This window comes from Anolis sagrei, chromosome 1 (assembly GCF_037176765.1).
Source record: "Anolis sagrei isolate rAnoSag1 chromosome 1, rAnoSag1.mat, whole genome shotgun sequence".
NCBI classification, from domain to species: Eukaryota; Metazoa; Chordata; class Lepidosauria; order Squamata; family Dactyloidae; genus Anolis; species Anolis sagrei.
The window spans coordinates 201,859,516-201,912,938 of record NC_090021.1 but is presented as its reverse complement, the minus strand read 5'-3'; the positions used below and the strand labels follow the sequence as shown (position 1 = coordinate 201,912,938).

General features: G+C 40.3%; 1 protein-coding gene across 1 annotated transcript; it reads right to left on the bottom strand.

The window, feature by feature from the left end:
- Positions 1 to 5,139: 5,139 nt before the first annotated feature.
- Positions 5,140 to 52,841, bottom strand: ACVR1C (activin A receptor type 1C). Its single transcript, XM_060777254.2, has 9 exons — positions 52,577 to 52,841; positions 37,390 to 37,620; positions 18,553 to 18,798; positions 15,196 to 15,426; positions 13,041 to 13,208; positions 10,683 to 10,839; positions 8,440 to 8,564; positions 7,600 to 7,730; positions 5,140 to 5,973 (listed from the first exon to the last, which is right to left on the bottom strand). Exons 1-9 carry the CDS (start codon positions 52,650 to 52,652, stop codon positions 5,848 to 5,850), a joined length of 1,491 nt encoding a protein of 496 aa, XP_060633237.2. The 5' UTR covers positions 52,653 to 52,841; the 3' UTR covers positions 5,140 to 5,847.
- Positions 52,842 to 53,423: the final 582 nt, after the last annotated feature.

Genomic DNA, 53,423 nt, shown 5'->3' with positions numbered 1-53,423 from the left:
CTGACATAAGACATGTACAGGCAGTCCCCGAGTTACAAGCATCCAACTTACAAATGATTCATAGTAAAGAACGAGGCTGAGACAATGGAATGTAAGAGAAATCTACCCATAGAAAGGGAAAATCACTCTTGAAAGAGTTATCATGAGGAAAAGATGTCTAAGGGCACTTCCTGACAGCACTAAATCATGGGTTTTGAACGGTTGGGGGGGTGGGATCCCAGGACTTCAGAAGAGGTCCACATAAGCGGTCCTGGGATTTCTGCCTCCATTGTCCAAACTTCATGCTTTTTGTGAGATTTAAAGGCTCCCAAGTTGGCCGCCAGAGGACTTCCACCAGAAACTTTGTTTTTTGTTTTGTTTTGTTTTTAAACCTCAAGGTGCAGATATGTGGAGAATCACTGCAGCAAATCACTGCAAAAGTTCTGCTCTTTGTCCTGGCCAGAGAAACTGTGCCCTCCATACGTTTCATTAAGTATCTGCCACCCAAACGGAGTTTATAGGGTAGGACCATTTCTGCCTAAGTCAGTACTGCACAATCAAACAGGAACACAAACTTTCAAGCCAGGAACAGAAAGAACTTTGTCATTATTGGCACTTTTTAGAGCCTGGATGTCTGGCCATCTGTCCAGACAGATTTGGTTGTATACTTGTGGCATCAGACAACAGGGCGCTGTTCCTGGGTTATATATGGCTGTTCCTGATTGCTCTTCTTGTGAGAAGATGTACAACATTGACTAGGGTGTCACAACTTTGTCCTGGCCAGAGAAAATGTGCCCTCCACACGTTTCATGAAGTGTTTGGCAAACAAAGTTTTTGCCTTCTACTCAAGTGCCACCTTCTTTTTAGGAACCGACCAATCAGGAACAAACATGTAAAACCCGGAAACAAACCAAAATTTAAAATTCTTGTGATTTCCAATTGCAGGGACATACAGACATGCAAAGATCCGCATATTTGGCTCAAAATTGCAATATTCCTGCACCTGGAAATCTCTTTTTTTTTTTTTTTGCCTTTTGCAGCAATTGCTTCCACGTTTACAGGGAACGATGTCTGGCCATCCTCCGGTTTGCTGTGGAAGCTCCTTGGATAAAGGTACTGTCTGGACAGGCCCTCAGCTGAAGCTTTATCACCAATCAGTTTCCAGAATAAGCCTGTTCTGACTTACAAACAAATTCAACTGAAGAACCTATCTTGTTTGTAACATGGGGACTGACTGTACATCTAAATAACACAGCAGGTTCTTCGGATTTGTTTATTGCACTTTCATCATATTCCTTACAAATATCTTGTAAGTTTTAATACTTTTCCCTGCCAACAGAACCCTAAATGTTTAGTGCCTGTTGGGATGGAATGTGTTATCTTCCTTTCAAAATGCATCATACAAATAAAGATATCATGGCACAAGGCTTTTTAAAAATATAACACAAACTATTTTAGAAACAAATCTGCAGCTTGATATGTATCCTTTTCTACGAGGCAGTTTACTATTCACACGAGAAATTGCATAATAATCCAAAAGATAGGTGTAAGCGTTGAATAAAACATGATTTCAGATTCTACCAATAATGACTGAAAACCAAGGAAGAGAAGCAGCATTTGTCACACAAAAGGCACCCCTTACTTTTGGCATTTTCACTAGTTGCCGCAACAAAAGGATGGAAAGATGACAAACAGAAGGGTGACTGTCCAGTTCAGAAAATGGAGGAGAAAATGTGAAATGTAGTTCAGACATGCAGACTTTATCATTTGTTGGCTGTGTATAGAGCTTGGACATGTTTCTCTATTGACACAATTCCCACAATCCACAATCCACCATGGGAATTGTAGCCCCCCAAAGTAATATTTCTGCACTCTGGATTGCAAGCATTGAACTTGTATGCATAAATTCACCTTTTGCAGATAAATACTGAAGATTAAACTGTTTTTTTATCATCGGTCTACACATTAGAAGTCAGTGGGAGTTATCAGCCATTATATGTGTAAGTATGAACCAACTCTCAGATGGGGACAATGACCCTCCAGTCAACATAAATGCCACAACCTGCTGTATTTTCACCACGCATACAAAGTAACACGAACTCTCATGCTGGTATAGGACAATGGGTTGGCAACACAATGCCAAGATCTAGTCCAAGCTAGAAGGACTCAGGACTTAACAGACATTAAAGCAAATGAATTGACATTTCTGCAATACTATCTGTAGGTTGTATGACTCTGTTCAGGCCCATACTAATCCAAGCAAAGGATGAAAGCCCTCTTCTTCCACAGATGAGGGCCTGGGCTGAAATTGGGAAATGGGGCTGCACTTTGTTGTTGTGTGCCTTCAAAGTCATTTCTGATTTATCATAACCCTGAGGTGAACGTATCACAGAGTTTTCTTGGCACAATTTCTTCAGGTGAGATTTGCCATTGCCTTCTCCTAAAGTTGAAAGAGTATGCCCAAGTGAGGATTTGGGCATTTGCCTCCCACAGACTTAGGACACACGGGGCATTTTTCCCATCCTAAGACACTGCCAGGATGCTGCCGAGACATAGCCCAGACAGAGCCAGGGCCACTTCCAGTGGGGCTCTGTCCCAGTTCCATCTTGGCAGCATGGTTAAAAGCAGCCTTGAGAACACAGGTGACTACCTATGTTCTTATTCTCAGCATGGGATGAAGCTGGGGCAGCCAGAAAACATTGTGTGAAAGTAAAGAGATAAAGTGATGCGCTACCCCACGGTTTCCCGCACTGCCGCATGGACTTCCCGCTGTCCCCAGCTTATGGACCCCCATCTGATGAGGTCTTTAGCCCAACACTGAAGTTCTCACTCTACACTGGTTCGCAAGGAAAATAGAAAAAAGAAGAAATAACAGCTAGCCACACCATTAACGCCTGTTTTGGCCCTTAGGAACCATCTACACTGCCATATAAGTGTAGACTCAAATAATAGAGTTTAACTTCATTGAAGTGACTTTCAAAGTGCATTATATGACAGTGTAGATGGGCCTCTGATGATTCAGTGGGACCATCGCAACCTACAGGTTCACACTGTTATTGTTGTCTGTCACAAAAAGAAGCAAACCTCTATGAAAATCATACTCTCAGGTGTTGAGTGTAAAGCAGAGTTGGGAAATAGAGGACCTCAAGTTATTTTTGAACTGTGACTCCCATCAGCCCTATCTAATATGGTTAGTAAGGGTAGATGAAGGATGTTGCCGTTCAAAAACATCTGCATGGTCATACATTCTCTATCTCTTTTTTAGTGCATAGATCTGTACAGAGTCTTCTTTTCTTAAATATTTTTTTCTGACAGAAGACAACAATAATTTTTGTGCAGTTTTTGGAATCCTAAACTAAAAGCAAACAGTACCAATGATAATCACCCTCATTTTCCATTCCGTCTTTTTTTCTCAATAGCTCCCATCACCGCCCTTGTCCTTAAGCAGACATGAGTCCAAAGAGAATGGTGCAAGGTATGGTGTGGAGAGGTTTGGGAGCCAAAAAGCACACCTAAACACAGCCACATTTACAGAGATACATAATATTTGGACCCAAGCTAATGTTCCACTATTCATCATTGTGGGAGAAAGATTATCAAAGAACCTTTCAATGTAGGAAAATCACTGAATAACATATGGAAAGTTATTTATTAATGTTCAGAAATGGTCTGGTCTGTGTTTCTGGGAAGGGAGGCAGAGAGAGAAGACTTTGACAAGTTCCTCTTTCACTTTGTTCATTGTAACAAGTTACTTAGCACCTCCAATTTGCACCCATTTGACAAAAATCAAAATAACGGATAAAGATGCTATACTTACAATAAGCCATATTATTCAGACAGAAGACATGTATCAGATATTCATATGTGTGATTGATGCCAATTCTTGACCAAACTTTGGCTTTATATAGATTTGGTTCAAGGCACATTCTTGCATTTCAGCAACACCACTGGTGACTCTCTCCTCCTTGTAATCTAAATTATAACTTACATACTTACATTCAGAGTGTTTATAGAGGATTTTGGAAGTGTTATTCAAAAATTCACTGTTCTAAGGCCGACGTATAGCTCACTGTACAAGCACTACCATCTCGTTAAACTATATATTATCTCTCTAGACAAGAGATTAGACATCTAAAATTCTGGTAGGCAGTTGGAGGAAATACATTTCTGTCTCTCTCTCACAGACACATTACAAACCACCACAATGCCTTAATCATGTTGTATGGATACAGAATTATGAGTGTCCTTTATCCAGAGTCATATAAGGACAATGTGGAAGGAGCCTTAGACAGAAGTTTTCAGGTCAACTTCTGCCTGATCCTTTTATCAAAGATGCAGGGAATATGTGGTTGATTTTATACACATTTTCTTTGGTCATAAAATGTTACTTATAGCTATTTGGGTGCATTTACATTGCAGAATTGATGCTGTTTGACCTCACCAAACTGCCATGGCTCAGTGCTGTGAAATCATGGTGAAGCACCAGCTTCCTTTGGTTGAGAAGGCTAAAGACCTTGTAAAACTGCAGCTTGTTAAAAGTGGTGTCAAACTGCAGTTAAAAGTCGTGTCAAACTGTATTAATTCTACAGTGTAGAGGCACCCCTAGTTCTTTATAGATTCTGATTTCCATCAGCAGGAGTGCCTGTCTTGCCTGGCAACAACCTATGAAGTGAGGGGGAATGTTAATGCATTTGGAGATGGGGGTACATCACTCCTCCTAGCAGACCAGAAGGAATATGGAAAGCTAAACATGTCCCTTTGGCTGTGCTCTGATTTTCAAAATCCTATGTCTTATACGGTAAACGACCACTAATCTGTACATAAGTTGTCATGAGACTGGAGCCGGGATTAACATCCCAGATTACTACAACCAAAACACCATTAACACCACTAGCGTGGCCACTGGACAACTTCTGGGAATTGTAGTCCAAAAGGTCAATAATAAAGTAAGTTCTCTTAATAACATGGGAGACCTCATGGGGCAGGTCTCAGTTATTCATCTAAGCTGAATATGATGTCCAGAAGGGACAAAAAGGTCAGGCAAATGCTATCAGAACCAATACATTCAGCATGGAAGCACCACCTAAAACAATTAATGTTCCTGTTCCCTCATCGCTTTTCTTGTCACAGCATCCCCTCCAACTGCCACAATTTCTGATTATTCTGTCCTACTTTTTCAACTGCTTTTAAAATGTCCCATTTTTTCTCCTTTCCCTACTCTCCCTTTTTGTTCTCAGCTTACCTCAGTTACTGCAAACTAAGTTCAAAGTGGAAAAGTCAATTGCACTCAGTCAACAGGAGAAAGAGGAGAGGAAGAGCAGAATCAGGCCCTTCTCAATAGGCTCAGGCAAAATAAGACTGTTTTGTCTCACTTAAATCATGTGTCATTAATATATTTTGCCATCTTAATATCTTTAGCCATCTGGTGTTACTTGGGCATATATCTCCCGGTTTTCATTTGTGAAATCCTGGAGGATATGCTATGAGCAGAAACCACAATAGGTCTTTTCAGTAGTGACACAGCCTACCCATAGATACTTGGTCCTTAGATGAGTCCTAGGATTTTGTGATGCTGATAGCAGAAAACACCAGAAAACCCAAGGTCAATGGTCCCTTACTGGATCATGTGTCATGTTCCTTTTATAAAGTTACTTCTAATTTACCAGTCAAGCGACTCACCCACAATCCTCCCTCAAAAGACAAAATAATAATAATGTAGTGGAATCACTAAAGAAGCTACTTTTCTGTATCTTCTGTTCTGGGATTTGGGCTCTTAAATACTGTACTTAGCATCATGTGAGGTAGAGCAAAATCAAAGAAGAGGCAATAGGGTTTCCTTTCTTCTACTTTTCTGGAAAGTGTGCAAACTTAAGCCTTGGACTCTTCTCGCACACAGAGCTGAGAAATGGTCTTCTTAATGCGAAGCGCTGTCAGACGAGCTGCCCCATTGGTGTACCAGCACTCACGCATGATGCGGCCCATTACCCTAAGAGCCTAAAGGAAAAACAAAGACCATGCAAAGAAAGCATAATCACAATTGTTATAGTGTTTCGGGACAATAAAAAAATTGTTAGTGGCCAAGAGAATGTTTCTAAGTGCCCCAAAATCAAATTATTATAGTTTAACGTTTCTTTATGCTTTAATTATTAAACTTTGAATTGAATGCTGATTTTTTTGCCATTTGTGGAAGGGTTTTCTCCCTTAAAATCCCTCTATCTGCTCTTGAGGGTTTGGAAGCTCCTCTGGAATATCATGTCCTATTCCTTCCACAAGGAAGGAAAAAATGCTGAAAACTAGAAAAACCCCTCTGGCAAAAGTTCTCCTGGAAGCATAGTCTTGGTGCATACTTCGGTAGTTCCAGTTAGAGTAGATACATTTCATCAACACAACTTAGATATGAGTTGATTTATCAAAAACCCATTAAATTAACAAATTGATGAGATAATGCATTTAGGGCAGAGCTTTCCAAGCATTTCATGTTGGTAACTTTAGGCCCTTCCACACAGCCCTATATCCCAGAATATCAAGGCAGAAAATCTCATTTTATCTCAGTGTGGACTCAGATAACCCATTCAAAGCAAATATTGTGGGATTTTCTGCCTTGATATTCTGAGATATAGGGCTGTGTGGAAGGGGACTCACTTTTTAGGCATGTATCATTTCACAGTAATTCAGTTTTACTTGCAAACCGGAAGTCAAACCAACCCCTTATAAGAATTAGGGACAGATACACAGTGTCAGATTTAGGACAAATGAGACCATGTGCTAGTTAAGTTATGAGGCCCCTTCCTTGGGCCCTGACGGAGGGAGGCTCAGTATGCCTACACTGCCTGCTTTGTGGCACACTCCCATAGACTATCAGCCCTGTCTGAATCACTCCGAAACAGAACCCCTTCAAATGTAGAATTGCACCACATAAGCAAATTCAATTGTTTGGCAGGAAGTTGCCCCCCCCCCCCCCGATCCAATGGGGCCCTTTGATTAAGCACACTGAAGCACAATGGTAAATCTGGCACTGCACATACATAAATTGTAGTAATGTATGGGGACATATCTCATAGAAACCTCTCTCTCTCTCTCTCTCTCTCTCTCTCTCTCTCTGTATATATATATATATATATATATATATATATATATATATATATATAATGATTTATTGCTTGTTTGCTTGTTTCACATAGACTCAGGTTTTGTGTTATGTTCACGCAACACACACACTGCAGCCAAAACACTAATGTGGTGTGGCCCAAAGTTTGGAAAGCTCTACTTTAGGGTTTTCAAGATAGCTCAAATTAAATAAATGAGGTACATAAATATTGCACAAAACAAAATGATTAATAAAGAAATTAGATTAAGCCATACTTAAAACATTTGAAAGCACAACGCTAAGAAAAGTACAGCTCCAGCTGAAAACAAGCCCAGCAATTTGGAAAAGATAAAAGAGCTAATTTTGCCCCACACTGATCCTTTCACTTTGGTAGGAATGAATGTGTAACCACTTAAGAAAATGCTCTTTGCTGATATGCTTCTACACTTTGCTTTGATTTTAAATGTACACTTTTCAGATTATATGCTGCAAAAGCTGCAATTAAAAGATGAAGAAGGGGGGGAATAACGTACCTCACAGCTTTGCCATTGATTGGGGATGTTAGGTCTCAGTTTTTGTTCACAGACAACCTTTCTCATATCTTCTATTGAAGGATCCGAAGGCACAACATCATAATAAGGTAATTGGTATTCTTCAACAATCCCTATGAGAAAAATACAGTACAAGAATCATTTTATCAGGCCCATTTCAAACCTTATGGGAAACAAGTTGGCAAAAACATATAGATGGAGGGAGCAAAGAACCCTGATCAATCACCAGCTTGCTGGAACATCAGTCTAAAGGTCTTTTTTTAGTATGTTCATTCTTCCAATACCCTGACAATGATCCTGCATTGCGATGACAATGAATCTCCATTGTCGTTGCTATTTCTGTCAAGGCCTCCTTTCTTTTTAGCCTAGCAATGCCCAAACCAAAGGGTTTCCAAAGCACTGCAGTTTAAGGTGTTGAAAAATGGCATTTCTAGCATTCTTTGGTTGTGGGTCAAGTTGAAATGGGCAGCTGGAGAGACTCCTTGTGCTCCATTTGCAGTTACTTGTATCAATGCACCCCATGACTGGGAGAGCATGGCTGCAGTCATGAAACTTCCCAGAGTCCTGACTTGTAGTGTCTCAGTAACATTTCAGGTAAGGTCCTACCTACCTAGCTTAAGAGGCACATTTGTGGAGCCATGTTTATTATGACCATAAATATTAGTGACCATATCCATGAATCCAAAAAGTTATAAGATCCTAAATCTAGCTCAGTCTCATAAAGATTCAACAGGGTAGCAAACATTGTTTTTAAATAAATTAATTCTACATACAAAGTTTGTGGAGCCTTAATGCCCTTAATAAGAGAGAGAGAGAATATACCTCCAACTGAGCATCTTCGGGATATCTCCCAGTACACCAGCCCAAGAGAATAGATATCTGCTCGCTTGAAGGATTCAAAGATATTCATATTCATTGTGTCATCAAGTATTTCTGGTGCCATGTACCTTCCAAATACAGGAAAAGTGTGAATTTAGAGATTTACCAGAGAAGCAATCACCACGAACAAAGATTAAAATGAAGGAATGATATTTTTAGAAAAAGACTATAAACATCGTATGTATTCACTTGTATTGCTTTATGAACTGTTGAGAGAAAGAAGTTAAGTTCATTATTCAAATATCTTGTCAATAATGCTGGGTTTCACTTCTCTGCATATTGTACACACATAAGTCAAGGGAGAAAGGCTGAGGGGCTGGTCAGAAGAGACTACCCTTTAACAAGAAGAGAAAGGTTGTTTCCACACCATATGTGTTCCCTAATTACTATTCACACTGTATAGATGCCATAGTTTCAGACTAGTCTAACTACTATGGCTCCATCCTATGGGATCCTGGGATCTAAGGTTTACAGACACATTTCTGCATGCTTTGATTATATTGTATGTATTTGGGCACCACCGAGTACCAATCTAATGGGGAAATGCAGAGTATAAAAATTAACAGTGATGGTGAGGATAAAATGAGTACAAGGGGTTATCACACTCAAGACTATAGAATAAGGAAGAAAGAATTAAAACTCTCTCCATTCTTCATGTCCATGAAAGCCATGGCCCTGAAGCTGTAGTTTGTCTCAAAATCAGCACATATATCCTTTCAGAGACATTAAAGGAAGGGATGCTTGTGAAAAACTGAACTTCATGTATAGCCAAACATGATACTTCCATCATCTACTGACTAGTTTAAGACAAAAATGAAATAAAGGCTAACATAAGGCAAGGCACACACCTAGGACTTCATCACATAGGGTTGTTGTTGTGGTTTTTTTTTGTTTTGTTTTTTTTGCCCCTGACCATGCCAGGGGTCCTCTTCGGCCACAGCTCCTGATGGATCCCATCATTCAATGCAGTCCATGGTCCCTCCCCATCAGTTGGTGAAGCAGCAGGAAGTATTGCAAAGAGGCTTCCTTGCCACCACGGTAAGCCTCCCACAAGCTAGCACTCAGTGTTTTTCACAATTTTGATGCTTTTCCCTGTCTGATGGGGAAAGCACAAACGTGACAACACATCATGCCACAATTCTGCCATGAGATGGAAGAAGGAGGGAGTCACTGTGAGATTCCAGGGCCGCCTTCTGTTTCGCCGGTTATTGCCAGCAAAACAGAACAAAAGAGACAGCTCAGTCTGATGAGCTCCTTAATGTAGTCTCATCTGATACTGAGGCACTCCAACATACTACACAGCAATACATTTTGAATAATACAAAAGAAACATCCAAAACATCTGGATTGTCATATATTTCCAATTTAAAGATATAGACATTTGTGTGGAATATCAGGACACAAAGGAATCTTGTGGTACCTTGGGAACAAACTCAGATAAAACATTGGTAGTATAACCTTTTGTAGACTTACGTCTACTTCATCAGACAGATGGGGTGAAATTAAGATGACAAGTTCTGTTTTTATGATGGGGGGGAAAAAGCAGGAGGACAGATGTGGTCTAAAGACAAAGTAAGTAGATGATGCTGACTGGAAAACCAGAAAGGAGATGTGATACACAAGCCAAGAGAGCCCTCATGAGCTTTTGTTTTCAAGGGATATTTTCCTGCTTATGTAGGGGCTCAGATTTTTCTACAAAATGAAGGCACTAAACCAAATCGGAGTAAGGGGAATGGTACTATGGACATCATCACATTGAAGTCCTGAAGTCAGGGAACAGCTGGGGCATTTGTTGGGCAGCGGGACTAATCCAGCAGTCAGTGTAGGAACCCAGTACTGTGCATCACCCACATTGCCCCTTCCCCATCCCATGAGGCAAGTGTCACCGTCCAGCTTCCCCCTGCGCTTTCGCATTTTCCCTTACGGAGCCAGGAGAGAACTCTGTTGGAAGTAGCCCTGTGTCATGTGATAGGTTCCATCATGTTGAAAGCATCCTATGTTGGAGCCCAGACCTCATGTGATGAGGTAGCAAGAAACATTTTTACTTGTCATAGGACCATGAACTCTGGTTGGGGAGTGGGGGTTCACTGACTATAATCTGAGATTTCAGATCAACCCTGATAAAAACACACAATTTTGAAAGGGAAAATATTGTTCTGCAACCAGTGATAAATAGACTGCCTTACCTCTTGGTTCCCACTCTAGGGTTCTGAGGTATGTCGATTGTGTTTAACACAGAATCATGCTTCACAGCCAGACCCAGGTCGGCAATGGCACAAGTTTCATTCCTTTTGACTAAAATATTTTTAGATTTCAAATCTCTATGTGAAATAGCTGGTTTACCTGCAAAGCATAAATGCATTAAGATTAAAATACATTCTACTGCATTAACACACACACACACAATACCGATTACCCATGCCCCCAATTTCCCCCCTCCCTCCTGGAACAGCAATTCCAAATGATGTCATTGTATCAATTTAACCATGTGGAAAGCCTGGATCAAAATGCTATGTCTATCATCTCTGTCTATTTTGTCAGCTAGAACAGACCATTTCCTATACCAGTCTTGATTTGTATGACTATTAATATACTTATTTTTCCTTTGATTAATGAAATCATTGATTATGTATTCTGAGAGATAATTCCTCCAAGTTTCCAAATCCCATTTTGTATTGTCTCTCCATCCTTGGTCTAGCCTGTATTGCGGCTATCATATATTTTAGGATTTCTGTCCAATTATTGTTATCTTCCTTTGCCTGTATAGTAAGAGGCATGAATCAGACTGTATCCCACTTTAACTTTTCCCTTATTATTTCATCCATTATATTTCTTATTTCACTGTAATAGTTTTTGATTTTTTTGCAATCCCACCACATGTGGGAGAATGAACCTATTGCCCCACAATTATGTTGGAAATATTTCCCATGGTATGAGCTAATTGAAGGGGGGTACTATACCAATTCGTTATTATTTTCCATTGGGGTTCTTTGATCCACATACATTTAATTCTCAGAATGCTGTCAATCCAAGACCTGATTAATTTCTCACTAATGTTTTCTTCTTGTTTCCAACTGACTATAAGGGTGGTTTTTGTGTTGTAAGATAAGTTGATTAATTCCTTGACCAATAACCCAATAATTCCTTTCCCTTTTTCTATTTTCCTTTTAATTATTTAATCATTCTGTCGAGTGGGGTTTCTGCTATCTCTCCTCTTTTCATGGTCTGAGCTCTACTGGACAACCTAACCACGCTATCCAGTTCCCTTGTCCACCCTTGTCTTTTATCTTGTCCCAGTTTGTTATTTCTTCATTCGGTTCCATGAGATCCCCTATCCTTTTAATACCATTTTCTTTCAGGGATCTCATTAGGTTCCAGAATGCCTTGTCCTTATTTTCCAAAGTTTCTAATGGGAAAGGGTCGATTGTATTTATTTGTAATTTATTTCACCATTTTTTCCAAATTAACAGCATTGATAAGCAGGGGCCAGCCTTTAAGTTCTTTAAGACCTTTCTCTATTCCTGATCCCTTTTCCAACAATTTGCTTGCAAAATAGTTAACCACAGAGTAGCACTAAATCACCTAAAGATTACCCGAGAGATCATATTAATCAAAGCCATGCACAGTCAAATTCACAAAAGTTAAATCCACTAAAGTGGAAGGCTGGTTGTTCATAAGAGAGAGGGAGACAGGAGGGAAACAGAAAGACAACACCAGAAACATCAGAAATACCTTTTCACAATACTTCTTTGGCTATATTGGTTTAATATATTACTTTCCCTTAAATAACTTCTCCAGTTCAGTCCTTACAAATATATAAAGCACCCCTTCTTTGAATTTATGCCACTTACATATTTATTGAACAGCTTTCTCGTGGTGCAGCAAATTATTATAAGGATGTAGCTGCTTGATATATTCATGAAATTAAAACCAAAGTGCACAGAACTTTAAAAAATGTCTCTCATTTGTTTTTTAAAACATTGTTTTAAATAATCTAAGAGAGTAAAGTACTATTCCTCATGCTGATAGAATAAGGCACTGTGAAGTTGTGAACAGAATATAAAACTTTAGATACCCAAATTTCAACTCTCATTCAGCTGTGATATTCATTTACAGTGTTAACATATGAATGTTTTATTCAGGAGTAATTCCTTTTGAATATAATGGGAACACAAAGGAATTTACACCCCAATAAAAGTGAGCACCTACTGGAGTGAGAAGGTTCCTTCACAGTGCCACCCGAGGATGGATGGTTGGATGGATGGATGGATGGATGGATATATAGATGATGATGATGATAGATAGATAGATAGATAGATAGATAGATGATAGATAGATTAAAATCGTACGTAAAACATCCCAATTTTGTTGTTTTTCCCCAAACAGTTTTAAGTCCCAGCTTCACTGAAGATGTGAATTAAATTAATTGAATATTGTGTAAACGTTACAAGCTAAATACATCCCTGACATCTATCCAAGTGACTCTCTGCCAACATCTGCAGTGAATTTATTGTGGATACATCCGCATGAAAGAGCCTTTCTACCTTGTGTGCCGACAATCTCCATGTGAAGGTGTGCCAGACCACTTGCTATGGAGAAGGTCAATTTAATCATCCCATCCGCCGTGACAGTATTGCTGTTTAGGTAATCAAACAAAGAGCCTTGCTCATAGTATTCAGACACAAGCCACAGCTGAGTCCAAGTACCATTATCTGTAGAAAGAGACATAAACACATTTAAAACCAGGCAGAACAGCACAGCAAGGCACAACAATTTGATCAATGCAACATTCACTAGATTTGCAAAAACTGGAAGCATCAATTATGTCAGAATGAAATTTTACATATTAAAGTGGCAATGTTCACCTGAATTATTGAATTGTTGGGGAAATCAATACATTAAAGCAGAGATATCAAAACAATGCATTGCAAAATGTTAGTGTGTTGGCTGCAGTGTGTGGGCATGTTGCATACAGGTAACAAGAAATGACAAACATCATAGAAATGTGTTACTATCTTACAAATCATATTTTTTTTCTAAAATACAAATGAAAGGTTTTTGTGAAATATGTTGTGTCCCCACATGTTGTGTATGTGTCTGTATCTCTTATAAGAGGTTGGTTTCATCTCCAGTTTGCTAGTAAAACTCAATTACTGTGTAGCAAAATTATCGATATCTAGAAAGAATGTCACCAACATGAAATGTTTGGAAAACTCTGTATGAAAGAATGAGAAATTTTAAGTCAACAGGACTTGATCTCATCCCCCAATTAATCCCCATATGTGGACACACATACCATTCACAGTTAGACACAGACACACTCAAAGAGGTTCATGTCCCAAAAACTGGAGGGACCAAGGTGGTGGATATTTAAGACACAACCTTTCTGGTAGCAACACCTAGTTTTGTGGAATCCCCAAAATAAGAATAGAAGGAGGAAGAGTGGAAATTGTTTCCTTCCTTAATTTGTTTGAGATGGGCAATGCTGTTCTACTGTACTTTTAACTTTTCATCATTCTTCAACCGTAATGCTGCTTTCAGTCATCAGTGTATTATGATTACAGTTGTTCCCGAGACCATCGGCTTTAGGTGAAATGTTAAATGTTTTACTGTGTATTTCACAGGGCATGTAGACAAAAAGTGCAATGATTTATTGAAATACAATATCAAAAACAGTGATAAGACCATTACCATAAGGAGCAGGACTTCGCATGAGAAAGCATATTTAAAAAGTCATATCAAAAGATGTTCCCAAAGCCCAAATACACAGAGTAGACATTACCCAGCTCCTAGAGAATAATGAGCAAAGCAGCAAATAGGTCTCCCTTGATTTTGAATTCAATAATCAGTGCATAACTAAAGAATAGTTTTTCTCTCTGGTGACCATCCAATTTCCACAATGAACAGTCTCAAAAGGTAATCATGACTATCAACCACGTTCATACAAGAGTACTGTAAGACCTTCATATTAATGGAAGATACATTTCTTCCTAGGCCATGGCTATCTGAAACTGGATATAACCAAACAACATTAAGTTAGCTGACCTCAGGCCCCAACATACCAAAGAGTTGTCTTGAAGAGGCAGTCTGTCTAGAAATTTGCTGGACCCTCCAACACTGCTTTGTGGTGATTTGCAAGGGAAGCCTAATGAATTTCTAAAGAAACAATTTTCCCCCTGGAAGCCACAGTTATAGGTTCCACAGTTATGGGGTTTTTACTGTAATGACAATACCAGGCAGAGCACAAGATAATTTTGCCATTTGAGACAAAGGACAAGATGGTACCTCTTCTCCATTCCCTGTGACAACTACCACATGATAATTGAATAATGTTTTGCACACTTGAGGGAGCAGACATTATTAAGTGACGAACACAGCTCCATCTCCAGACAGAGAAGAATGACCAGAGAGTTCAAGAGAAGCAGGCCAGAGGTTATCCTTTAGACAGCTGCCTGATTCTGTGTAATGTTAGGGTCAACTATGAGGAGTTTGCTGAAGTACCACGGAATGCAACTTATCTTTCTTCACTAACTCCAGATAACTATAAATCAGCCTTTCCTAATCTGTTGTACAAGTAGAATTACGTATCTCAATTTTTTCCATAAATCCCTCTCTCCCATGAGCACCCATGAAAAAAAAAATCCACCAGGCAAATCCAGCATCAGACAAACATTGTGAAACTGTTTGGAAGTACTCTACCCTTGTTATCAGCAGCAATAAACCCCAAGATATTCTCGTGCCTCAGCATGATTGTCTGATAGATTTCTGCTTCACGAAACCAAGACCTCTCATCTCTTGAGGAGAAGATCTTCACAGCTACGTCTTCGCCACACCATTTCCCACGCCATACTTCACCAAATCGACCTTTTCCTACCAGTTCCTGGAGGACAATAGTCCTGGCAATTGTTCTTTGCACAAGTAGAGGTAAACCTGTCAGCAGAAATACAAATGTCTGTATAATATAGTCTTCACTATTTTAAATTTCATTAAAACCTTTAAAAATCAGTGTCTCACAATAGTTCCTGTACAGAACCTACCTCTGATCTGTAAGATTCACAATGTGTTAAAATTAATAGGAAAATCCTCATTGCATAAAACAGGATTCCTCTTCAGTTGTATGCCTTCTATTGGCATGGAGATATTCTCAGGCTTGCGGAAATATAACAGGAATATTGTGGGCCTGGTGGGGTAAAATTATTCCCACAAGCAGCCTACTGTGAATTGAGGGCCCTTCCACACAGCCATATAACCCAGAATATCAAGGGAGAAAATCCTACAATATCTGCTTTGGACTGGGTTATTTGAGTCCACACTGCCATATATCCCAGTTCTAAGCAGTTAATGTGGGATTTTATTCAGCTGTGGGGAAGGGACCTTAGAACAGTGGTTCTCAACCTGTGGGTCTCCGGGTGTTTTGGCCTACAACTCCCAGAAATCCCAGCCAGTTTACCAGCTGTTAGGATTTCTGGGAGCTGAAGACCAAAAATATCTAGGGACCCTAGGTTGAGAACCACTGCCTTAGAATAACAGCCTTATTATCAGCTTTGGGAATGAAAAACATCTAAGCTCATTAAGTGGTCTTACAAGCAAGATGTGGGGTAGTCTGTAATTCAAGTGCATTATTTTAAAAGTCGTGTGTATATTTTCTGTATATACTGATACATTTATTCAATGCATATTATGAATGTTAATGGTGGAAAATACCCAGCCATCTTCATCACAGAAATAAAATCTGTATTATGGGATCACATCTCACATCAATAGCAAATTTTATCTCACTCTCTAGAGACGGACAGAGAATAAGTTTGTTGTGATCATTTTAGTCTTTGATTATTTAAAATTAGGGACTGATAAAATTATAGCATCCAGAATGATGGCTATAGTTGTGAAGGCTCATAAATAAATGGTGGGGGTCTTTTTCCTGTTTTTTGGGAGGGAAGCTTTTTTTTTTCCAAGCCTTCAAATCCCTGTTGGTGCCTGATAAAGGCAGTAGCTATGTAAAGTGCTGAAGGTGCTAATCAAGATTCACAAATAGTGCCATTAAAATTAATTATATTTTAAGAAAAAAAACAACTGACCAATAGGTCCTATGGGAGGCCAGAACTTCAAGATAATCAGCCTAAAATAAATAAAATTTCAAGTCCTGTCCTCAAGACACATAAGGCATAGTGTGAAGCAAGAACATTACTCTCAATCTACACTTATTTCAAAACCATTTTAAATTACTGGCTCAGAAAACAGCCATGAACTGTCAGCATGACCTTGATCTTTGAAACAAAAACATCTGCATTTCACAAATATACATAAAATAGTCTAGAAATCCTGCAAAGACTTCAGCTGCTGGAGTTGAATAATCATGAGCCTCTTCCATATTTGGCTTATAGCCAGATATCACTGGAAAGACAATGCTTTTTCCTAGTAAATGTGACCTCAGTGGAGATATACACAGAATATGCTAAAGACAGATATTTGTAACTAAGGGCATTTAGGGTGTTTTTGTCATGGCAAATAATTTTTCTCCCCCAAATCACAGTGGTTCTAAGAAACCAATATTATTTGTTTACCTTTAAGACATTTTTCTTGTTACTTATTTAAGAGGCAAGGAATATATATGTTCAGAGAGACCTTGGTATCCACTGGGGTTGAGTTCCAAGACTTCTCATGGATACCAAAATGTTCAAGTCCTATTATATACAGTGGTGTCATAAACCGCATCCCTTATATAAAATAGCAAAGTCAAGGTTTGTTTTTAAGATTATTTGGATGCAGAATCAATAGATATGGGGGAGAGGGGTGCTTCTATGTTGTATTTATACACATTTCAATAACAGGATATGCCTACAATACTACATAAGTGTTCTGGATAATATACAGTATTGAATCTTCATGAAAAACTAGAAGCCTATTGGGTATGGCACTATAAACCCACACAACTGTACAATATACACTGATGTGTATATTAGATCATTAATAGATGAGATTCTACCTATAATCCAAGTGGTAGATAGAAAAAATATGCCACGTGTTGTATGTGAGATAGGATTTAAGGATAAGGTAACAGAAAGTTAGTGTGGCAAAGCGGTTTGAGTGTTGGACTTCAACTAAAGATCAGAGTTCGATTCCCTTCTCAGGTATTAAATGCAGTGGTGACTTTGGGCAAGTCATGCACTTTCAGGTCCCCCCAGAAAACCATGTCTTATAAGTCATAAGCGACTTGAAGGCACACAAAAACAAACAGAATTTTTCACATGATACCAGTGTGTTTGGCACTGTAGTCAACATACGCAACATCTCATTAACTGGAGCATAAATGAAGAGTCTATTTTTAGATCATCAGAAGAACTTATACAGCTGTACTTTTTATTGCCCAACTCAGGCAACGTGGGTAAGTAAGGAGCTGTCTGTGTGTGTATTAGTCATTGCTCTAGTCAAGTGTCAGGTTGGTTAACCATAATGTGGTGTTGAGCCTTTGAGGAAGGCAAAGTCAAACCTCCTCTGAACAAATTCTGATGATAGGGCTGCCTTAGAGTAGCAGGAATCAGAAAGGGCATAAAATAATAACAAATTGTTATGTTATTTATTCTATTTTAAAATTGTATATATAATGCCTCCCAGCTCACAAAAAGCACTTTTGGACTTCCTAACATGAAAAATGGACAGAAGCATGAGAGTAAATTAGTGAACAAATCTAGTTCACCCTTCCTTCCTAGTTGATGAGGCAGTTCTATAACTGAAGGAATTTCTTTCAATGATACATTTTTATATGAGTCTGGAATCTCATAACAAAGGAAAAAATACATCTACATCAGCTCCCATCATTTAGCAATAGAAGAACAGGTTTTGGCATTCAACCTGCACACATGACTGCATAATTGCTGTACATCCCCTTCTCCTTGATACAGATTTTTAAAGGTCTGCCTTGATTTTGTAGGTTTTGATGTTTTGGGTTGTATTGAGTTTTGGTTATTTATTGTCATCCATCTAGAATGTAAGATACATTTACACGTGGATATGGAAGTCGTGCAAGCTCTGATTCTTCCAAATACAGACATGTACCTGATCCAGAACCTGACGTTGTCATATCAAAAATGAGATCTTTGAGGGTTTTCCCTGGATTCACCAGATTGCATTCAGAGAGTGGTTCTTCAATATTGGGCCTTCTTTTCTTCCTCAGCTTGCAGTTGTGGCCTTGGCATGTGTAAAAAGCCAGCATTAAAGCCACACATAAGACACATACCGGTACAGTTATAATCACAGTTAACTCTACAGGACCCAGCTTAGGTTTGATCGAAGTATCTGGACCTGAAAAAGATAAAACAAAGTCAACATGCAAACCACTATCTTCTCACAAAGATATATTTTTAGGAAAGTGGTTAAAAGCAGTGAAATTGGTCATCAGCTTGATGGAGACCTCTGTGTCACTCCAGCTTCAAATAATTCTGTAAAAAAAAAAGATGGGGAAAGGGTGTCCACTTTGATCATTGGGTTCTTACATACAGAGAGCTCCAAGTACTGGACAGCTAATCCATCTGAGAAAAGAGACTGGAGAAGCAGCTGGAAAATACAGAAGGACTGAGATACAGTGTGGTGCAATGGTTTGAGCACAGGAATTCAACTCTTGAGTCCAGGTTCAGATTCCCACTTGGCCATGGAAACTTCTTGAGTGATCTTGGGTGAGTCACTAACTTTCAGGCTCAGAAAATTCCACAAAAGGTTTGCATTAGGACTTCCATAAATCAGAAATGATCTGAAGGTACAACCATAAATAATGGGTAGGCGGCATCATGTAAAAGTCATGAAACATTTATAAAATTCCATGAATGAGACAGTTCAACTACATGGTAAAACCTCTATACAGAAACACCTGTTGTTTCTCAAGTTCCTGATCAAGGGCAAAAACCTTCTATATCTATTAAGATGTAATGAAATATTGAAAAATACCTTGAACAGGGAAGAGAGAGAGAGGAGGCTGGATGGTTCACAGAGGACCTCTAGTGAAAGAGGAGAATACTACAGAACTGAACATGTTGAGAAGGAACCTCTGGTGAGAGATAGTGCCATGTAAACATGAGATGAGTTTTTTTTAAATGAGAAACAGACTTTCATAGGAAGATATATTTGGGGTCTGTGTGTGAGTGCAGGGATGACAGCAGAACTCAGAAGTAGTGAGGTGATGAAACAGTTTCCTTTGTATTCCCTCTGTAACCTTTCGTTCACATAGGCATCACCACGTTATATCTCAAAATATGCAAAATGAAGAACAGCATGGCTTTATTAATGCAATGAGTCTTGGCTTTCAAAGTTACTTTTCCAGGATATTTTAGAGGGTGGTTTTCCCCCCAAGAATTTTATAGCATTCTAAGGCCTCTCTCATTTTAAGTAAAAGAATAAGTCAAAAAGGTCATGATGGTGCCACCAAGAATCGTTTTACATCACTGTTACAGGGACTAATTATTATTGTTAAAAGGATATCTTCCGAGCAGTGGATAACAATGAGAACAGTGAGTGGGACACTAAATTAAGTTTATAAAGTTTATATGTTGCTTGGTAGAAGCTGAAGCACCAAACAAATAAATACATTTTTGTTTATCTCTTACATTTCTGTAAGACATTTTTTAAAACAAACACCATCAAGGATTACCATACACAGGTACCGGCCATAAACACCTATGGTCTAGTGAACCCTTTTGTGGGTTCCTCGCCTGGAGTTATTGGTTTGAAAAGTCCCAGTAGCCTTTGCTACAGCCCCCCGCCACACACACATACTGGAATTACCCCTAGTTTCAAGAGTAGAAGTGGCTAAGGAAAGGCCATAGGCTTGGTAATTCCATATAGAGTTTGTCATATTTCAGCAGCACCATGGGAAGTAGCAACCTTACAGCATCAGTTGAAGCTTTGATATAGACTGAGCATCTCTTATTTCGAATTTTGAATCTGAAATACTAGTACTACAAAATCTGAAATTGTCCACATAGGTGGCTAAGATAGTGACATCTTCCTTTCTGATGTTTCACGAACTGTTCCAAAAATATTTGGCTTAAAATTGCCTTCAGTTTCTCCAAGCTCATTTGTTCTTCCTCATTAATCACCTTTGCCATCTTGACCACATTCTGACATGGCTTGGCAACACATAAGCAAATGACTAAATTTATTCTCCTTTTATGCATACACCTAATAAACATGTTTGGAGAGGAAGTGGGATTATATGCCACATTAACATACACAATGTTTTTCCAAAATGTTAAGATATGTGTTTTATTACCTATAAAAAAACACCACATACTGCACTGCAATGATAATAAATATAGGAGAGGCCAAAAGGTCACAAGTCAACTTCAACTGGAAGATACACGGTGATAAAGTGACACTTACTGCCCTAATTTTAGTCAATTGCTCTGTTGTGTGCAAGCAAGCACTGAGCTTCTGTCAATAAATCCTCCAGCAAATGGAATGTCACAGTTGATAAGATGAGCATTGAGACCTGTTGCTCACTGCTACATGAAAAAGAAATGTCCCAAGGACACTAGTATGGACCTTTTTCATACATTGCTCACAAAAAGAGGGTAGGTTCCACATGTTGTAAAGCGCTATTAGCTCTGTCATATTCTCCTCAGCCATGTATTGAATTTTGATGTTGTTGTTTTTTCTTTTAAAGAAGTCTACAAAGGGTGGAGTCACATTTCTATAGTATCCAAATTCATTGTGAATGAATCCTGGCAGGAGGAGGAAGGCAACATAAATGTCAGGGCATGGCCAGCTGCCTCTTTACTACCATAACTTATACATCATCATCATTATCATCTGTATCCTACTCTTATCTCACAACTAAGACACAAAGTTACTTATTTGCACATAGCACTGGTACACTATTGACATGAAAGCCCTAGACACTCATAGAACATCATGTAGAAGGCTTACGCCAATAAGTATATCAGAACCACATATCAATACAATAACATTCAACAGATAATACAAGACTGTAATATCGTATTCCAATTATTAAGAAGACATGCTAACATTCCTCTGCCACTCAAAAAAATCAAACAACATGTAAGAAGAAACCCAAATTATCTGTGCTCTCAAAAAAGAACACTTCTCAGGACACTTTGGGGGCAGCAACAGTAATGATGGATCAAATGAGCAAACTGCCCCTATTTACAAGAGACAACACCTAATTTGTAGTATCTGATCCCCATCTGGAAAAAAAACCAAGACTTCAATTTTGCCTTTAGAGACAGATATGGGGTGCTTTCTTAAACAAGTATTTCTGTGTTCATACATATTAGTCTTTTGAAGTTCAGCATCTTATCAAATCTCTGAAGTTAAACATCTGATGCAGATGTATCTTGACTAATGAACACATTGATGACTTTAAGCCGGGAACAACAGGGGCATCCAGGGGACAAAGAGGCAAATCCTTTACGCAACAGGGGAAAGTGGTGATAAGCACCCCCACATCGCTCCCTTCTCCATCACATGGGGGAAACTGTCACTGCCTGGCTTCCCCCCGTGCTATCCCCAGCTTAGCAAATGAGAACATGGGTAGGCACTCAGGCTGCCAGGGCTCCGTCCTATGACACTTCCAGGATGGAGTCCTACTGGAAGTAGACCTGCGTCATGTAATAGGCTCCAGTGGGATCCATCCTAGGTCCATCCTGGAAGCAGCAGTCCTAACAGAGCCCTAACCCCATTTGGCGAGGCTCTGATATGCATATAAACCAATGGTGTTTGCAGTATATTTTTTGTCTGTTCTTATCCTTGAAGCCAACCATTCCAATAATAAATGATGCTGAACATAAATGAGTTTCAGATAGACTGGAGCTTTGAAAATTGGGTCTGAAAATTAATTTGATGATGTTAACTATTAGAAATAGGAAACTTCATTCAAATGATGGGATGCCGGATCAAGCCTGCATTTTCAGTCCAGGTAGATGGGGCCCATGTTAATGTTGGATCTAGTAATGGCCACATATGATTTTGGTTCAGGTTTCTGACAGGATCACCATCTGTATAATCTGCTGTTACACCCAGGTCTTCAATCAGCCAGGACCAGGCTGGCGACTGTCAACCACAGACTTTTTCTTCAGCTGCCCCCAAATTGTTGAATGACTTGCTGGAAGAGATTCAACTGCTGGATACTCTCCAGCAACCACAAACTATATCTGGCATCTACCAATCACCATAGGTGCTTGTTTACCTCTATTACCACCATGGGAGAAGGAAGAGACATAGGTTATGGTTGCATCTCAAATTCTCCCCATCAAATTGTCTGGATAGTTTTTTAGTTGTATTATGCATTTTTCAAAAATTGTATGCAACACTGCATGCCATACTGGGAGCAAGGAGAAATATGCATTAAATAAATAAATAAATTCTTCAATCAGGGCTACAGAAAGTTCTCTTTCGACCATCCCTCCCTGCTATCTTTTCAAAGAAAGTACACAGATTATTCTGTTCAACAGAACATTTCTTTTCCAGTGCTAATACTTCTTTTCCAGGCCTTTCTATTTTAATAAAAATGACAGAAGAGAAAATCCTGCCCTATCAAATTCTAATGATCTAATTCTCTAAAGCATATTTACCTTCAACATTAAATGGGGAATCTAGGTTAGGTGAAATCACTAGGGAAAACTAGTGTTGGTAATGTGACAGCTAATCAACAAATTAATTCAAACCTCTAGCCTAGAGTAAGTGTAAACAGATTCACGATAACACTGATACAGTATTATTATATTTAATGGAAGGTGCTATGGCAGATTTATTAATACACACTGTTTCAAAAGCAGATGCAGGACAAGATGTTACAGAGTAAATGAATAAGAAGTGCAACAGATGGAGAAGAGCCTTCAGGCAATGAGTAACCAGGCAGAGTGCTCGAGTAGCACTCTTTGGTATTATTAATTGGTTTATTTATTAGAAACATTTGCATACTACTTCTTATTTGGCCAAGTGGTTCATAGCATCGCCATAAAAAGATGATGCAATCTACTGAAAACATAACACAGCTTGTCACTAAAGCTAGGGAATATGCTTTTCAATACTGTGAGGCCCTTCTTACCTCTTCACCTGCAGAATGCAGACATTTACCATCAACTTTTATTCCTAATTTTGATTCTTGGGTGATTTTCTTTCTCTTGGGTTATATTCTCTCTTTTCATGTGAATGATTCCTAAGATCCTGGTGTCTTACATTTTTTTTTAATTTTTCTACATATTCCCTTGGCTATTGTCTTGCTCTTGTTCTTATTAAGAATTTTTCTATCTCATTTTTCAGTCACTGAATTTTCTTTGTCTGATCATTATCTTACTTCTGTTGTGCTTGTTCCTGATCCAACCCTAGTATCCTATTGCTCATTCCATTCAAGAGCTATATTCTGTTGGTTCGCTGGATTCAGCTGATTCTTAAGTCAACTTTGTCCTTCTACTATTTTTACTACCTTCTCACATATGGTCCCTTCTGCCAAATCTTAGCCTTCGCTTACTCCTTTTATTCAGCATCTTTGTTGCTGCTCACATGCAATTGAATGCCAGCAATCTAAGGGCTGCATTCGACTAGCTGGCAACTTAGAGGTAGGCCCATATATAATCAGCATTATATAAACAGTACCCGCATCTGACAAAATACTTCCTCTTTAAGAATTTCCTAGCTTCTCCAGGTGATACTTTGGTATGCTTCCACCAGAGGTTACCATTGGGTTGTGCTAAAGAACTTAGTAAATGCCTAGAAAAACTGCTTTAGGAATTTACTAGGTCCTCCAGCATGACTCTATAGTAACTTCCAGCAGAAGTCTTTCATTTCAACAGAGTTCACTATTATCCATGGTTTCTGTTTCCATGATAAATTCAGGAACATCTCTTTCTCCCCCTCTCCTTGGATACTGTATAGTTATAGATCCAGGAATACCCCATAAATGGAAAGATTGTTAATCCAGGGAGATGAGTAAACCTCCAGCCCACATTCCCAGTGTCTGCTCTACTACTTGGATTTTGCTCTGGCAAACCGGAGGTTTAGCACAGCTGGTAAATCATCAGCAACTATAAGAACGATCAACCGAAAGGTTGCAAGTTCGAACCCTGGGTTGGTGTGGCAGCCAACCATCAGCCCTGCCCACTGTTTACCTAAGCAGTTCGAAAACAGCTTTAGCTGTAATTAGACAAATTAGGTACTGCTAAAAAATGCAAGTGAGGTGTTTTACAATGCCATAAAGAAAAAGAAGATGAGAAAATGCTGAAATGAGGAAGTCCTGACGGCTCTTCGTCATAAAGGATGGAACGACAGCACCCCCTGTGGCACGACACAAAAACCTCCTTCTGTTCTGTCTGTGTACTGTGTACTGTCTATACAAACAGCATTGAATGTTTGCTGTGCATGTGTGCTTGTGATTCGCCCTGAGTCCCCTTCGGGATGAGAAGGGCGGAATATAAATAAAGTGTTGTTGTTGTTGTTGTTGTTGTTGTTATTATTTCTTCTCATCCAGCCCATCACGGTAACGAAGAATCACTGAAGAACCAGGCCCAATTGGGTACTTGAATTAATTGACTAAGCCCAGCAGTAGATCTAGAACAGTGGTTCCCAACCTGTGGTCTGTGGACCACCAGTGGTGAGCAAGAACTAAAATATGGTCTGCGGCCTCACCGTTATTACACTGTTGCAACACTCCACTGACCATGCCCCCTTCCTTGTGGCCATGCGCCTGTGTCAAGGAGATGAGAGAAAGCCATTGGGGGCAGTTTCTTGGATCTCGCGCTCCAGTTTTTGTATTTTTTAAACTTCAGTTCCCTCCCCTTCTTTTTTTTTTTTTACATGAGTGTTTTACAAAATCAATGGATAATAACTCAGTCCAACCAAAAAAAAATTCTTGGTGTTTTCATTTTTAGGTCAAAAAAAAGTTTAGGAACCACTGATATAAAAGGAAGCAACTCCACATGTCCTCAGTATTGCTTCCAGAAGGCTAAGATACCTTTCAGGGCAGTTTCTAAAAATCCAATCAATTGTTGGGGGAGAAGAACAAGGAGAGTATCCAACTGTAAGCATATATAAACTGTGTGGAGAGGGAAACTACATCCTCCTAGATTTACTGACAGGCTTTCTCAATCAGGACAAATACTCATTTGGATCCCAGCCTAGGTCATGCAAGGCTTCTCTTGATTGAGAAATAAAGAGAAAATAGAGCTGAAAGTCATTAAGTATACAAACATTATGTCTCTCCAAACTTATAATGGCCATACCTAGTAGCTTCATACAGCTACTAAAGAGCACTGGAGACCCTTCCCGCTCCCCAACCCAAGGGGTCAAACATGTATATCTTGGAACACAACCCCCAAAAACTAGTGTCCACAACTGTTGGTAGGCTCTCTATAGGCATTATTGTGATAGGAAGGATGCTGTCAGCCAAAAAGCAACTTTGGTCTGATCCAACAGAGCTCATTTTAAGTCATAACCATGATCAAAATACTCTCAAATGTTGGACCAGTGGGGACTACATTACACATCATGTTTGAAATCTGATCTTTGCTTCTTCCTTGCATCCTAGTGCATGTACTTGGAAACATGGACCACTGGTTTTTATTGAACATATTTCCAAGTAAGTAGGTAAGATGTCAGACATTAATCTCCTGAGAGATTGATCAAGAGTTTGATGCCTCTGTCTGGAGAGAAGAAGAAAACACAAGGAAGTTCTGAAAAACAGAACATTCTGTCTGCTGGTCACGAAGTTTATTTTTAAGCCTGTACCCTAACACACAGAGGCAGGCCATCAGAGGCACCAAAATGTGAGGAGCATAAACTCATAATCTCTGTTGGAAATGCAAAGAAAACATTAATAGTGCATTACTACTAAGAGATATGGTATGATTCAGGTCTGGCCAAAATGAAACTCAACATTGTGCCATCACTATGTTTCCCTTATCGAAAATATAAAATCAATCTCTATTTCATCAACTGAAGCCACTAATGGACATCAGTAAACAAGACAGGTTTTGTAGCTCTAGATTTAAAACCATCCAGTTATTTCTGGTTCAAAAATAGAGGCTTTTCAGAAATTAATTTGCAATCAATTCAATCATCTAACAAGTGCCTGATGCATTCAAAATACTATATGAAGCATTGACTGTGCTCTCCTAATGAAGACTATTTTTTCAGTAGTGGAAGATAATGTTATTTAGTTGCTAAGCAATTCAAAATAATAATCCAAAACCATGGTACAACGCACAGCAGCAGTAATTTCTCTCTAATTAGTAGGGGAAAACACACATTAGTATATAAAACTGCTTTTAACATGCATGTGTAAAGGAGGCCCTGAGCTTGCCTCTAGAAGTTTACTGAAACAGCAAAGCAAACAAATGCAAGTTTGCTGAGACGTATGACCTCTTCACATGGGGCTAAATTTGGCAGCATGCGCCAATTTAGTCCCAGTCACCCACTGAGCCAGTCGGCTCCCATCTGATGATGCTGGTGTGGTTCTATGGGTGAAGGAGGATGGAGCTAATGCATGCCACTGTCAGGGCAACATGGGAGGGCTCCCATGTTGCCACTGAAATGCAAGGGGGAAGTTGTGCACTCACACCTCCCCCATCTGATCACCCTTGGCTAGAGCCAGGCTATGCGGGGAGTGGGCCACCAGATTCCCTTTCCCCCTCTACGAAGCGGAGCATCTCCGGCAGTCGTCTGACAAGGTCATAAGGGAGCTTCTGGACAGCAGTCAAATCTGCACCAAAACCCTTAAAATCAAAAATAACTTACCGGGCTGCATTAAGGTACTGCTGGAGTCCTCCTGACAGTAGAAATGATGCGTTCAGATTTTTTTTTTGGGGGGGGGGGGGGCAGGAACAAAATCACTCCCCCATCTCCTGGAACATCATTTCTATACACCAGGAGGACTCCAGCAGTAACTTAATGGCAGCCTGATAAAAAAAAAATTCTTTTAAGGGCTTTTGGGGGAAATGGAGAGGGGGTGAGCATCATATCACTCCTCTGGGCTTTTGGAAGCCCAAAGAAGTGAGATAGGAAATAGGACTCATCCCCATTTCTGGAACTAATGGCCCAGATCTAATGGGGGTATCAAATTAATTTGGGTCAAAGCAGGGTTTACCTGCTTTGTCCCAAATAAATTTGCTTTTACCTGTGGTTTGACTCTTATGGAGCTGGGGGTGGTGACGTCCGACAGGAAGCTCTGGCGTGGGCTGGTCCATGAGGTCACAGAGAGTCGGAAGCGACTGAATGAATAAACAACAGAGGCATTGTTTGGACCTCCCATGTTACTGCAGCAACAGTGTATGCTGCATCCTTTCCCCTTTTGCCATGGAGCCCACTTTAGATATACAATGGGAAAATTAAACTGTGTGATGAGGTTGCTAACCTATGGGTCCCAAGCCCAAATTGGGTCTCTTTAGCTCAATGTTAGGGTCACAAAAACTTTGATAACACTAAAAGGTTTCTGAATATCACCCATTTACACAAATCTGTTGGCAAAAACATGAAATGTTTACAGTGGACAAAAATGCTTCAGCTATACTCTACAAAAGGAAAATCAGACAGTCTGGCAAAATTTGAAAATGCTGGTTTATTCTTAGTAAATGTTGTGTGTGTGTGTGTGTGTGTGTGTGTATCTGAGGTCATGTAAAAAAATATCAGGTGGGAAAGTATTGTAAGTGGGAAAGGTTTTAGAAGCTCTGTTCTAGTAAGATTGTAGAGAGGTGTCCTCTTCAGGAATCCCCAGGTCCTCCATTGCAACTCTATGAGCAACTTCCACTGCAAAAGAGTCCTAGTGAGAACATATTTTAAAAAACCACCAATAATCAAATCCTCAGAAGCTAAACCTGCAAATGTGGAGGGCCACCCTCTACATCTCAGTGTTTAATTATTCCACATTGTGATATAATGATGCAAATAAGCTGCTCCAGGTCCACAGTTAGAAATTACAGCACGACACTGTCCAGTTTTAAAACCTTCACCAGCTTAAGTATGGTTCTTACATGCCACCTATATAAAATGTGCTTGGTTCTGCACCCGCCCAATATGGTAGTTTGATGCAGAAAGGTGTATGATCTATAGGGAAAGAAATCCTCATCCCTCTGGCTGCTGAGCATTTTTCTGGAAGCAGAAGGCATCAGAGTTTTGTAATGGAGGAGTAAGTTTTGTGTATCATCTTAATTGGTGAAGGCAGTCATAACATCCAGCTTTAGACTTCCATCTCTTCACTCCCTGTGTGACCGTAAGCAGCTAGTCAGACTACTCGAGCTTTTCTAAGATCTAATTCAAAACATATTAACACTAAACCAGAGAGAAGGGCAACAGTTTGCTACACATCTAATCATCTCATTATTCTAATCAGATTGAGGAAATCCTGTTTACACTTTGGGGAGGAGGGGGGTGTTCCATTAAGATCAACACAGGATGAAATCCATACTATTTGACTACAAAAGCTGGTCCAGAAAGACAAGACTTCAAAGAACAAATAATGATAGCCCTTAGATTTGCTTGACAGGTTGTAATCTAGATTTGCTGTGACAAATGAAAACCTTAAATCAGCACTACTGTCACATTTCTGTGACCTGCTGCAACAAAACCAGAAAACCTTTAAACAGATGCATCCATCATTCATGGAATTCCAAGAGTATACTGGACATCCTTAGCTAATTTTGTTTATCGTATCAGAAGCGAACTGAGGGTACAGTTGTTATATATTTAAAAAACCACAAAGTTTAAAAAAACTTGGCATTATCCTAAATGTCCTTTTAGTAGTTGGCCACTTGGAGTGCCTCTGGTGTTGCTATAAGAAGGTACTCCATTGTGTATGTGGCAGGGATCAGACTGCATAGGTGGTCTGTGATTTGCTTTTCTCCACACTCGCATGTCGTGGACTCCACTTTGTGGCCCCATTGTAGCACCATGAGATGCAGATGGGTCTGCATCTCGTGGTGCCATAGCATAGTCTGTTCAGTGCCTTCCACATTGCCCAGTCTTCTGTGTGTCCAGGAGGAAGTCTCTCATTCACTATCAGCCATGGCTTGAGGTTCCAGGTTTTAGCCGGCCACTTTTGGACTCTCACTTGCTGAGGTGTTCCTGCGAGTATCTCTGTAGATCGTAGAAAACTATTTCTTGATGTAAAACATTGGTATGCTGGCTGATATCCAAACAGGGGAGGGGCCAGAGATGTCACCACCTTGGTCCTTTCATTATTGGCTGCTACTTTCTAGCGGATGTCAAGTGGTGCAGTATCGGCTAAACAGTATAATTTAGTATAATCCTGTTTTAGTGTGATGAGTGGTGAGATGTGTTCCACACTGGGCATGCATACTCAGCAGCAGAATAGCAAAGCACAAGGGCTGATGTCTTCACTGTGCATGGGAGAAGCCTCCCTGCAGGACTGCAACACATCCGGGCATCCCCTGGGCAACGTCTTTGTAAACGTTGCCCAGACAGCAGATTCTCTCACAGCAGAAGTGGCCAGAACCTTAGCTGATAACACAAGCATTTATAGTCCACAAAATGATATCCCAGCTGTTATATCTGTAAATACAAATTTCTATTGAAAACCAGCATCGTAAAACACAACAAAATGGAAGGGAGTACTTTAGAGAATGGTAGGAAGTATGCCTGACTTCAACTCACTGTCATTCATCTCACTAATTCTAGGAAGCTCCTTTGCACCATGTCTAAGACCAATAACCCTTGTGCTCCAACTGCATTTGACTGGAAACTGTCTTGTGAGCTGATATAGTTTTTAAAACATTATAAAATCTTTAAAAAGATTTAATTATAGAGCTGCTAATGTTTTTTGTTTGTGGCTTTCAACAAAGAACATGCAAAAGCATCCTCTGCCATTAAGTGATGGCTCCTCTGTAGTTCAGAAGGCATCACAAGATAGACTCTGTATCATCTATTTCACTATTTCAACTACCTCAACTCTTCAATGGAACAACCTGCAGCAGTCCCTTTAAGAAACAATGCAAGCAGCAAATGATATTGTTAAAATATGTATTTGAAAATAAATGGTGCCACCTCACAAACAGATATCAAAGTATCTCTCTAAAAGCAATAGAACAATGTGTGTTACATTCTTCAACAAGCTAAAAATGTGGCCTATTTAAAAATGACAAAATAAGACTCTCAAAAGTAGTCATCTTGCCAGCCTTGTGACCTGCATCCTTCAATATTTCCTAAACAAAATCACTAGTAATTTTACTAACATAGTACATTCCTCCACTCAAACCTGCATACAGTTTCAATGCTAGACTAGTTTGCATTACTGCCAAACTGCAGAACCCAACAGCACTGGAAACTGATCACATGTTAAACATCTTACAGTGCAACCCTATACCCACTTACCTTGGAATAACCCCACTGAAGTCCACAGGACATACCTCTGGACACACATGCATAGCATTGTGTTGTCAAAGAGTTGTAAAAGGAGAACGGTTGGGGGTAGGGTTCTCAGAATATGCCTTCTCAGAATAGCTTGTATAACATACTGAGAACACATGGAGCTATTTATCCTGCAACATATACAGCAGAAAAAGCAGCAGTTTCACTTTAAGCTAACACTTTGCCTTGAGAGACCACCAGAAGAGACTGAGGGTGGTTCCAGATAGCATCAAATTGCATGCTTTAGTTAGAGGCAAAAAAGGGGGGGGGGGGCTGAGAAGAGGTCCAGATACAGACCTGTTGGTCCCAGTATTTCTGCCTCCATCATCCACACTTGCAGCTTTGTTGTGAGATTTTGCAGCCCCAAAGACGGCCACCATGGGACTTCCGCTGGAAATTTTGTCAATTTTTTTTTAAAAAAACTTAAGATACAAACATATGAAGATGCAAATTATTGTATAAGTTCTGTTCCTGGGTTATATGCAGTAAGCTGCAGGGACGTTTGTGCAGACAGGGTGTTGTTCCTGGTTTGGATTTTGGGGTATGTAGTGGTATACTGAAAATGATTTCTGCCACAAAAATCTCACCAGGTAAAACCCCCATGAAGCTTCCAGAAGAATGGAAATGATCACACTTCTTCTAAAACAAATTTGGGCATTGGTAGCACTGAGGGGCTGCAAAAAAAAAAAGTCTTTTGTCAAATTTCTCCCAGCTTTGCAATAAAACTGTTTTTAAAAAGCAAACCAGAAATTATCACCTATTTCTGTGTTTACTCATTTGGAGTCATCATACATTTCAGATCTCTTGGATTATATCATCATCAATTCTAATATTAGTTTAGCATAAGAAATTCTGATACTGGAATGATCACTATGTAATCCACTGATGCATTTCAGGCCAGATTTATCCCAGACTTAAGCACACTTACTTTGAATTGAGTTCAGCAGCTTTCAATTGCACTTCCAGATTTAGATGCTTCAAGTTATATCCTTTGCAACTCTTCCAGGAGCTAAATATTTACTACCATATCTTTCCTCAGCCGAGATGAAAGGCTACTTTTGAAATCAGGCCAAAGGCCACAGGTTGCCCATTCTTGCTTTACAAAGACACACCCTTCTCCTTGTGTTATATGATGCTCACAAACCTTGGTTCATGACTAACCACATACCCTCCACCATTTCACAGATGGAAACCAAGCACATGTGGTTAAGCAACACCAGAGTGTAGTCAAGATGACAAAAGTTATTAATGAGGGAGAACAGAAACACCAAGAGAGATCACAGCAGCTTGCTTTTGCCTGAGCCCACTGGGAAGGACATCCCACTCCACATCTCCCCTGTTGAATTAATTGAGTGCAACTTTTGTATTTTGAACTCAGGTTGGCTCACTTGAAGTAAGCTGAAGACAAAGGGAGAAAGGGCAAATGGTGAGGTGAAACTGGGAGGTTTCAAAAGCAGCAGGAAAAATAGGTTCAGTAATTTCAAATTATAGGAAGGGAAAAATGTTCTACCTACTTAATTTCTAAACTTTGCATCTAATTGTATACATCTCTATCATGCTTTTCTTTCATCATATTTTAAAAACTAAATTACCACAAGCATTGCAACTTTTGCCACATAGTAGAATTGTTCAAAATGTTTGACTATTTTGATTGTCCTTTTTAGTATATTTCGTACAATATTCATTGTCATGCATGATGGCTGGCACTGTACATGTTGTTCCAAATATAGCTGAATCTGGGCTTTGTATGTATATTACCCATAAATAGTTTCATTCATTTTCTAAGAGCCTCATCCCATGAGGAGGAAAGCAGTATATTACTGTGGAGTTTAGTCTGGTGATATCTTGAAATTTTGATATTTCTAATGATAAAATGAATTGGAAAATTACCATGCCAGGCTCATGAAGCAAGATTTTGGGAGATAAATGTCTGTGCTTGTTGGAGACCGTCCATAGGAACACCCATTAGTCCACATCACTGAAGTGGCTCATCATAGGCAAATTACATACTATGTGCTTTCCCCTGCTTTATCCCATTTCCACTCAAATCATGAACTCAGAAGATTATTTCTCCCTGTCTTTTCCCCCACCTGCTTGTCTAACACTTCTAAAACAGTTCCCTGACAAAGCATCACGGGCGACAGGGGAAAGTCTCCTTTAGTCATGTGATGGCCTCCATTGTACTTCATCTCTTTAATGTTTTAGGAGTGTTTACAAATGGGGGAGGGGGGATTGCATGGGGTAACGTTCTAAGTATGCCTAATAGGAGTGTGCAATTTCTTTGTTAGTCATTGTAAGTTGGATCAAATTTGTTACATTTGTACTTACGACATCCAACACATGAGTGGCCCACACCAAAAACTTAAGAATTGAAACTTATCCAATATTTTCTCATTTGAATTTTGTAAATCTCAGAAGCCTCTTAAAGTCAGTTTCATTTTCAGTGCAAGGAAGCAAAGAAAAGCCAAAAAGGCTGCTTTTCCTCTTTAAATTAATAGCCTTTCACCATTAGAAGAGAGAAGTAGCAGGGAGAAAGCAAAGTTCACTGGGAAAGAAACTGAGAAAGGACAGAATCCTGGGAAATGTAGTTTGGGGAGGCAAGGAGCCTTATGCCAGAGAATTCAAAAGGCCCTGCCCTAAACTACTTTTCCCAGAATTCTGCTCAGCATCAGAAAGCCCCAATCAGGATAGGGGAGAGATTTGTCCCTCAATAGCAGCAGCCAGGCAGAGTTCCAATCAATTGTTGAATCTGCAGAGGGGAGGACTGATACTTCTAGTAAGTAAATCTCTGTGCTGGGCTGGGAAGAAATCCCTAAATGGAAATTATTGGTTAATACGAGAGGCATTCAGTGAGATAGCTATTGTGGCATTTAAAAAAAAAAAAGAAACGTTTTTGTCAAAACGTTAAAAAAATCCTAAAATCAGTAGATGTATGAATATTTCTGATAGTTGGGGAGGGGGGTGATCCCCTGTTATCTTGTGTCATTGTATAGAAAATTTAAGGAGAGAGCTCTTGTAGATTTTTTTTTTAGAAGAATGTTGTTTTAAAAAAATCTGTGGATAAGTGAAATGTTCTGAAACTTCATGGGCTAACAGTGGTAAATGTGTTCTACCATTATAGCAAGTTTCACCCCATTAGCTGTAAAAATGAGATATAAGGGAGCCCCTGAAATGTCTCCACTTATGCAATTACTATAATTAAAAAGTACTGAAATTTTGTTACTCTTGATATAATAACAACATCTTCAATAACAACGCTTTAGTTGCACACATTTCTGCCAAAGATTGCTGGTGCTTCAACAAATCCCAAGATTTCATAGCATTGAGCCATGGCAGTTACAGTGGTGTAAAACTCCACTAATTCTACAGTGCAGATGCACCAGAAACAACTGATGTCTTGCTCCTTAATCAGGACCTCTAACCACTACACTACCCTATTGGAATTATCCTAAACTATTTACTCCTGTTAACACACTCTGCCACCTCACTACTCACAGTAAATTCCAAATAATCTAGGAATATATTTAAAAACGCCGATCCATGCACTGCCCAACTGTTTACACTGTTTACACTTTTTACACCACAGTGATTTTCCAAGCCTATTCTCCACTTGCTGTTCTTTAACCAGTGAACAAGCTTACAAAAATCCATTGTCTTATCATGACTCTGGCATTTGTTCAGGACAGTCTTTGGTGAGGAACTTTGATCAAAAGCCCTTTAAAACTCCATAGATTTTTTTTAAAGTCCTTAAATAGTGTCCACTGAGTCACCCTCTACTTCTTAAACCTCCTGGAGTTTTTGCTCTTTCAGAAGAATTTGTCCTTCTATCTGCCTGAAAATATGGCTCCTAATAACACTTTCCACAGTTTTTCCCAGTGCAGATATTAAACATATTGTGAACCTTAGCTTTACATTGATCACTATTCACTTCTCTGGCACAGGACAGTTTTGGCACATACTACTTGAAAGTCTGTGAATTTCACATTTGTGTCAAGGCAGATACCATCTAGACCCCATTATTTGTGTAATTTTCAATTTGTCAATAAAGTATATCACTTAATCTCTTGTGATCTTATTTTACTTCATTTTCTCATATCCCCTTCCTTAATATGTAAGCTCAAACACAGGCTGATGCATCATGTCTTCTGCAATGAAGACAGATACAATTAACGTAGTAGCTTCTGTGTAATCTCTTTAGTCCCCTTTAGTATTCTTTGAACTCACCTAATGGTCTAGTTGTCTCCTAGCCAGTTTCCTGTTTATCAGAACATAAAGGATCAATGTACATAAGGATTATTATACATAAAGGATTGTGCATTATTCTTTGTGATATTTGAAGTAGGCTCCTCTAAATCTCTCAATTTGTTCACTTTCATTTCCTTGTTCGTCTGTGTTCCTTTCCATTTTATTTATTAAAGTCAAACTTTCAATTTCTGGAGGAAATCTTCTTTCTCTCAAAAAGTTTCCTTGGCACTTCATGTCAACCATACCAGTGTTACATCTAGAACTCAGTGCTATTTCTTCCAACCTATGTTATACATTCTCACTGAGGGACCATCCATACAGTACCTTTATCCCAGGAGTTCCCGGTTCAAAATGGCAGGTGGCCAAATGACATCCCCTGAAAATACCGGAGAAATCGCTACAAAACACTAAAAACCCGAGATTTTCAGTAGTGGGAATATTCTTGTTCTGGGCAACAAATGTGAGTATTCAAATCCCTTCATGTCTGTCTAGAAGAGCTCCGAGTTATATAATTTGACCAAAAATCATCGTCAAAAACTTGAATCTAATTATACATAGGTCAGTGCTGGAATAGGAACTCATTGTGGAGGCAATGATTAGAGGCACCCAATTACCCCTCCCTTGCCCCCCCCCCCCAAAAAAGGTAAGGAAAAAGAGAAGGCTTCCCTTTTGTCTCTGATTTGAACAAGAGGCAGATAATGGGTACAAACTCCTATCATCTGTTTCTTGTCACTGTCTTCATAGTGGGTTCCTATTCCAGTACTGACTTATGTATAAATAAATTTAGTTTTTGAGAATGATTTTTTTGGTCAAATTATATATTTTTAGAATTTTAAAACATTGACAGAAACTATGGAACTGGCATTCCCATTTCTCCAGTTCATGCTAATCTATGGTGGGGATCTGTGCATCCAGCTACACAGCTTGGCCAATGCACTGTTTGTCAGGTAAACAATCCTCCTTTCCTTCGCCTTCTGTCTGATTACATTGAACATTGACTTTAGGTTATGCTTACCCAATAGGAAAAACATAATCCAGCATTAAATAAACTCTATTTGAAATCCAATCCACTTTATAACTCTTGTGGCCTGATATGTCTAAATGCTGTCTGCCAAAATTCAAGGCAGCTTACAGACCTTGTACTTCTCAAATGAAAATAAAAACTATTTTCTTCCCTTGTTATCAAGCAACAGCCCAAACTGAAACATAGAGCCAAAAAGTATTAAACATTAACAGTAAAATCAACACAGTATGACAATCAAACAACCAGAGATTTTGTAGGCAATGCAACATGGTTAGAAGTTGTCAAATCATGGAAAATATATTTTCTGAACTACAACTCCCAGAATCCTCCAACTCTCATGGATAACAGCCAGATTAACTAGGGGACTCTGGGATACTTGTCTAACAAGTAAAATTTCCATGTTCTGTGGGGACTTGCTTCTGTGTGGCATGAGCTAAGGATGTTTGGCAGCTGCACCAACTTCAAAAGAAAGAAGTCTTTATCATGCAAGCTCCATCTGCCCAAGGCAACTCCCACTTATAGTCCAATCGGACTTACTCTGAAGTAAAGCAGGTGTAGGCTTGCTTTGCATTACTTCTTTGCCACTGGGGTTTTCATATGGCAGTGAGAGAGGATGAGAAACATGAAGTCATCTTGTAATACAGACACATAACAGTGGCTGGACCTGCAGATTTAATTTTTAATAGAACCTCAGAGTCTACCAATAGCACCTAAAAAGTGAAATAGTTTGGACTTACCAAAGCCAAACCACTCTTTGGTTTGGCTTTGGTTATATTCCAAACTAAAGTAGCACAATCAATTGTTGAGTAGTGCATCCATACATACGGCAGATAAATAAATTGGCTTCAATGCATACTGGATTCAAAATACAAGAAAAAAAGTTCAATCTAAACATTAGGAAGGACTTCTTGACAGTAAGAGCTGTTTTACAAAGAAATAGGCTTCCTCAGAGTGGGGTGGAGTCTCCTTCTCAGGAGGTTTTGAATCAAAACATCTGTCAGGAGTGCTTTGATCATGTATTCCTGCATGGCAGAATGGGTTTGGACTGGATGGCCTTTAGCATCTCTTCCAACTCTAGGATTCTAAGTATGATTATGTTCAATTGGACTTATTCCTGGCATAAACAAAGTACACACCCTCCAGATGCTGCCAGTCTACAATTTCCAGCATTCCCCATTATTGGCGATGCTGGTTATGGCTAAAGAGAATTGCAGTATAATAAGATCTGGAATCACAGTAAATTTCCTTGCATTTCTTACCTGTGGGCAAATGAATGGTGATGTTATTGCAGAAATCAGTATAGCAGCATTCTGTCCTGGTTATGTTCTTAGAACTGTGGCAGAAGATTTGTGCCTTCAGTTGCGGTAGGGTCACACATGCCTTTATTACCTCTTGCCGACCATTCGTTAGCATGACTGAAGTCCAACAGGCTCCCTCCGTTTCACATGTGAAGTTTGTTTTTTCACACCATTGGCACACACATGTTAGACCTGAAAAGATCATTAATAATTTGTTGAGAAAACAATGGGAAGCAAAACCACTTTTTCTGAACCTAGTCTAAGTTGCTTATCTAGTAAGAGAACAGAAAATTGAAAAGTCCTGAACAACAAAAAAATAAAGTTCCAGATTAGGGTGAAGATGTTTAGAACTTTATTCATAATCCAGTTAAATAGAGTATGTAAGTGCCTTCAAGTTGCTCATCAACCTATGGCAACCCCATTAATTACATAGGGTTTTCTCAGGCAAGAAATATTCAGGAGTGGTTTTGCCAGTTCCTTCCACCTTCCAGTTTTGCATCCAAGTGCCCTTCACACTGCCTTTTATCCCAGGATCTGATCTCAGATTATCTGCTTTAAACTGGAATATATGAGTCCCCACTGCCAGATACGCTGGGATAAACAGATAATATGGGATCAGATCCTTGGATATAGGGCCTGTCTGAAAGGGCCCTTATTTATCTGGCCAAATGCAGACATACAAGATGTCACTTGCAGTATATTGGGGGGGGGGGGGGGCACTGTTTTTATTTTGTTTTTCATTTTATCTCTATATTTTCTCTGCTCTCTTTGATTTTATTATAGAAATAAATAAAACAAAAAGAAAAGACATAGAAAATGTACATTTTCTTGTAAAAGCCTGCAGCATGCCATTTAAGTCTTAAACTTAGAAGTGATCTTCAATCCAAAGATATTTGCTTGGTTTTTCCCAGGAGGTCAGCAGATAAGTTTAATGGACTTTGAAATGACCTGTCAGAGAAACGCAGCAATGATCATGTGCTTGTTTATTGCATTTTTCTATACCATGATTTAGTGTTGAGACAAGCATTTATTTTTTGTTTTAGCCACTTATAAAATGACTCAAACCTATTTCCATGTTGTTTACAATTTAGCGTGTTTACCTAGTTCATATTAAACAAAAATATCACAAAAAAATCATTTACTGTATTAGCACATGAAAGCCCAGGTACAAAACATTGAGAGAAAATTACAGTTTTTTATGTTCCTTGTTTATCTTATCTGGTATAGAATAGATTATACAAGGGTTTGCAAATCTAATTTCCATTGGGTCCAAACACTTCTGCAGATAATGGAACTTTCAGATTGTCTACAGAGGCTACAGAAGTCTCAAATCTCAAATAATAGTCTCTCACTAATACAGCTTTGCTGTACAAATAAAAACCAAAGAAAAACTACCAAACCAAACATCATGCTGAATCTACCATCTGAAAGACAGGGCAAGACTTGTGACCTTCTGCTGGCCCTTCATCAAGCAGATTGCGATAGACATCTATGACATCTATGGTGACAGATGAGCAGCCAAGTGTCCCTCTGTAAAATAACAGTGGTTATATGTATGCACGTGCATATGTGTGTATGTTTAAAAAACATCAGTCCCATGTGAAGATAACATTGAACTATTTGTACAATAAACCTGCCATTCTATGTCTTACAAACCCTATAAACAAGACTCTTGGCCCTGTCCATCCCTTGGACAAAGCCAGTCAGCAAAACTGAGATTGAAACTCTAAAATACTTACTACACTGAAGTAGTTTTTGCTGAGTCTGACCCTTTGTCCTGGACTAGTTCAATATCTTGTATGTCATACGGGGTGGACAGTTTCATAGAGTCCTCAGTATAGTACCTATGACATTATGTTTGATACCCCTGTCATTTGCAGCTGCACCTAGTGGTACTATCAGAGGGTGTGACATCAAAATGACCATCTGTAAGACTTTTGTGCCCCATTTCTGCTGCCAGAAGACTTATCCCTGTAGTAAGATATAGCCACAAAAACATGTTCCATAAGCCCAGCATATGTGTACTGTATCAATACACATACAAGTCTAAAACTCTAATTTACTTTTTGAACCTTCAAATACACATGCACTCTAGTCAGAGTTACTATTTGTTACCAAATTACAATAACACTTTAAATAATGTGGTTTCAACTTCCTGTGCTTCAAGTGCATGCTATTATTTTCATTGCCACTTTTTTGACAATTGTGATATGGTCTGGATTGGGAGGAGGTCCATGAGGGTGACACCATCACTTACCATACTGGTTGACACCACTCCTAATGTCATCAATACTAGATAGAGTTAGTAAACTTGTGTGTGTATACCAGGCATGTAGCCGGGGGGGGGGGGGCCTCGGGGGGCTTCAGCCCCCCCGAAATTCTCATGGTGGTTCACGAAAAGGCCTTACTGGTGCATTATTTAAACTGTTATGTTTATTCATATCATGATCTGATCACCATACTCAATATATCCCATATGCATGGGGGTATTGGGGTAATGATACAAAAGATTTGCTAGGCTAGACTCTCTTTCACTCAGACTCACCCCCCCCCCCCAAAACTCAGCCCCCCGAAACTCAGCCCCCCCCCCCCGAAACGAAATCCTGGCTATGGGCCTGGTGTATACCAATTGTGAATTTCTACATTTGCTGACTTCCTACAAATATGCAACTTTGGTGCATCACCTGCTGCTATTGTGTCTTCTCTGCATCTCCTTTATTAGAACATATCTTTTATTATACACAATTTATTGCAAATAAAGATATTTTATATGTTTTACAAAGAAGGCTAAGCTCTGTGTAGGAATAGGACTGGTAGTTGTTCAGCTTTTGCATTAGTCTGCTTGCAAGATGCATTACTATCACTCACGTTTCCCAACAGATCAACTTACTATCCCTCACATGTCCCTTTTCCCAGCAGATCACTCTTAGATTATATTGCCTTCATGTCCTACATGTGAGTTTCCCACTGGCCTCTAATTCTCCACTGTGTGTGTGTTGGACTAGAAGATAATGAAGAATACTTTTGTCTAGTCCAGCCAGGTTCCTCTTATGATCTCAGGTTCTTATCTGCTAATGGGGCTATTCTCTGTGAATTCCTCTATAAGAAAAATATTTGCCTAACTAAATATATTTTAACATTTTAGTTTATAATATCTTTAGCATTTAAAAATCCTTTGAACTACAGCTGGTTAATCATTCATCTGGTCATGAAAGGAAGCTGAAATAATGGGTAGTATTTCTGATCTGAACTCTTATGAACTACACATTTGCAGTCATAACTGCTCAGTAACAAAAGAATTCTATCCCAGTAATTAGAAATTATATATCTCCTTGAGGAGAACTTGGAAAGTTTAGCAACATTTCAAATAATCTCAAAGAAGCAGAATACTTGGGGCCAATCTTTAAAAAGCCTTTGATATGACCAAGCTTTTTCATAACTCTTTATCTGACTTTCAAGTTAGCTGGGTATATTTAGCATGGAAAAGGGATGGTTAAGAAGTGACATGACAGCTCTGTTTAAATATCTGAAAAGACGTCACACTGCAGATGAAGCAAGCTCCTTCAAAGCCTGGAACATGGAGCAATGGATTCAAACTACAGAAAAAGACTTTCCACCAAAACATTAGAAAAAACTTCCTGGTGGATAGAGTTGCTCGGCTCAGGGTGCTTTGCGGTGTAGTGGAGTCTCCTTCTTGGAAGGTTTTTAAACAGAGGCTGGATGGCCATCTGTCGGAAGTGCTTTGAGTATCCCAGCATAACATGGAATTGGATGGTATGATCCTTGTGGCATCTTCCAGCTCTACAATTCTGTATCTCTGTGACATTCAAGTTCATAAGTGTATATTATTGTTGTTGTTTATTCGTTCAGTCGCGTCAGACTCTTTGTGAACTCATGGACCAGCCCATGTCAGAGCTTCCTGTCGTTCGTGGTCACCCCCAGTTCCTTCAAGGTCAAGCCAGTCACTTCAAGGATGCTATCCATTCATCCTGCCCTTGCTCGGTCCCTCTTCCTTTTTCCTTCCATTTTCACAAGCATCATTCTCTTCTCCAAGATTTCCTGTCTTCTCATTATGGGACCAAAGTACTTCATCTTTGCCTCTAATATCCTTCTCTCCAATGAGCAGTGGACATTATTTCCTGGAGTATCGACTGGTTTGATCTTTTTGGGATTCAAGTCACTCTCAGAATTTTCCTCCAGCACCACAGTTCAAAAGCGTCTATCTTCCTTCGCTTAGCCTTCCTTATGATCCAGCTCTCACATCCATAGGTTGCCACAGGGAATACCATTGCTCTAACTTCGTTGCCAGAGTGATGTCTCTAGTCGTCACTATTTAATGTGTATTACTTGTTAAAATTTCATGCAGGCAAACACTGGAACAGATAATGGGCCACCCACAGTTTCCAGCATCTTTCTGTTCAAAATTCAAACATACATAGATTTCAACACAAAATATGAAACACTTTGTAATTGTGGGTTGGAAACCAATGGATGCCTCCTGCTGACTAAACAGAAGATTGGGAAAAGTTGTAGAAACCCATGGGATTGGGGTCTTTTATACTGAACATATTTTTCTCAGCCCCCTGCTGTTGAAGGAACTGCTCTAAAATCAGTTTGAAGGGGATTGCAGCAGAAAAGAGAGCTCATACCAACCCGTTTACACTGCATTCTTCCTTTCTGTGAAGGATGAGCAATACTTCCTACAGCCTAGGATTTCCACAATACATACAGAAACCTTAATCTTCATGCTCTTTCCCACTATACCTTTATGGCACAATGAGTCCATACTAAATGCCTCTTACATCCTATGGATTTGTTATCTAGTGAGGCACCAAAGCAGCTCGTCGGATGCTAATTCTAAAAGTCCCTTCTTACACTGCATATCCCAGGATTCCATGGGACAGAACTATGGAAGTTAGTGGAATCACAGCACTATAATTATGAAGTGTGAAAAGGATCCTAACATGGGGCTACTTAGGGTCTAACATGGAGAGGAGTCAACAGGTACAGTATTGAATCCTAGTACCAGAGGAGGGGATGTAGCTCAGCAGGAAAAATCATGCTTTGGCCACAGAAGATGACAAATTCACTGGCATGACTATTTTTTTTTAAAGTGGCAAAAAGAAGATAAAGTGGTAGATGAGAAGAAAGAGTTCTGCCTCATATCCTTAAAAACCATAGCTGGCACAACTTAACATAGTACATAGAATTATTGTTATTATTATTATCATTATCATCATCATCATCATCATTAGTATTATTATTCGGCGTAGTGGACCACTGGCTTGATGTACTATAACGCATTTGTCCACAGGACTGATAATAACATGAATTGGCTCTCAGATGAAAGTAAATATATATGTATGTGCTGTCAAGCTCGTCCGTCAAGTATGCATAGAATGCATAGAAGTACTGAATTACAAATGTTGCTCCTTGCAATGAAAGATAATTACACAAAGGCCATTACACTCACATATATTTAAAGTACCATACATCCCAAGAGCGCACAATATGAAATCAAAACAACAGCTTAAGGCCAATCACAGTTCTTGTTCAAAGTCCTTTGCAATAAGGAACTGACACTAAATAAAAGAGGGTGCCTGCAAAGCTGAAAGGTTGTGTTATAAGTAGGTGATGTAACAACAAAAAGCACAGCACCATTATTTCTAGAATTGGCAACTGCAAATGTAGAATTCACTCCTTTTGGGAGATTCCTAGAAATCACCCCTATGTAATACATGACCACACAAAAATAATGGCCAGGTTGCATAGGACAGTGGTGTCAAACTTGTGGCCCTCCAGATGTTTTGGATTTCAGATCCCAAAATCTCTGGCCATTGAACAAACTGGCTATGGCTTCTGGGAACCAGAGGGACAAACATCTGGAGTGCCACAGGGTTGACACCTCTGGGAAAGCCTTAGGAAAAAGCATGGGCAGCAAATGGTGAATGCAGCCATGAGTCACCTCATTTCATGTTACAGTAGTTGTAAAGGTGGCTGAAGGAGTAACAATTCACTCAGTGAAGCAACAGTACCAATTTGGTCCAGACTGGCTCTGGTTTTATGAGATAGTGTAGACACAGAGTATATCTACAAAGATTCATGCCAAAATAAAAAATAGTCTTAAAGGTGCTGCCACGTTCCTTGTTTTTTCTCCTTTTTCTCTTTTTTAATGCTAAAATATGAAGATACTTACAAGTGCAATATGTACTTAGAGCTGCCCTCTGTGTGATGAGTGTAGTTTACTCACAAGTAAGTCTGCATAGGGCATCCTTTACTATTCTTGGAGGGCTCAACATCAGTTCTTGCTTTAGTATTTCTACGTGCATAATCATGAAGTATACCTCTGATGTGTTAAATTCCCAAGAATCTCAACTACACAAGAATACACATCTGGAATACTGTGTCCAATTCTGGGGACTGCAATTTAAGGGAGATGTTGACAACCTGAAATGTGTCCAGAGAAGGGCACATTAAAATGATCAAGGGTCTGGAGAAGAAGCCCTATGAGAAGCAGCTTAAAGAACTGGGGATATTTAGCTTCCAGAAGAGAATGCTGAAAGGAGACATGAAGGTCATATATAAATATGTGAGGGAAAGTTATAAGGAGAAGGGAGCAGGCCCTGGAGACTAGGATGCGGAACAGTGGCTTCAAACTACAGGAAAGGAGATTCCACCTGAACATTAGGAAGAACTTCCTAATGGTGAGAGCAGTGGAACTCTCTGTCCTGGAGTATGGTGGAGGCTCCTTCTTTGGAGTCTTTTAAACAGAAGCTGGATGGCCATCTGTCGGGGGTGCTTTGAATGCAATTTTTGTGCTTTTGGGCAGGGGGTTGGTTGGACCGAATGGCCCATGAGGTGCCTTCCAACTCTATGATTCTATAATTCTATAATTCTATGATTCTAAGAGTCTTGGTAGTCCAATATTTCCAGATTATATTTGGAAGAGATCGGCTCTCCCCAGCCTAGTCTTGAGCCACCCTGGCCCCCATTCTGTCAAGGATCTCATAGAAAATACTCACAGAGAGAGATAAATAGCCCCCCTCAGAAAACAGGGCCAGAAAGAGGAAGAGGAAGCATAAGGAGGACACAGAGAAAGAGCTTGCCACCCATCCCAAGTTTCATTTACACCTCCAGTGCCTCCCTTATATTTTGTACCAACATACCCAATGAAGGTCTTGAAGAACTCAAATGCCTACCCTAATTTTAGTTTGGAAATACATTCCTAACAACACTCTCAAATCAGGAACAACTGGCATCAAATTACTTTTGAACAAAATGTAATGCTAAGATATTCCCTTTTTCAAGAATATTTCCAAGCTGTAGGCATTTCCAAACTATTCAAATCTATCAGTTTTTTAAGAGGCAGGAAGTTTGTTTGCTACCGATGCCTTGCCTTCTCTGTTCCCGCATCGACTTTCAGGGTATCTCCAAATATCTGAGGGAAACATGGGCATACAAAGCCTACCTGAGCATACTCAGGGCCCTTCCACACAACCATATAACTCAGAATATCAAGACAGAACATCCCACAATATATGCTTTGAACTGGGTTATCTGAGTCCACACTGACATTATTCAAACACTGACATTATCCACCCTGGAAAGAAAAGGAGCTCAGGAGGCAAGATGGGAAAAAGCTAGAGCACGCAAGTTACACTTTTCCCCTCAAGTTCTAGGGAGTTCTGTGATAAAATGAAACATAACACAACATTGGGTTCTCTCTGGGCCATTCCATACAGCCATATAATTCAGATAATCAAGGCAGAAAATCCCATAATATGTACTTTGGACTGGATGATCAGAGGGCGCAATATAACTCCCGCAATAAAGAAGGGGCGGTCCAGATGACGTCCTGGACAATCCCGAATTAATTCCCCACAAACCAGGAAAACCCTAGTTTGTATATTCCAGTTCAAAGCAGATAATGTGGGGTTTTATTCAGCTGTGTGGAAAGGGCCTCTGTGTCCAATTAATCATCCTTGAGTATATGTGTGTGTTTAAAAAGATGCCATCGCTGTTCAGATAGTCACTTCTAACTCTTAACACTTTTACTCCATATGAGGTAAAGTTAAATGGACTTGTTGTTTTTTTCTGCCCAAGACCCCAGTATGATAACAACTTGGGACTGACCTAGTCCACTTAATAGCTTTTGGCTGATTATTCCCACTAAAACCTAATTGACCCAGTTCTTTAATATATTCATTGATAATAATTAAGTGCATTAAGCTTCTTAACATCTCTGAGAAACAGTAATGAAGGCACAGCAGCCACAAACAGCTGTCAGAGCTATAGGGACAATATGCTAAAGGAAGAATAGGGGGATGCGTGGATTATATATTTGTTAAAGAAAAAATGTTTAAACACATTGTAATGGGAAATATTATGAATGAGTGCAGGTGAGCTGTGAGTGAGGAGAAAAAAGTCAGGCTTAGCGACCCCGCTGAATTATGCAATGACTCTCTGTAGGACACAGGCTTGTCACGTACATTCACAGGCAAACATGCTTTCTGGCCTTTATGTCGCACCTTTTGTTTAAGAAGATTAGAATTTGAACATGCAGGATGGAGCTAAGCAACGGCAAGAGGGGGAAGTCCCTTGCCAGCGCTATGATTTTTCAAGAGACACACCCCAGTCTATCTCGAAGCTCAGAGCTCACTCATGCACAAACACTTGCTCAAGTGTATTCATAAAATTTCCCTCCAAAAATTGAGCCACAGAGACCTGTCTCAAACTTTTCTCAATGGAGCAGTGAGGACATAAATGTAGAAGTAATTTAATGGAGTGTGGTGTTCTTACTTTAACTGTGGATGGCAATGCAAGCCTCTACGTTGCATGACAACCTTTGGCCAAAGAAACACCTGGACCATTCGTCGCAGCGGTGAAGCCTGTGGCTTATCGGTGAGACCTGTGGCTTATCATCGCCACGGAAGTGTGAAATATTGAACTAGGGGAAAGATACCATTCTCTGCTGATGTCAGCTGCCATATTTTTTTTAAAAGGGGGAGAAGACAAGCACAAAGCTTCTGACAAATTCCCACATAAGGAGAAAGGTAGTATGATTGTTAGATAGAGAGATAGATAGATAGATAGATAGATAGATAGATCAGATAGATAGGGCACTTCCACACAACCCTATATCCCAGAATATCAAGGCATAAAATCCCACATTATCTGAGTATGGACTGAGACCCCTCCCACTCAGCTGAATAAAACTCACAATTTCTGCTTTAAACTGGAATATATGGCAGTGTGGGCTCAGATAACCCAGTTCAAAGCAGAGATCGTAGGATTTTCTGCCTTGATATTCTGGGTTATGTGGCCGTGTGTAAGGGCCCTCAGATAAAGTTACTCAATTCAAAGCAGATAATGTGGGATTTTCTGCCTTGATATTCTGGGATATAGGGCTGTGTGGAAGGGCCCATAGACAATAGCCTCAGTAGACCTCAAAGTGGACAAAAAAATTGGTGAAATCTCCTGAAGCCAGTATTCCCAGCAGTTATGCAAAATAAGGAAAGATCTACAGATTTTCTAACTTTATATGATCTATTACAAAATTCAGGTTTGCTTCTTCACAGCCATATAACCCAGCATATCAAGGCAGATAATCCATATTATCTGCTTTGAACTGGATTATCTGAGTCCACATGTGGATTTCAATGTGGATTTTATACAGCTGTGTGGAAGGGGCCAGAGTGGCCTTGGAAAAGTCACAAACTCTCAGTCTCAGGGCCTTTCCACACAGCCATATAACCCAGATTATCAAAGCAGGATAATCCACAATAGCTGCTTTGAACTGGAATATCTGAGTCCACACTGCCATATATCCCAGTTCAATGCAGATAATGTGAGATTTTATTCAGCTGTGTGGAAGGGGCATCCGAGAAAGGCAACTTCCTTCTGAATAAATCTTGCCTGTGATAGGGTCATTTTACAATTGCCATATATCAGAAGTGACTTTGAAAGCACACAACAACAAATATACAATCACTTATCTGTAGCATGTGTTGTCCAATCTTATACAAGGGCCATGAATAGAGAACCAGCCCAAAGTAATAAGGGAACAGAAGTGGCTGCCTGAAGCAGAAAAGATCTAGGAGGAACTGGTCCTTCAAAGAGACCCAGTCTTTGGATAATGTGACACAGAAGAATCTGTACCCACCAACACACACCCCATGCCTGTTCATAACCCACTGTCACTCCAATGACTGTACCAAATTCATTTCCATACATCATACTGTAAGTATTCCTGCTTTGCTCAGGTTCTTGCTCCACACAAGTAAAAGTGATGGCTGTTGAAGGGGGCACAACTTGGAAAAGTGAGAACGCCACCAACATTTAACAAGAAAAGGGGGAGCAGCCTAATTGAGTAGCTTGGAGCAGCAAAAACATTTGAAGACCAGTTGTAATGATGAAGGGAAAACCCAAATGGCTCCCCCCCCCCCCCCCCGCCCCTCATGGTTCCCAACCTTTGGCCCTCCAGGTGACTTGGACTTCAGCTCCCAGAATTCCTAACAGTTGGACATACTGGCTGGGGGCTTCTGGGAGTTGAAGTCTCAAAATCCTTAGGGACCAAAGGTTGGGAACCACTGCCAAGCTTGGAAGAGGATGGGTTTGTTTCTACAAAGTTGCTATTTTCATTTCAAGGCAATCTTCCAATGATACCAAGGGAAGAGGTCATTTCCCTCCTCACAGAATTTTGGCAGAGTTATTCCATCTGCATTACAAGAAGCATGCACATTCATTATGTACATTACAGAAAATATACATTCACTGCATTGGCTCTATGAATATTGATCTCATATTCTATGTCCTTTATTGATGTTGTCATGTGCCTTGATTCTGACTTATCCTAGGATTTTCCTATTTCTTCATAGGAGGTTTCCCCTTGCCTTCATCAGAGGCTGAGAGAGTGTGACTTGCCCAAAGTCCTCCTTTGAGTTTCTTTCCAAGTCCCATTCCAACATTCAGACCACTACACTGTGCTGGTTTCTATTTCCTTAGACAGCTTTCTTCTAAGATGGATCACCACAGCCTCACATAACTATCTTCAATACACTGGGTTGCTGTAGGTTTTCCGGGCTACATGGCCATGTTCCAGAAGCATTATCTCCTGATCTTTCACCCACATCTCTGACAGGTATCCTCAGAGGTTGTGAGGTCTGTTGGAAACTAGGCAAGTGGGGTTTATATATCGGTGGAATGTCCAAGATGGGAAAAAGAACTCTGGTCTGTTTGAGTCAAGTGTGAATGCTGCAATTGATCACCTTGATTAGCATTGAAAAGCCTTGCAGCTTCAAGGCTTGACTGCTTCCTGCCCAGTGGAATCCTTTGTTGGGAGGTCTTAGCTGGCCCCAATTGTTTATTGTCTGGATTTCCCCTGTTTTTGAGTGTTGTTCTTTCTGTACTGGCCTGATTTTAGAGGGTTTTTTAAAATACTGGTAGCCAGATTTTGTTCATTTTCATGGTTTCCTCCTTTCTGTTGAATTTGTCCACATGCTTGTGGATTTCAATGACTCTCTGTGTAGCCTGACATGGTGATTGTTGAAGTGGTCCAGCATTTCTGTGTTCTCAAATAATATGTTGTGTTCAGGTTGGTTGATTGAGTGCTCTGTTATGGCTGGTTGAATTAGTCTTCAGTGCCTTTCATGTTCCTTGATTCATGTTTGGGCAATGCTGTGTTTGGTAGTTCCTATGTAGACTTGCCCTATACCTATAAGGAGTCTACCATATAGCTAGTCCCTATACAGTAGACTCCTGCAGAGGTGAGAGGATCTCTCTTGTCCTTTGCTGAATATAGCATTTGTTGGATTTTCTTAGTGAGTCTGTAGATCATTTGTAGGTTGTGTTTTTTCATCAGCTTCCCAATGCGGTCAGTAGTTTCCTTAATGTATGGTAAGAGCATAGTAAAAACACTTTTCCTCTGGGTGTATCTTTGTCTTTACTCTTGTGGCTTGTTCTCGGTCTTCAATACACTTTATAAATGCCCTGTAAGAAACTTCTTGTTCACACAGACCCACACACATCCCATTTTCTTTCATATGCCTGACTGCCTCTGGCACTAGAGAACCAAATTCATCCCATCCTTTCACGCATAGTCTTATTGGTTTTTAATAATGCAGGAGACATAACACTTTGGGGGGGGGGGGGGATAAAAATATGCTTCTGATCCCAGTGTGAAGCAGTAATAATATCAAAGGATATGCAGTGCACAGTTACCACTTAGCAAGAGCCAACACCTTGCTCTGCGCACCTCTGCACTGTAGAATGAATGCAGTTTGACACCTTAACTGCCCTACCACAATGCTTGGGTATCCTGAGATCAGGTCTTAAGGCCTCTCTGGTTCCTCACCAAATTACCAGTCCTAGGATTCCATAGCATTAAGTTATAGAAATCAAAGGGGTGTCAAACTGCATTCATTCTGCAGTGTAGAAGCCCCTGGGGATGTAACTCCTGGCGTTGGAAGCAGTCAGGGAGCAGTTTTGAAATAAAAGACAGGTCCTTTTAAAAAAAAACCTTTTTGCTGCCAACTGCGGCTGTCCTTTGCCCTCAAAGCTGTAAACTGCCGCCACCCTGAGTTTATATTCAAGTGAATTTCATCAGGATCCAATTTGGATTGGCTCCTCAGTGCAGAGGCTTTTAAAAGACAGTTGTGCCATTGTCAGAGAGAGTTTACTTATCAACGTATCCTAAACTTTTCTTTTCTAACAGATGGTCTATTACTGTAGAACAAATGCAGTTTGACACCACTTGAACTGCCCTGGCTCAATGCTATGGAATTCTGGGAACTGTAGATTGGTGAGGCACCCACACTCTTTGGCAGAGAAGGCTCAAGATCTGGTAAAACTACAACTCCCATGAGACCACAGCATTGAGCCATGGCCAGGGGCAGCTCAACCCATTACGCAAAGTAAGCATTCGCAGTATAGATTTTGCCCAGGGGCACTCTTGAGGCACTCTTGAGGGAAACTAGACCTTGACATGTGCAAGTTGTAGTTACTGGGATGCATAGTTCACCTACAATCAAAGAGCATTCTGAACTCCACCAGTGATGGAATTGAACCAAATATGGTACACAGAGCTCCCATGACGAACAGAAAATCTATATCAATTATTGGTTGGGGGGGGGGGGGAAGCACCAAAATACTGTTTGCTTACCATTGAAAATTACTTAGGGCCACCTCTGGCCACTGCGATGACAGTGATGTCATACAGCATTCATTCAATAGTATAAATGCGCCCCTGGCTAGTCCTGGACTTCTCTTTTGGGATAAATGAGTTACCTGCAGTGTAGAATTCATGAAGTTTGACACCACTTCAAATGCCATGGTTCAGTGCTATGAGATCATGGAAGTTAATACTTTCACCAGGTTTTTCCCTTCTCTGCCAGAGAGTGCTCTTGCCACACCAAAATACAACTCCCAGGATTCTGTAGCATGAAGCCATGACTTTTAAAGTGGTGTCAAACTACATTGATTCTACAGGAAAGAAGCAAAGTTACCCCAGCATGCGTCTTTCTTAGGAGAGGAAAGCAGGATATAAATATACATAACAACAACAACAACTAGCTTCTCAGATCACCGGCACCCATGGGGTTGCTAGATGCCAGATATATGTAGCCTCTGGTTGCTTGAGAGTTAGTATTAAAAAAAGGAAATAATACTATTTCCCATGCTAATAATATTATTATGTCCCATATCATAAACTCTGTATTAACATGATATTAACATTGGAATACAGTAATTCAAAGCAAATAAACACACATTTAAATTAACGTATTATAAAAAAGAGGGGAGTATTTTATTTTTTTAAATGCTTTTGATTTTGTTGCTTGAGAGTTCTAGTTGTTTGAGTTCCAGTTAATGGACTCTACTGCAAGAAGAAGAGGAGGAGGAGGAGGAGGAGGAGGAGGAGGTAGAAAAAGCGGAGGAGGATGAAGGGGAAGAAGATGAAGAAGAAAAAGAGGAGGAAGAGGAAGAAGTAGAAAAAGGAAGAGGAAGAGGAAGAAAAGGAGGAGGAAAAGATGAAAAAGAGGAGGAAGAAGAGGAAGACGAGGAAGAGGAAGAAGAGGAGGAGGAGAAGATGAAGAAGAGGAGGAAGAAGAGGAATAGGAGGAAGAATAAGATGAAGAAGAGGAGGAGGAAGAGGAGCATGAAGAGGAGGAAGAGGAATGAGGAGGAAGAAGTAGAAATGGGGGAGGAAGAAGAGCAAGATAAAGTGGAGGAGGAAGAGCAAGAAGTAGAAAAAGAGGAGGAAGCAGAAGAAGAGGAAGAACAAGAGGACTAAGAACAGAAGAGGATGAAGAGGAAGAATAAGAGGAGAACAAGAGGAGGAGAGGAGGAAGAAGAGGAGGAAGAGGAAGAATAAGGAGGAAGGGAAGGAGGAAGAAGAAGAAGGGGAAAAGGAGGAATAGGAGGAGGAAGAGGAGGAACAGCAAGAGGTGAAGGAAGATAAGGGAGAAGGAGGAAGAGGAGGAAGACGAGGGGGAAGAGGAAGGGGAAGAGGAGGAAGAAGAGGGGGAGGAAGAAGAAGAGGAGGAAGAGAAGGAGAAAGAGGAAGAGGAGGAAGAAGAATAAGAGAAGTAGGAAGAGGAGGCAGAAAAAGAGGAGGAGGAGGAGGAAGACGGGAAAGAGGAAGAGGAGGAAGAGGAAGAAGAGGAGGAAGAGGAAGAATAAGGGGGAAGGGGAGGAGGAAGAAGAAGAAGAAGGGGAAGAGGAGGAGGAAGAAGAAGAATAGGAGAACAGCAGGAGGTAAAGAAAGATAAGAGGAGGAGAAGGAAGAGGGGGAAGAGGAAGAGGAGGAATAAGAGCAGGAAGATGAAGAAGAGGGGGAGGAAGAAGAAGAGGAAGAGAAGGAGGAAAAGAAGGGGAGGAAGTGAAGGAGGAAGAGTAGGAAGAAGAAGAAGAGAAGTAGGAAGAGGAGGTGGAAAAAGAAGAGGAGGAGGAAGAGAAAGACGGGAAAGAGGAAGAGGAGGAGGAAAGGAGGAAGAGGACATAACACTTTCGAGTTGGCCAAAGGCGAGGGTGTCTCTGAGCATATGCAGAGAGCGAATCCTCCCGGCCGGGCGTCGCTGCCTGCCTCTCCAAGGGGACCACAGGAGCAGCACCAACTCCGGAGGCTGAACCCCGGGGCCGAGTCAAGTGTTACCTGTGCAGAGGAAGGTGCCGGCGGAGAGGAGCAGGAGCCCCGCGGCGCAGAGCCGGGACGGGAGCGCTGTCCGCATGGCCGCACATGGGAGAAGCCCCGCAGGTGGGAGAGCGCCTCGGAGGAGAAGGGGAAAGAAGGCAGAGCCAAGGCAAGGGCCGGCCGAGGGAGCAGCCCGGAGGAGCCCTCCCTCCCTCGCTCGCTCTCCTTCTGCCTCTCCTCCGTGGCCCCGTGGCCCCTTTGCCGAGCTCTGGAGGCAGGAGGCACTTCTCCCGGCTCAAAGGCAAGGGAGGGAGGGGAGCTGCGCCTCCAGCTCCGCCTTGCCAACACACACACACACAACACACACCCCTTTGCCCAGCTGTGAGGGCTTGCCTCTCAGGGTGCATCTACACTGTGGGATGAATGTAGTTTGACCCCACTTGAACTGCTATGGCCTTTGGCGAGTCACCAGCACTCTTAGGCAGGAACTGTCAGGGCCCTCATTCCATAGCACCCGGCTATCCCAATCCAAGTGGGGTCAAACTGCATTCATTCTACTGTGTAAATGCACCTGGGCTCCAACAGGCAGGGTTTTCGCTCCCATCACAGACTGTTGTTGGTTCTCTAAAGTTCAGTTTGCAAACTGGACCACTGCAAAGTCCATTGTTGCCATGTGCTGGCTCACCAAAGGTCACAAAGTTGGGTTTCCATGGCTGAGTGGGGACTAGAGTTGTCATCCAATGCTCAAACCATGATGGGGGCTCTCTAAAGTCCTCGTCCCAGACTGCGGTTGTAGTGTGCCTTCCAAGTCATTTCCAACACATGCAAACTCTAAAGAGAGTCTATTGTTGGGTTTGGAAAGGCTAAG

What these genes read in the sequence shown, in the direction of transcription:
- ACVR1C (XM_060777254.2), bottom strand. Translation starts at nt 52,652, where the DNA reads ATGCGGACAGCGCTCCCGTCCCGGCTCTGCGCCGCGGGGCTCCTGCTC. An exon ending in CCTAGAGTGGGAACCAAGAG is followed by an intron (nt 8,565 to 10,682) that starts GTAAGGCAGTCT and finishes TGTATTTGGAAG; the next exon opens with GTACATGGCACCAGAAATAC. An exon ending in ATCAATGGCAAAGCTGTGAG is followed by an intron (nt 5,974 to 7,599) that starts GTACGTTATTCC and finishes TTTTTCCTTTAG; the next exon opens with GCTCTTAGGGTAATGGGCCG.